This window comes from Chenopodium album, chromosome 5 (genome assembly GCF_948465745.1).
Source record: "Chenopodium album chromosome 5, dcCheAlbu1.1, whole genome shotgun sequence".
NCBI lineage: Eukaryota > Viridiplantae > Streptophyta > Magnoliopsida > Caryophyllales > Amaranthaceae > Chenopodium > Chenopodium album.
Window position 1 is genome coordinate 68,466,356 of NC_137838.1, and position 72,089 is coordinate 68,538,444.

General features: G+C 37.3%; 1 protein-coding gene and 4 pseudogenes across 5 annotated transcripts; 3 read left to right on the top strand and 2 right to left on the bottom strand.

The window, feature by feature from the left end:
• Positions 1-19,804: 19,804 nt before the first annotated feature.
• On the top strand, positions 19,805-27,662 carry LOC145632193 (pentatricopeptide repeat-containing protein At2g21090 pseudogene; annotated as a pseudogene). Of its 3 annotated transcripts, none has more exons than XR_014112518.1 (2): positions 19,805-19,981; positions 25,861-27,662. The product of XR_014112518.1 is annotated as a pentatricopeptide repeat-containing protein At2g21090 pseudogene, transcript variant X1 (transcript). The 3 variants fall into 3 exon arrangements; XR_014112519.1 differs by having other exon boundaries at positions 25,877-27,662; XR_014112520.1 differs by lacking the exon at positions 19,805-19,981 and adding an exon at positions 20,116-25,341 and having other exon boundaries at positions 25,877-27,662.
• Positions 27,663-29,077: 1,415 nt separating this feature from the next.
• LOC145630909 (uncharacterized) lies at positions 29,078-30,287 on the top strand. The gene has a single exon (XM_081683035.1). The coding sequence runs from the start codon at positions 29,147-29,149 to the stop codon at positions 30,101-30,103; it is 957 nt and encodes a 318-aa protein (XP_081539161.1). The 5' UTR covers positions 29,078-29,146; the 3' UTR covers positions 30,104-30,287.
• A 995-nt stretch (positions 30,288-31,282) lies between these two features.
• Positions 31,283-35,989, top strand: LOC145630910 (uncharacterized; annotated as a pseudogene). The gene is made up of 9 exons (XR_014112305.1): positions 31,283-31,893; positions 32,112-32,317; positions 32,419-32,863; positions 32,956-33,163; positions 34,027-34,206; positions 34,299-34,445; positions 34,530-34,596; positions 35,342-35,455; positions 35,621-35,989. The product of XR_014112305.1 is annotated as an uncharacterized LOC145630910 (transcript).
• Positions 35,990-37,312: 1,323 nt separating this feature from the next.
• Positions 37,313-38,597, bottom strand: LOC145630911 (uncharacterized; annotated as a pseudogene).
• A 1,256-nt stretch (positions 38,598-39,853) lies between these two features.
• LOC145630913 (pentatricopeptide repeat-containing protein At2g21090 pseudogene) lies at positions 39,854-42,039 on the bottom strand (annotated as a pseudogene).
• Between the last annotated feature and the right edge of the window lie 30,050 nt (positions 42,040-72,089).

A 72,089-nucleotide genomic window follows, 5' to 3' on the forward strand; every position in this document is an offset into this window, starting at 1 on the left:
GACACGTGGGGGCGGTGGTGGGGAGATGGCCTAGCGCCGGCAGAAGGTGGCTGGGGGTTTTCTTATTTAAAAAATAATTTTTTAAAAATAATTTTCTTTTTTAAAAAATTAATAAAATAACTTTAAATAATCAATTAGATGCCGCCACGTGACATACTTAACCCTAATGAAAAACGGACTTAAGTGCCGTTAGCCATTAAGGGCAGTTTGTCACAATTTTCATAAAACTCGAGTGTATATGGTGAATTTGAAAAAAATAAAAAATATGGGTATTTGGTGGTGAATTAAAAAAAAAACTCAAAGGTATATGGTGAAAAGTCCGTTTAATTTTTAGACCCTTACCTAGGTCTCTATGGGTCTATCTGGATCTAAGTATATATGGTCCAATTCCGTATTGTGCAAAAAAAAAAAAAAAAACTTGTTAGGGTAAGACAATCAAGTCATTCAACCAAAACTTAAGCTGGTGGTTGAGACACATGAAAAATATGTATATCATGTTCCTTTACATGAGAGCTACTTAGGTTTGAAATGTAAATGCAACTTGGGTCTTTTCATACTGAGGGCAAAAAAAAATTCACTTAAAAGAAAGGGTGGATTAGCTCTAATTACCATGTTAAAGGACCAACCCACCTACTAAATTAAGCTATCTTTCAATAATATGTACACATGATCGATATTTTTTCATGATAACAAACGGGTAAGGCTATATTAACAAACGGGTAATGCTATAGTGCCAACGGGTTAACAATTTCATGTAACAAACATATACTTGATTATGAACACCCTTGGCCATTTCCAAAGAGAGGTTGTTATATAAACTCTGGTGTTACCGTACACCCGTGAGTATTTATTATATTTCCTCCGTTCTTTTTTTATTACACCAGAAGGGGTTTCACGCTTGCCAATGCATTACTTTGGTTATTAATTTCGTTAGTTATACTTTTGTAAAAATTATAAAAAACTGATATTTAAAAAGTAGATTTCGAGACGAATCTAACTAGATCTCACATGACTATGTTATTCTTAATGGTTAAATCACAAAAGATGGTCAAAGAAGATTAAATGAATGGTGTAAAAGTCCTTATGGTGCAATAATAGAAAAACGGAGAAAGTATATTATTGATGACTAAGCAAGGTCCCTAAGCTATTTGACAGGAAACAATACTCTTTGGTGGCTAAGGGACCAATTTTAATATGTACAAGTATTATAATTATAATCTATCTTTGGTAGTAATATTTTGTACGTCCCTTAGATTGATTTAATTGGGCCTGGGCCAAGTTACGAAATTTTATAGGTCAGTTAAGCAGTGCTATCTGCTATACCCAAAATTTTAAAGATATGATACTATGATAGGAATACAAGATAGTTAATAGTTTAGAATAATTTTTGGAAATTTTCTAATAATGTAAGCTTATTTCCTGAAATACGATGTAAAATTGTTTCCTAAAACAATCTTGTTTCCATATTATCTATCGTAGCTTGTTCCTCAAGTAAAGAGTAGGTTACTGTAGGGAATAATTTCAAGCCTTAATCCCACTAGCTTGAACCCCACTGTGATCATACACTAAAGTACGGTGGCGTCCAAAAGGGAAGAAGATAGAGCAAAAGAGTCGCCAACAAGTTTTTAAGGAACTTGTAAACCGTTCACGAGGTGAAGGTTACACCCCTTAACGATCCAAGAGATCGTCAACTCCATAAGGTCATGAACCAAATAAGGGTTCGGGGATGAAGGTACAAATCCAACCTAAAAGAGATTGAACCTGCCCTAATAATAGGCCTCTACTTTATTCTGCTCGTATTCATGTGCGCTTTTTAATTAACATGCAATCGATAGATTAACCCTAAACCTGTTTAATCTATGTTGGTTGAGTATTAATGCACAAACAAATCTATTATTGGCGATCACTTGAATTTATAATCATATTAACCCTAACAAGATTATTAAATATCTTATTAAGCGTGATTACAAGTACAAATTCCCTTTAAACATGCAATAAAGGTGATCAAGCAATAAAGATAAATATCAAGCAACATAATCATAATCATCATAAAATAATCATAAATCATAATAATCATAAATTATAACAATTATAATCATAATCAAAGATCATGTTAAAGCATAATAATAATAGCAAGATCCTAGGCATGATACTAACGAGATTAATAACAAACCCTAGCATGTCACTAAGCCATAAAAATCAAATCTTTAACACTAACATGATACTAACAATCATAAATATTAGGAAGAACATAGGAAGCATCATAACAATCATATTTAATATTAAAAATACCCTAGACATGATACTAGGAATATCATAATAACAATGTAAACATGATTTCTACATCATAATATCAATTAAATCAATTAAAGTACTTACTTTGATGCCTCGTACCTCTTTCTAATAACAAAATACACACGTTAGTAACTTCAAGGAAAATGATAAATCAAACAATTAAATTAAATAATTGAAAGAGAGATTTGGGACCAAACCCTCAGAAATTAAAACCTTTCACGTCTAGGGTGAAGGCAACTTCGAATATGGCTAGGTGTTTCTAGATCTTGTGAATGCGGAATTTTGTATGAGAAAACAAAGTTTTGAAGAAGATGAATGAGAGAGAGGTGAATGAGAGAATACTAATGAATGATTGTTGAAGAAAAACTTGTGAATGAGGAGAATTAGTGAATCAAAACGGAGTTTTTAATACGATATTTATAGAGAAAATCAGCCAAAAAAGATAAATTAACAAAACAGAGTCTGACGCTCAGGAAACAGAGCTGGCGCCAGGCACCAGTACTAGTGCCACGCGCCAATAGCTAGCGCCAGGCGCCAATAGCTAGCGTCAGGCGCCAAGCCTGGTTCCAGGCGCCAAGGCCTGGGGTTGGACGCCAAGCTTGATTTCAACGCGTCTTCGAAAATCTGATAAATTTACCGTACTGGAGGATAAAATAATATAATTTCTTCGAAAATGCTATTTGATTTTAATTAAAACTCTGAAAAGTCAACAAAGTCAACTTATCAATGCTAATTGAATTAAGAACGAAAAGAACCTTCTAGAAGAATCTAGAATACTAAAACCATTCCTAATTGCATTAGGAATGATAAATCATATTAGGCCCTCCCCTAGATCATTGGGCCGCATATAAAGCTCAAACCGGGCCCAGTTTAGTAAATTGGCCATAACTTCCTCAATATTCATCGGAATTGGGCTTATAATATATCATTGGAAAGGTCTTTGCAAGCCCCATCCAACTACACTATTATTGGAACCATATCATGGACCAACCAAACTGGATTGGCTATTTTCTTAAAATAAGTTTTCAAAAACAGAGAGAAAAGAAAAGAAATTAAAACTATCCGCAACGCTAGACTTTCCACACTTTCACTTCATTCGATTATGATTCGACGCGAAAGGTACTCATCACTGGGTTTGGTTTTGGGGAGACACAAATGGGTGTCTACAGAAGCCCCCACTTTGACCGAGTTTGGAGAAACGCAAGTTTCGAAAACAAAAGTCAAAGTATCGATAGGGACGGAGAATGATTCAGAACGTTCTGCGATCCTAAATCACTCTTGTAAATCCTAAGATCACTTATTGTAATTGTAATCAAACTGACTACTTAATCATGTCAAATTTCTTATAGGGGCTAACTGGCGTACCAAGGAACCCGAAATTGCTGTACGAGGTCGAAATCACCTTTTTGATAGGCTTCGAGCTCTGGCGCTGCTGAAATATCTCTGGCGCCAAGAATTGGAATAGGGTCTTCCCTATTCTGCTGCACCTGTATTTATTTTTTACTATAGAACTTTGCCAATTTCTTTAATTATCTTAGGGTTGACCTAAGGCTTAATGTTGCTTGACTCATCGACTTGACACGACTCAAGGTATAAACTTGACTCGATATGTTTGACTGACTTGAGGTTGACTCGACTCGAAGTGTAATGACACATGTGTTAGACTCAAATCAAAGTGATATGACATGACATGACTCAATGTGTACATGACTCGTGTGTGCATTGTAATGTGATCGTGCGACTCGAAAAATGCAAAAAAGCAAAAATTTTCCGTCAATTTTGTGGAGGGTACCGACTTTCTCCCGAAAAGGAAAGACGCGAAAAAGAATCGAAAGTTTGAAGATGCATGTTGAATGAGCTTAGTCAAATGTCATTTGATACTATCTCTCAAGGTGCAAGGATTAATCCATCCTAGGCTATCTCAATGGTTGACTCCATGATGAAAGTATTTGGGTAACTTAGGCACGGAGGCTAAGCACTTCATACTTCGTGATGCAATGACAATTATGAGTGATGTTGATATGATAAGGTATGCTTCAACGTTGTGTTAAGATTTCATGACAAAGGGTTCCTAAGGGAAGTATATTTGGTCATGTATCTGTGCAGTGTGTGAAAGTGACACTAAAGCTTGGCTGCAAGAGCTAAGTGTGTGGAAAAATATATTGAAAAGAGTCAAATGGTGGTGACTCTTAGGCTAGGTAAGCTAATGATGTAGGGATCAAGCCCCAAAGTCTAGCTCTAAGTAAATAGGGATGAGCACATGGGATTCCTTGATATGATCATGGTGTAAGTGTGTGAATGTGAATATGAATGCATGTTTATTACGGCCGCACCTCGATGTCAGGTTGCCTACGTATCAGTAATATTAATTAATATAATATTGTGTTTTATATAACTAACAACGATATGTGAACCAATCTTCAAGAAGCTCAAGAAGAATGTACCAGTAATATGGGATGACGAGTGTCAAAAAGCCTTTGACAAGATCAAAGCCTATCTCGCAAATCCTCTCGTATTAGCGCCAGCACTTCCCGGAATACCTCTTAGGTTATACTTGACGGTTACCAAAGAAACAATGGGAGCCATGCTAGCACAAGAGGTAGAAGGAAAAGAGAACGCAATCTATTACCTAAGTAAAAAGATGCTCGAATACGAAACACGCTATACACCGCTCGAGAAATTGTGCCTCGCCTTGGTATGGGCCAAAACTAAGTTAAGACATTACATGTTGGTGCATACCGTTTTCGTAGTCTCCCGATTAGATCCACTCAAGTATCTGTTCGAGAAATCTACACTCAATGGACGTATTTAAAGATGGATAGTCAATCTAGCCCAGTTTAATGTACGGTTAATGCCACAAAAAGCTATTAAAGGATCCGTGGTGTCAGACTTTCTGGCAGACTTTCCAATAGAAGACTCGACACCAATACATGACAATGAATTTCCAGATGAAGATTTGATGGTCACTGAAGATGATACTTGGACCCTGTATTTCGACGGAGCCTCAAACCAAAAGGGATGTGGCGTCGGGGTGCTACTGGTATCACCTAAAGAAGAGCACGTTCCAATCTCAATAAAGCTTGATTTCGACGTTACCAACAACGCTGCTGAATATGAAGCATGCGTGGTAGGCCTTGAAACAGCCTTGGCATTGGGAGTAAAGAAGTTAAGGATATTCGGAGACTCTTCTTTGATCATTAATCAGATATCTAAAAGGTGGAAAGTAAGGAGCGAAAGCCTAGCCCCTTACCAAACTTATCTGGAAACTCTTACCGATCAGTTAGAGAAGGTAGAATACACATATCTACCTAGAGAAGAAAACCAATTTGCTAATGCCTTGGCAAGATTAGCCTCAATGGTTAGGATTCCCACGGATATCGAGCAAATGCCTCTAACTATCGAAAAAAGGCACAAACCAGCATATATCCAGGCTATAGAAGACGACGATTTAGTCCAAGACGAAGAAGAAGAAGAAGAAGAAGAATCGTGGTACACAGACATACTCAACTATGTCACCAATGGAGAATACCCTCCTCATGCTGATAAAAGAGCAAAGCGAGCATTAAGACTTTTGGCTTCTCAATATGTACTCATAGACGATGAGCTACATAAAAGGGTACCTAAAGGTCGAGCTCTTCTATGTGTAGGAAAGGTGGATGCACAAAGAGTAATGCGAATAGTTCACGAAGGAATCTGTGGCACTCATGTAAATGGCAAAATGTTAGTCCAGAAAATAATGCGAGAAGGATATTATTGGACTACAATGAATAGGGATTGTCATCAATATGTAAAAAGATGCCCTAAGTGTCAAATTTATGCCAATTTACAACATGTCCCTCCATCTTTTCTCTACACCTACACATCGCCATGGCCATTCTCTACATGGGGAATTGACATAATTGGTAAAATCATTACCCCAGGAACAGGAGGCCACGAATTTATTCTAGTAGCAATTGATTACTTTACAAAGTGGGTCGAAGCGCAATCATACGCTAAACTCACTGCAAAACATGTAGCACTCTTTACCGAGAGAAATATCATTTGTCGATATGGAGTCCCACATGAAATAATAAGTGACAATGGAACTCACTTTCAAGCCGAATGTGAAGAATTGCTACAAAAATATGGCATCCAGCATCATCATTCGTCCCTTTATAGACCTCAAGCAAACGGAGCGGTCGAGGCAGCTAATAAAAATCTAAAAACTATCATCGAGAAAATGACAGAAAATTATAAGGATTGGCCTGACAAGCTTCACTTCGCATTGTGGGGTTATCGCACGTCAATCCGTACATCAACAGGAAATACGCCATTTTCCTTGGTATATGGAATGGATGTCGTACAACCTGTCGAACTAGAAATACCATCTCTACGCATTGCGTTAGAGAGTAAACTCGATGAAGTTGAATGGACTAGGGCAAGATATGAAGAATTGGTTCTACTCGACGAAAAACGACTAGAAGCTCTACATCACACTCAATGTTATCAAACTCGTATGGCTAGACATTTTAATAAGAAGGTCAAGACAAGAAATATCAAAGTAGGGGATTTGGTATTAAAAGCACTAAGGAAAAATGTTTTAGATCCAAGGGGAAAATTTAGACCTAATTGGTCTGGCCCCTACATTGTCAAAACAATCCTGTCAGAAGGTGCAGCAAAACTAACTGATATGGATGGCAATGAATTCTCAAACATGACCAATCTTGACCAACTTAAGAAATACTACCCATAATTACTTGAGTAGGATACTCATGAGAGCTACGTTCGGCCTGATTCCTTAGGAAAGGATACGTAGGCAACCCTTTACGGGTGCGGCCACTTTATTTTTCGACATCTCCGCATTCCAGAATCAATTAAAAAGTCAACAGAAAATCGGCAAATTATTGGCGTCGCAGAACAGAGCCTGGCGCCAGCCAGAGGTCATCAGCGCCAGCCGATGGAATTGGCGCCTGGCGCCAGACCTCAATAGCTGGCGCCAAACCCCAATTACTGGCGCCAATTTGGAAATAAAATCTGGGCAAATTTCGGTGTTTTTCGGAAAATTTTCGACTTCCGTACTCGAAGAGCTTCTGGAAAATTAATTTTTTTCGATTTTCATTGCTTTAATGAAATAAATTTAAAGTAACAATTTAATTGAAAGCTGAAATTTCATTAATAAAATAAAATTATATTATTTATGGAATTTAAATAAGGCTGAAATAAATTAACTTTAAATAAAAACAACAATCTAAGTCTAATAAATCTAAAGCTAAGCAATGCTTTTAATCTTTCTTTTCCTTTTTAGCTCTTTTCCAATTCTTTTCTGCTTCCTCCTCTTCATCCATTACTTTAGCTAGTAGGCATCCTTTAGAGGACCTACATTCAATTTTGGAGTAGATTGTCTCCCCTTCAGCTAGCACTCCATGCTTCTTTTCCACCCAAGCCTTTTTGTCTGTGGTGTTAGCTTTCCTTTTTCCTTTGTCTCTAGTAATTTTTTTCTTCCTAGGCATTGTAGGTGTTTTGAATTCAATTCTTGCACCTAAGCGTTCTTTGGCAGGCGTCACCCTGTCACCTAGACGATTCTTCACATCGGTTCTACCCTGATCAATCGAAGATTTCTTCAGCAACCACTTCTTTACATCATTAGGTAAAGAAGGGGGAACCTTTTGGGTAATCACTTCCCATAAAGGTCTAGCGCTCCAGTAAGCGTCGAATCTATCTACTTCTTGAGATACAGGGTACTCATAGGGAGGACGAAGATCCCCGGAAGGAATATTTTGAAGTAAGCCGTATTGTCTCTTTACCCTGCAGGGATAATAATATGTTACACGAGACAAGCTTGGAAGACGGCAGAAAGGTTGCTTGTTAACACCAACCATCCTTTCTATTTTCCACCATGGGATGACCCACTTGATAGCAAAATCATGTGATTCAAATACTTTTCTCCACCCATGGCGCCCAATTTTAGGGATGCGCTTCTTTCTTCTCACGAAGCAATTGGGAGTATATTTTTCAATGTCATCCGGGGGGCTAATTAATCCTAGCCTCTCCATTAGCCACATCTATAAAAAAAATTGCAATGCAAACAAAATAATTATTACAATACAAAAATATATTTTTTGATTTCTGTAATTAAAAATATTATTTTTCTACCTGTAATAAAATTAGAGAACCGCGAAAAGGCGCTTTTGGGTCCCTTTTCAATTCATCGAGACTAATCATGGTCTCTCCAAAATTCTAAAGCGGTATGTATGAAGTCTAGGTCTAGATCAACCCCTTTGATGCCATAAATTCCCCCCAAGTGAAATAAATCTAATTCCTTTTTGTCTCTAGCATTAAGAGATCGACACCATTCATGAGTGTATTGGGTGAAGGTTTTAGTGGCTAAAGACATGATTATTATTTTTTCTAAAGAAGAGAATAATTTTATTCGCTGGAATTATGAGAAGAATCGGCTGGGAAGGGGCTATTTATACACAAATTGCGAAGAATTTTAATCAGAATGAAATACGGAGTCAGCGTCAATTGGCGTCAAACACCCGTGATTGGCGCCAAGGCGCCACACGCTAAGTGTAGCGCCTGGCGCCACGCGCCATAGTGTGGCGCTAGCTGGCGCCAAGTTGCCAGATCAGCTGCGCGTGCTCATTTTGCGTTTTTAATATTAAACTCGAGTCGGTTAAAGACTTTATGGCTCCGTTTAATTTTCCTAAACATCTTTTCTATCTTTTTTCTTAATTAATTAAATATAGCTATTATTTTTAATTTATATTATTCTTTTTTTTGGACTTTATTTTAAATTCCAAAACTCGACATTTTTATTCGTTTCTTTTCCTTTTTTATTTTTTCTTTTTAGGGGAGAGAGTCGGATAATATCCTCCATCAATAATAAAAATGACGGAATCGGAATTTTTGCGTGAAATTGTTGTCACACTTTTCTTGCACACACAAACATACACATAAATCAAATAAACTCATAATAAATTCATAATAACAAAAAAATACAAAATGTGTCTAAATAATGAGTCAAAGGCAAAGTTCTATAAAAAAAACTAAAAATAAAATACATATACAGGAACAAACTACGGCGCCGGAGGACGTAGGCCCATCATGCCATAAAGTTGCGTCGTACGAGGAGTCACCTCTCCACCAGCTCCAGCTTCAGCACCAGCTCCAGTCTCCGTGGGAGGAGGAAGAATCAAGATAGGACCACTCCAGCCAAGATCAACCTGAGGCTGAGGCCGCGGAGGCTGCTGCGATGACGAGCCGACCTCTTACATCCCACCACCTCTGAAAGCCGAGGTAGCCTCTCCTACCGGTGCAGCAGGAGCACCCTCAGAGGAAGATCCCGAGCCCTCAGCAACATCGGCTCGAGCAGCCTCAGAACGACCGCCTCTACCCCCTGACGAAGTACGACGACGTCTCGAGCTAGACCTCGCCGGATCTCTCCGCCTCTCAGGTCTCGTACGGGTGTGAGAAGCGATATGCTGGCCCTGCAAAAAGAATTAAATCAGAAACAAGGTAAAACTGAAGCCATAATGCAGAAATAATGAGTAAAGAAAGGTTACCTCTCGGACAACGTCATCCCGACGACAGGTGGCCGCGTTCCTCATCCGGACGAGTTGGCTCCGGAAGGCATCTATGCATCGTGCCATAGCCGAAACCACCTCGCGTGAAAACTGTCAGAAAAATAAGTCAGTGAAAATGCATGATAAATGAACACAAAAATTTCTGAATTAAAACTAGGCTTACCCTAGTCTTGTGGCGAGGAATCGACCGCTCTACGAAGCGCTCACCCTCGGGAGCCGGAGAAATCATCTCCTCGATAGGCCCGTATATCCCCTGGTAGTGAATGGACATACGAGGCGGCGCGAATTCAGCAGGACCGTCCTAATAAAAAAAAAAAAAAAAAAAAAAGAAATCAGTAAAGTATTACTTGGGGGCTACTTAGCGAAAAATAAAAAGCTAAGAATCTTACCCTCACATCCTCAGCCGGTACGGGGGCTGGAGCTAACAAAGGTAGTAGCTCCTCAGCATAACACCGCCCGAGGATTGCATGGGACCGCCAAAGGGTACCAGCTCCCTCAGACATGCTCGACAACCTCGCCTCATCGAACATATGACGTGGCGGAGCGGCAGGAACGACGAAGACATCAGAAGAGTGCTGTCTAGCGACTCTCTCTCTCTCCTAAGTACGCGACCGCTCCATAGGACCCAAAAAATAGCGACGCTCAGCAGAGTACTGTGCGGCTAATCCAGGGACTGTCCAACCGCCCCACGGTCGGTATACCACCTCAGGTCCCTATAAAAAGCATCAATCAGGCAAGAATATATCTAAAGCACCACGGAAAATCAAGATAAACACTAAAAGTCATACCGAGATGATCCAGCTCCGGACACGTGCAGTAGACATGTCCACATGGTGGCCGCCCCAAGAGGCGCTCACCGGAAATCCCCTCGGCGATGGTCTCGCCGGCGCAACAGAAGGAAAGTACTCGTAGAACCAGATCTACAAAGAGTTAAAAGTGTGAATAAATGCTAACTAATATGTAGGGCTATACTTTATAGGGAATAATGTTTACCTCTACGACCTTCCAAAAAGCGGACAAAGCGACGTTCGTCCTAAAGGACAGGTGACGACACGAGTCCCTCAACGCACGAACGAAGTCAGCATAGGCCAAGCTGGCCCAGTCATAAGTCCCGATCCGCTGGAGATCACGGACGGCAGGGAGGTAGTAAAGCAATGCCCTACTACCCTTGTCAGGGGAGAATGTCCCTGACAACAACATCAGCACAAAGATGCGCACCCGCTGCTCTCGGGTGGTCGCATCGTCATCAAGAGCCGCTGCCAGCGTCGAGCGGCGAATCCCTCTAGCACTGAATTGAGTCGTCTCGACCTCAGCTCGGGCCCGAATAGCAATCGGCTCCAACAACTCCTCGACCTCTGAAGAAAAGACGTCGATCCCACCGTCGAACGGCAGTGGCACAGAAGTGAACTCCAGTCCTGTGATGAGACTGAAGTCTGTAGGGGTGACCATCATCTCGCCCCAGGGAAAATGGAAGGTGTTGGTGGTGTCCCAGAAGAACTCCACCAAAGCGCGCACTACGTGATGACCCCCGCTGGAGGCGACCATAGCCTCGGAGGTCTCAAACAGAGTAACTAGCCCGAAAGACTCCCATAGGAGTCTCGTCTCAAGGTCCCTGGCGATGTGCATCCTATACAAGTCGCCTAGACCGTCACAGCCAGAGCCGTGATGCCGTGTCCTCCCGGGCTCGGTACCCCGTCTCACCCTCTCAGAAATATGGTGGATAGGGGAAAAGAACAGAGTCTGCTCGTCCCACTCCGGAAGCCGACCAAGCAAAGTGGACGGCGTGGCGTCGTCCTCCACGGGCTCATGCTCCCGTCTAGTGTTTCGGGACCGTGAACCCGAGCCTCGTTGTCTAGCCATGCTACATTGTGTAGAATCATCATAAATTAAGGTTCTATAGTATCTAAGGATCGCCTAGCCGCATGATACTATGTTCGCAAAAACAGAGTACGTAGTACTAAAACAGAGCAAAATTTAAAATGAGCATGATAGCATTTTTTCAAGCAATCAAACAATTTTTTGCAACACTATAGTGATTATTGTGACAAATTGAACAAGAATTGCTAGCAAAAATGTCAAGAACGAACCACATTGTTCTTCACGACCTTAAGGGGTCCAACAATGGAAAATTGCTCATTTCTTCACCAAATTGAGTCAAACAAGTCTCAAATTACTCCCAAGGCAATATATAAACATAAACAAGCAATTTCATGGCATAAAACTTGACAAACAAAGCAAATTGAGCATCATAAAATTCGAATTTTCATAAAATTCGTGAATAAACATGCCAAGAATTCATAAAAACTGATGTGAGTTTGAGGAAAACTTACATAGATCGGGAAAATAGATGAGAAGAGCTTTGATTTGCAACAAATTTGAGCGAATTCGGTTGAAAAACGAGCAAGCAATGAGCAATTGAAGCTTTCGGTTTCCTCGAGCAGTTTTCGCGACGAACAGAGCAACGAAATGAAGCAAAAACGGGCATTTAAAGAGAATCTCGTGCTGGCGCCAGTCCCTAGGCATTGGCGTCACAAGTTGGGCTTGGCTCCTGGCGCTAACACCAAATAGCTGGCGCTGATGGTTTCTCAGCGACGCCAAAGCACCCAGCCACCTGTTGAGGTTGTGCTAGCCTTCTACAACATATTTAGGGTTCCTTGGTACGCCAGTTAGCCCCTCTAAGCAATTTGACATGATTTAAGTAATCGGCTTGATTACATAAAGTGATCCACCTGATAAGAGATCGTCTCACTTAGCTTAAAGCGCCTAAGCATTGGCTCATTAGCAAAGGGCACCAACATATAGGTTCAAGAGCAAAGGGCATCGACATATAGGTTCAAGAGCAAAGGGCACCGACGTACAGGTTCAAAGCAACAAGAGCGCCGACGTACAGGCATAGCGGAAGCAAAGTTCAGGCGAACTTTTAAAGATCGACAGGCGTGGATCTTCGGTAATTTCCTTTAGAAAATTATCGCATCAAATGAGGATGACTTCAAGAGAAGATATCTTCGACAGCGTTCCCTAGCTTGCGGAGAGTTGTCACGAACAACATGAGGATTATTTCAAGCGAAATAATCTTCGATAGTATTCCCTAGGATGTGGAATATTGTCAATGCGGCTGAGGATTATTTCAAGCGAAATAATCTTCGATAGTATGCCCTAGGATGTGGAATATTATCAATGCGGATGAGGATTGTTTCAAGAGAAATAATCTTCAATGGTATTCCCTAGGACGTGGAATATTATCATAGCGGAGAGGATCGTTTCAGGCGAAGCAATCTTCTAATTTGGAAGCAGTTACAGGCGTATCGGTTTTCAATCGGGATGGAATTCTCTAGCTCGCAGGAGGTCATCAAAACAATTGGTTACTTTCAAAGACGTGTGCTCGACGGTGCAAGATACGCGTTTCTTAACTCTTTTATCTGTTTAACTAACGCTAGTTTTGCAGGTATCGGCGTTACAAGAGTGATTTAGGATCGCAGAACGTTCTGAATCATTCTCCGTCCCTATCGATACTTTGACTTTTGTTTTCGAAACTTGCGTTTCTCCAAACTCAGTCAAAGTGGGGGCTTCTGTAGACACCCATTTGTGTCTCCCCAAAACCAAACCCAGTGATGAGTACCTTTCACGTCGAATCATAATCGAATGAAACGAAAGTGTGGAAAAGTCTAGTGTTGCGGAAAGCTTTTATTTTCTTTTCTCTTCTCTCTGTTTTTGAAAACTTTATTTTAAGAAAATAGCCAATCCAGTTTGGTTGGTCCATGATATGGGTCCAATAATGGTGTAGTTGGATGGGGATTGCAAAGACCTTTCCAATGATATATTATAAGCCCAATTCCGATGAATGTTGAGGAAGTTATGGCCAATTTACTAAACTGGGCCCGGTTCGAGCTTTATGTGCGGACCAATGATCTAGGGGAGGTCCTAATATGATTTATCATTCCTAATGCAATTAGGAATGGTTTTAGTCTTCTAGATTCTTCTAGAAGGTTCTTTTCGTTCCTAATTCAATTAGCATTGATAAGTTGACATTGTTGACTTTTCAGAGTTTTAATCAAAATCAAATAGCATTTTCGAATAAATTATATTATTTTATCCTCCAGTACGGTAAATTTATCAGATTTTCGAAAACGCGTCGAAATCAAGCTTGGCGTCCAACCCCAGGCCTTGGCGCCTGGAACCAGGCTTGGCGCAGGCGCCTGGCGCTAGCCATTGGTGCCTGGCGCCAGCTAGCCAGGGTTGGCGCCAGCTCTGTTTCCTGAGCGTCAGACTCTGTTTTGTTAAATTATCTTTTTTGGCTGATTTTCTCTATAAATATCGTATCAAAAACTCCGTTTTAGGGGACCAATTCTCTTCATTCACAAGTTAAGCATCAAGAATCAGTTTTCATTCGCAAGTTAAATCGTTCATGCATTAGCATTCTTTAAATCTCTTAATCATTCATGTCTTTCATTCATCTTTCCCAAAAACTTGGTTTTTCTCATACAAAATTCCGCATTCACAAGATCAAGAAACACCTAGCCATATTCAAAGTTGCCTTCGCCCTAGACGTGAAAGGTTTTAATTTCTGAGGGTTTGGTCCCAAATCTCTCTTTCAATTATTTAATTTAATTGTTTGTTTATTATTTTCCTTGAAGTTACTAACGTGTGTATTTTGTTATTAGAAAGAGGTACGAGGCATCAAAGTAAATACTTTAATTGATTAATTGATGTTATGATGTAGAAATCATGCTTATATTGTTATTGTGATATTCCTAGTATCATGTCTAGGTTATTTTTAATATTAAATATGATTGCTATGATGTTTTTTATTCTCTTCCTAATATTTATGATTGTTAGTATCATGTTAGGGTTAAAGATTTGATTTTTATTGTTTAGTGACATGCTAGGGCTTGTTATTAATCTGGCTAGTATCATGCCTAGGATCTTACTTTTATTATGCTTTAACATGAATATTGTTATAATTGTGATAATTATGATTATTATTAATTATGATTCCTATGATTATGATATTCGTTATTGTTCATGATTATTATTTTATTTATGCTTATTAGTATGTTGCTTGATGTTTATTTTTATTGCTTGATCACCCTTCATTGCATGTTTAAAGGGAATTGGTACTTGCAATCACGTTTAATAAGATAATCAATAATCTTGTTAGGATTAATTGCGATTATAATTCAAGTGATCACCAATAATAGTTTATTTGTGCATTAAATTCAACCAACATAGATTAAACAGGTTTAGGGTTAAACCTAATGATTGCATGTTAATTAAAAAGCGCACATGAATACGAGCAGAATAAATTAGTGGCCTATTATTAGGGCAGGTTCAATCTCTTTTAGGTTGGATTTGTACCTTCATCCCCGAACCCTTATTTGGTTCATGACCTTATGGAGTTGACGATCTCTTGGATCGTTAAGGGGTGTAACCTTCACCTCGTGAACGGTTTACAAGTTCCTTAAAAACTTGTTGGCGACTCTTTTGCTCTATCTTCTTCCCTTTTGGACGCCACCGTACTTTAGTGTATGATCACAGTGGGGTTCAAGCTAGTGGGATTTTAAAGGCTTGAAATTATTCCCTACAGATACACATAGATGAAAAATGGTTCTACTTGAACCCAGAAACAAGGAGGTTTTACCTGCTGCCTAATGAAACAAATCCTTATAGGTGCCAATAGTCCAAAAGATTCAAAGTGAAAGGAATGTTCATGGCAACGATTGGCAAGCCAATTTTTGACACCCATGGACATGTGCTACATGATGGAAAGTATGGAATCTTTCCATTTGTTTATGAGACAATTTCAAAGAAAAAAAAGCAAGAAAAGAGAAGCTGCGGCTGTGGAGGTTAAGGCAAATCAGAATGTAAACAAGGAAGCAATCAGAGAAATGCACCTCAACAATTGCATTCCAGCAATAAAAGAGAAATGGCCACCCAATCTGTCCAAGGACATAAAGATACAATGGGATAATACCAGACCTCATCAAATTCCTAAGGATGAGGAATTTATTGCTGCATGTCATTCAGATGGGTTCAACATTCAGTTCATATACCAGCCAGCACAGTCACCAGACTTGAATGTGCTTGATTTAGGGTTATTCAATGCCATACAGTCCATACAGTACCAATCACTTCCTAAAAATTTAAGGGAACTCATAGACAAGGTCAAAGAGGCATATGACTTGTTCAATCTAGTGTTGAACAAGTACAGTTGGATTACACTACAATGTTGCATGGAAGAAATACTGAATCATCTTGGTGGGAATAATTTCACCCCACCACACAAAGGGAAGAAAAGGCTGGAAAGACCTGGCTTACTTCCAGAACAGCTGCTACAAGTGGACAGGAGTTTGGTTCAACAAGCCATAGATTATCTCAACACATTGTTCATTTCAACAGGGGAATGCAATGAAAAGGATGAAGGCATGCAGGTTGATGCAGACTGAACAACACTCACACAAACACAGAAAGTGATAGTGAGACTGCTACACATAACCAATGAAGAGTATTGAAGCAGATGGTGAAATAGTATGTTGTCTTTTCTGTTTTTGGTTTTACCATTGTTTTACACTAATTGGTTATATGTATTTTGTTAAAGTCCAAGCTAAGACATATATTGTAAAACAGTCTCAGCTAGATTATATTGAACTTGTATAACCTTTTGAAGAACTTAATGTTATCAAGTATGGTTCTTTTATGTACATGTGCTTATTACATTATGTTTGCCATTGTGATACACAAACACACATAAATATCAATCCATCAAAGGGTTATTCTTTATCACATTAATTGAATAAGTGGTTCCCTCAACAACAACTTACACTTGAAGTTGTTGGAGCAATTCCAACTTATCCATTTACTTGTGTCAAATGAGTCCATCCCTTCATCATTTGGATGTCACACACAATTACATTCCATTAAGGGACTCATACATCAGCTAGGACCACAAAACTCATGAAGGGACTCATGTAGGGACACACATAGGTAGGTAAAAATAATTTTCTCTCTTAGCATAGTCAATGAGAACAACAGAATAGGGACTCCAACAATAAGGGACTGAATTGCAGGAACATCTAACAACATTAACCATAGCCTATAAATTCATCATCATTCATCATTTCACAATTCCCACCAGCCATTGACACTACTAAAGGACAAATAGTGGCTAGAAAGACACAACCAATTACCACAACAGAAGTAGATACCACACAACCAACTCCCACAACAGAAGTAGAACCCATAGAAGTAGACAGTAGAAGCCAGACATAAAAGCAAATCATATGCCCCAACTATATCATAAATATCCATAGCTTACATAAATAGCCAAAGATTATCATAAATAGCCACATATTATCATAAATAGTCAAATATCATCATAGATAACAAAATTTTATCATAAATAACCAAATCTCATCTGAAATTACCAACAATATCCAATTGAATCACAAGTCAGCAATAATTAAGCAACCATTTTCTGCAAACTTATATCAGAAGCCAGATATAACAGCATAGATATGCCCAAAGTATATCATAAATAGCCATAGCTTACATAAAAAGCCAAAGATTATCATAAATAGCCAAAGATCATCATAGACAACCAAATTTTATCATAAATAACCAAATCTCATCTGAAATTACCAACAATATCCAATTGAATCACAAGTCAGCAACAATTAAACAACCATTATTTGCAAAGTTACAGCAGAAGCCAGACATAACAACATACATATGCCCAAAGTATATCATAAATAGCCATAGCTTACATAAAAAGCCAAAGATTATCATAAATAGCCAAAGATCATCATAGACAACCAAATTTTATCATAAATAACCAAATCTCATTTGAAATTACCAACAATATCCAATTGAATCACAAGTCAACAACAATTAAACAACCATTATCTGCATACTTATAGCAGAAGCCAGACATAACAACATACATATGCCCAAATTATATCATAAATAGCCATAACTTACATAAAAAGACAAAGATTATCATAAATAGCCAAAGTTCATCATAGACAACCAAATTTAATCAAAAATAACCAAATCACATATGAAATTACCAACAATTTCCAATTGAATCACAAGTCAGCAACAATTAAACAACCATTATTTGCATACTTACAGTAGAAGCCAGACATAACAGCAAATCATATGCCCCAACTATATCATAAATAGCCATAGCTTACATAAATAGCCAAAGATCATCATAAATAACCAAATGTTATCATAAATAACCAAATTTCATCTTAAATTACCAACAATATCCAAATGAATCACAAGTCAGCAACAACAGCCAAGGAATTCCCAAAAATTCACAAAAACCAGCCAATATTCTCACAAATTCACAAAAACCAGCCAATATTCTCAAAATAGCCAAAAAATAATCATGAATAGCCAACAAATTCACAAAAAACAGCCAATATTCTCACAACAACAGCAAAAAAATTCACATAATTCTTAATTTGAGAATAAGCAACAGAAATTAACACACATATCCAACGAATTACCACCATTAGCCCAATAAATTTCAAAAACATGAAGCAATTCATAAATAGCAGAAGAATAATTCGACAATAGCCAAGCATCAAACAGATCTAGAACGCTGAGTAATTGCAAGCAGTTAATTTAAACAATAAAGGGTCAAAAATACGTTACGTTGTGGCATTAGTTAGAGCCAAAGCTAGAAGGGTTGTGTTCCCCCCCAACAACATCATCGTCGTCCTCAAAGGAGCCAGATCTACCCCTTTTCTTGCCGAAAACAGCAGCGTTGGTCTTCTAAAGGACTAAGTTCATATCTCCAGCCTCCTCTTCAACCCTTTCAGAATGTTCAACCGGAACAGGGGAGTCAGCATCTTCGTTCTTCACAACATCAGCAACAATTCCTTTTACAGTCGAACCAACCTTGGTTTTGCCCAGATCTGGCACATTCGAGCCCTCACCGTCTTCATCGGAATGTAGTGGTTCAAGCATCGCATCACCACCGAACTTTCGTTTCCTCTCCATGTATATTTCCGTTCAAACTAACTTCATCTTCCCAGTTCAACGCTGACATTTGTAGGTCGCAATAACATCATCATTAGGTTTCTTCTCGTTTGGGGGATTAATTTTTGGTAAATTGATGAAAGAGTAGAGTAGATCTGAACACAAGGAAGTTAGGGTTTGGAAAAACAGGAGAGAGGGAGAGAGATGTTTACCAGATTATAAGAGGATGGGGAGGAGGAGGAGGAGAGAGAGAGAGAGAGAGAGAGAGAGAGACAAAATCTTGAACGTTTCCCAGATTTAAAGGCTTCAACAACCCTATAAATGGAATTGGTTGAAGGTATATTGATGAGGGTAGGTGAGGATGGAGATGAGTGCTCTGATGAATTGATGAGAGTAGGGATGTAGATCTTTAATTTTGGTGGAAGTCATTAGATTAGATATGTAGATTAGAGAGATAACTAATTAGAATAAGAAAGAAAGTTAGGAATTAATTAGTTTTTAATTAGAGTAGAAAGGTCATTTTGTCAGCCAAAAAGTTACCAAAAAAGGAAAAAAAATAAAATTGTTGCAAATAATAGTTAGCACCCATTTTGGGTAAATGTTGCAAATAACTCTTAACGGAGGTAGTATTTGATGATTTAATTAGATGAAATAGCATTTGAAAGATGAAAAAAGTTAATGAGTTGAAGATGAATAAAAAAAAAAATTAAAAAAAAAAAATTTCTATAAATTAATACAAATTTAGGGTATGCTGTTTTAGTTCAGATTAATACAATACTTGCTTATTTATTAGAAAATATATTAACAGGAGTTGGATCTTGTGAAAACCAATCTTAAGCTGAAAACTAGAAACATACGATCTTGACCGTAGATTACCACTAACATATCAAATCTGACGGTTAAGATCTTGACCGTAGATTATAATCTAACACTAGCATATCAAATCTGACGGTTGGTTTTTTTCTCTCACTTACAAACTATAGCCTTAACTTTCTCTCTCCTCCATTTTCATGCTTTATTTTCTCTCTCCTAATTTCTCAATTCTACTTCAAATTTCATGCTACTTTTTCAAATCATAGTGTAATAGCTTCGATTATTCATCAAATTCATTATCATTATCGTCTACGATCTATCAAGTAAGTAAATCTTTTTTAATTTCGCTTTATTTAGTCATTTTTACGTTATTTGATTAATTTTCCTTTATTTTAGCTTTAAATCAGTGAATTTGTTTTTAATTTCAAATTAATTTCTTCATATTGTTGTTTTTGACCTATGATGTTATTTTGTGGTTCTATATTTATGTTTGATTTTGTATTTTCTGAGTTTTTTTTCTTTTTTTTTTTTTAAAAAAAAACGAACTGATTTTCCAATTCGATTTTTTTGAGGTTCGATATTAATTTCAGTTTGTGGCTTGTTCCATATAAATTTCACGATTTTAATATTGTATTTGTTGCCATTATTATGATGATATTAAGCTCCAATGAGAAAATGGAGGTTTTGTTGAGGTTGTGGCTTGTTGAATATGAATTTCGGTGTATTTTGCATATGGTTTGTATTCGTGCTAAGTATAGGAGGAGGAGAGAGAACTAACAGATCACATGAGCCACATATACCATTTGGATGTCAGGGGGTTCGAGGCAAGGTCAGCAAATCCTAACCTAAGTTGGTAGGCTGATTCTGGTGTTGTCAGATGAATAAGATGCACAGCTTCTGTGGCACATCCTCTGGCTTCTGAAGAGAAGTTTCGTACAGAGTATCCGTCGACTTGTCTATTGTTCCATAGATGTAGTCATAGAATGGCATGAAGAGTGAGTAGTTTGTTCGAAAGTAAGTGTGATTAAGTAAGTGTGATGCAGAGAATGAAACCTATAACCACAGAAAAAACTATAATCAAACTGATGCAATTAATAGAAATAAGGGTGAGGCGATTGATAAAAGTAAAATGACATGAAAATAATTATTAGCCTAAATAGTATGCTTTCGAGAAGTTGCTCACACTAAAATGAAAATTTGAGAAACAAAAAATCAAATTATATTCGCACAGTCAAAAGAAAGGAACCCTAAATTTGACTTCACGAAACTTAAAAACTGACCAAATTGAAAGGCAAAGAAAGCCTCAATTCAAGAAATAACGATATTGGAATATAGAGGAGAAGAAAAACCAAAAAAAATTGAGGATTTACCATTAAATAGCTTCAAACAATTGACCGTAAGCCTTCTCCTCCTCTTGTACCTGTTCGATTCTGATTATTACTACACAATCCTTCCCCAGTTCCACCCTCTATCTCTCTCTAAGCTCATCTCCATAATAAAGATGCTACCTTTAGTGCAGTTCTATAATCCCCAAATATCCACCCCTATATTTCTCAATTCTGAAATCATCCAAATCCATCTTTACCCCACAACCATCACTCTATTTGCAACTAACACCCACCAATAATATCGGATTTTCCTGCAATAATTAGCAATATATAATTGGGGAAAAAATAACAATATAAAAAATTGACAAAAATTAGGAATCAACAAAATTATGAAACTGAAATTACCTAAAAATATGAGTTTGAAGCTCTTGACAAACCCAGAAACAATGCCATTGAAGCTTAGACTGTCAATTTTTGAAAACAAATTTCTTTTTACTATTCTTTCTCATAGTTTTTAGTTTTGTTAATATTATAAAGTCAATTCCCACTATCTCCCCTCCTAATCTCTCCTTTTATCACTTCCTTCTTGTCTTGAATCCTTTCTTAGATTGACATGATTTTGAAATATTGTACGAATTATTTCATATTTTGATCTATACAAAACCATAACAGAGCAATGGAAGCATTTATTTCAAAAGATACTTGTGCTTCTAGCATTATTCAAGCAAATAACAAACAGTTCAAACGGGGCTAACATAAAGCACAATAAAGAGGCTAACAGAGCCGTGAAGAATGGGGTTTTGAATTTATACCTGTATTCATAAGTAGCATCGATGCACTCTCATAGTACTAAATCTTCGTTAACTTTTATTGAAACCCTGACACACAAAACAATTTACCAACACAATTTTCATCAAATTTAAATCATAATCACATAAATAGGAGAACTAAAAATAATTTATGAATTGTGACACTATTCACAGCAATAAACCAGCAATGCTCTTGATCAAGAGACAGGATTTTCCTCAGTGAGTTTTCTTCACTTGATGTAATATAATGTTCGGTTTCTTTGTTTAAGAAAATAATGTGGAAGTATAGTATAATCTTGGGATCCAATTCTATACATGTCACAAACCCAATCTTGGTATACAATGTGGAATTATTATATGAGTTGCATCCTCTCCTCCCCCTCCTCCCTCTCTCTTCATTTGCTCCATTTTCCTCTCTCTTTCTCACATTAGTTTTTAATGGATTGTATTTTTTAGATCTCTTTGTACTTGATTGTAGTAGAGTCAAATTATACTCTATTTATTTATCCTTCGCAACCTATGCATAGTCACTTTTTTTTCCCTAATCACTCATAAATTGTTATAAATTTTAGCAAGTCTCCTTCTACTTGCTCACCTCCCTCCCTCCACTCTATCTCTCAACTTTCCTCCCTCCCTCCCCCTTCCATATTACTCACCTATCAACCTCTGCCTCCTCCTCTCTAATTCTTCTTTTCTCAATGCTAATTTTATGATTTTGCAAAATTTGGGACTTCTCTTCCTCCCCCCTTTTTCTCTTGTAGTTTTCTTCCCTATCCTGTTCAGTTTCATAGCAAAAGCATTAGATTGTATCAATGCTTCTACAAAAATAGATCGAGTTCAAACACATTCCAGCCAAAGATAAATGCTACTCTGTGCTTAAGCTCACCAAAACTAATACCGTGGCATCTCAATAGAGAAAACAGGTCCTCTAAACATTAATGATTCCTTAGGTATCAGATTCTATTACCAAGAATGCCTCTAGATCATATGAAAAGTGACATGCAACGTACGAGCAAAGAAAAAAAAAACATAACACCAGAAAAAACAGAATTCAAACTCAAATTAAACCATCAAAATCAATCAGTATCATTTAATACCTTCTCTCCACAAATAACAACCCCATTTTAATAATCATGTACTTAACTCCACTAAGGTGCAACCCAGTCGGTGCAAGAGTACCGGGCTCCTCGAAACCCTTCACAACAGCAGCTATTTCATCTGGATTAAACTGTGATTCCATGGTACACAAACGACATCAATATCGTGATCAAGTCCCATTACATCAGAGAACATAAACATATAATAAGAGAAACAAAGTGAAAAAGTAAGCTTTATTTGACTACATTGAGTACAAATTTATGCTACAAACTAACAATGTTGTTCTTGATTTCACATCTGTACAAGGTTGATTTTTACCAGTAAACTGAAACAACAAGACTTGTTACAATTCAAGACCCGAAAAATTCAATGCCAGAAAATCAGTGTTATACTATTGCGGTATTGCCAAATTTGGAAAAGTATCAGTCTGTCTTTGGATATCTGCTGACTCATTCATACCCCTGCTTTCAACCAGCAGAAACTTAAAAATCAATGCTATGCTGTTAAATAGGAAAATTGATGGTATAAATTCAGGGGCAATAACAGTGAGCCAAAGAGCCCTAGAAAATCAAGCCGAGGACCAAAATGTTCAAAAAATGCTATGTGGACCAGCTCACTACCTGAAAATTGACCCGACCAGTTAGGCTCAATCATATTGATCAGCTCTGGACCACTTCAGGTAGAAATCCTCCAAGGAGATGCAACTCTGAGAAGTGAGAAGCCTAAACCATGTTGTACCAACTACTCCTTGTTAATTCTGAAAAGATGAGTTATTGGGATACTAATCTATACCAAGAACTTGCAGAAACATAAGAAGATAGCGAAGCCTGCTGCTTACATTTGCTCCTGTACAACAACTATAGTTATATAGCAGTAGATATGGAATATAGATTTGATCCGTAGATGATAAATAGATTTCCCTTTTGTTCTGTTAACTCGGTACCTGCAAAAAATTGAGGCACATTTAATTGTGAATATAAGAGTGCTGGAAGAACAAGTACCAACTACAAATTCCACAAATATATCATAAAGGTTTGGTTTAATAAGTGGAAAGTGGGTAAAGTTCTAGCAATTTTAGTATAGTAGACTGTAATCCCAAACTTAACATCAATTAGTTGGAAACCAGGCAAGTCCAGTTGCTATAATACAAGTCTTGTCACATAATAAGTGGTCAGTTAAGATGTTAAATGCCATACATTAAGTCATTAATAACTAATTATTGAACCAATTAACATCAATCAATTCTGGTGGTGGCCGACATTATATATGAGGACTGAGAAGTATACGCAAGATTCATAAAAATAATGATTTATTTTTTGAAAGGATGTTCATTTATGTAATTACCCATGCATTCATCAATCATATAACAATTCCTCCACCCTCCTTATCACACAATTCCATCCCAAATATTTAAATTGTATTAACACAAAATCAAACCAACCATAATTCCTTGATCCAAGCAATTAACAAACACCTAAACCACTATTAAATCAAATGAACAAAACTGAAAACAAAATCAAAGCAAACCCATCAAAGTTATCATCAAAACAATATAATCAATAAAAGGGTTCACATTTAACGATTAAAGGTGAAAGCAGAAACAAAAATTAGAAATGAAAAACCCAAAATCTGGGAAATGAGAAATATATGTATACCTTGACGACCTCGAAAGAGGAAATTGAAAGAGGAAGATGAGGCATAATAGCAGGCGGAGGTGCCATCATTATCATCATCAATATATCTAACAGAGAAACTCCCGAATTTAATTTTGTAAAATTGAACTGAAACCTGAAATTTGAACATTAATCAATGAAAATCCCCAAAATTACCCACGCGTAAACCACAATTTTACAATAAAAGTCACAAATTCAACCCAAAAAACCGAAAATTTACAATCGATAAAGAACGAAAAAAGTCATATGAAACAATTAATTGATTCACAAATGAGATGCAAAAAGCGAGCAGGAAATCAAAAGTAAAAATTCAGATCAAAATTTTACAAGAAATAACAATTCGATAATTTAGGGAAAATCAATGAACTCACCTTGAGGAGAGAGAAGAACCGAAACAAAAAACTGAGGAGAGAGAGATTGAAAAGTGATCAGAGAGAGGAAAAGTGTGAGAAAAAGTATAATTTTTCTAAAAAAAAATTAAAAAAAAAAAAGAAAAGCATAAAAGTGCAAAGTGTAGGCAAATTTCAAGGGTAAAATGGGGTGCACACTATTCATAAAGGAAAAGGAAAAAGGTAGAAATTTTCATACCCAATTTGACTTTTAAGGGTTATAGATTTCACTAACAAAGACGCGAGTTTTGCTTCAGCTTCTCTTTCTTGCTCCTTCCTTCCTTCTTATACTGGGGTGGTGAGCCACATCCAACTCTTTTTCCCCCTTTTTCTCTCTCCTCCTCTCTCTAAACCCGTCTCTTTCTTCATCCTACATTTATTCCCAGGTTAGCCTTTTATCCTATCTCCTTAATTTCTGTTTATTGTTTCGTTTTTTTTTGTATTATCCCCGATTATATTCAAAATCATATCTTTATAATGTGATTAGTTTGTTTTAAGATCTGTTTTTTATGGTTTATAATTGAATGATCTGGGTTTTTGTTGAATTCTTGTATGTTTATATGCCCATTCGTTTTTAAGGGTTTGTTGAATTTCTGGGATTTTCGTTTGGTGGGTGGGTATTAGATATTTTTTTATTATTTGAGCAAAAATTGATTGATTTCGTATGATATACAGTTGATTTGATGTCTGGGGTTTTCTGGGATTTTGTTAAATTTTAGGATTTCGTGCAAAAAGTAATCTTTGGGGATGGAAAATGGGGTGGGAGCTGTTCATGGGCCTAACGATTCTGGGTTTTTGTTAAATTTTAATAATTGTTCATTTTTATATTGCACTATATATGATCATTTTCTAATAATGGGTTCATATTTGTATGTGTAAATGTTTATTAATGGTTTAAAAATTAGATCTCTTATTACACAGGATAATTGTATAAGAAAGTAGAAGACATTGATGTATATATGATCTCTGTTACCAAGGGAAACTCAAAGAAGCCGTTAATTCACTCAGCATTTTATCCAGAAAAGGCATACGATTAGACTCAAAAACTTTAATATTGATTTTAGGACAATGCGCAAAACCTAGGTCGCGCAAAGGAGGAAGATGGGTGCATGTTCATATGATGGCTACTGGTATGAAACGTCCCAGTACTATAGTTGATGGACGCAAGGTGTTTGATAAAATGCTTGTGAGAAATGTTTACAGTTGGAATAATGCCCTTTCTGGGTATGCTAAGTTAGGTATGTTAGATGCTGCTAGGAGGATTTTTAACAAGATGACTGAAAGGGATGTCGTGTCGTGGAATACGATGGTGATTGGGTATGCGCAACAAGGGAAATATGGTGAGGCTATGAGGTTTAATAAGGAGTTTAGAAGGGAGTCTATTGGGTATAATGAGTTTAGTTTTGCTGGTGTTTTGACCATTGGGATCAAGTTGAAGGATGTGGTGTTAACTAGGCAAGCACATTGTCAAGTTTTGGTTGTTGGGTTTCTTCCTAATTTGGTTCTTTCGAGCTCGATTGTAGATGCTTATGCTAAATGTGGATTGATGAGTGATGCAAGGAGATTGTTTGATGAGATGCAGGTTAGGGATATTCCAGCTTGGACTGTATTGATTTCAGGGTATTGTAAGTTGGGTGATATGAAATCAGCCCGAAAATTGTTTAAGGCGATGCCTGCAAAGAATCCTGTTTCGTGGACTGCTATGGTTTCTGGCTATGCTCGGAATAACTTTGGACATGCTGCTCTGAAGTTGTTTCACAAAATGACGATCTCTCGCATTAAACCTGATCAATTCACTTTCAGTAGCGCGCTTAATGCTTGTGCTATCCTTGCTTCATTGAAGCACGGTAAGCAAATCCATGCTTATATGATACGAACTTGTTTTAGACCTAATACCGTGGTTGTCAGCTCTATCATTGATATGTATTCTAAATGTGGAAGTCTAAAGCTTAGCCAACAAGTTTTTCGCCTGATGGGTATTAAGGAAGATGTTATGTCATGGAACCCCATTATAGGTGCCCTGGCACAACATGGTTAGGGCGAGGAGGCAATCAAAGCGTTTGATGAGATGATTCTTTATGGCGTAAGACCAAATAGAGTAACTCTTGTAGTCATTCTGAGTGCATGTAGTCATTCGGGTCTTGTAGATCAGGGGCTTGCTATCTTCGAGTCCATGACGGATGATCATGAAATTTCTCCTGACACGGAGCATTATGCATGCCTAGTTGACCTTTTGGGTAGAGCTGGACGCTTTGATGAGCTGATGAAACAATTGGAAAAGATGCCATGTAAAGATGATGATAGGATATGGAATTCCGTGATTGGTGTCTGTCGAATTCAGGAGAATGTTGAGCTAGGAAAGCGAGCAGCAGAACATCTTATCAAACAAGACCCACATTCTTATGCCCCATATTTATTGCTTTCAAGCATACATGCTGCATCTGGGGAGTGGGAGAGGGTGGAATGGATGAGGCAGCTCATGGATCAAAGATGTGCCAAAAAAGAGCAAGCTAGTAGTTGGGTTGAAACTAACAAGGTTCATCCTCTTAGTGCACGATAGTTTATAGTTCCATGTTAGAACCAATTTTGGCTTCAGCTTTTCATCTGTTGCAAGATAAGGTATAGTAGAACTATACTTGTATTTTAGAATACAGCTTGCGTTTTTATATTTTTTATTTATTTTTGACAACGACGAATACAACTTGCATATATCTTGAATACTTGTGTTTCACTGCAATCAGGGTTGCATATGATCGCATATGATCCAGGTTTAACCTGATTTGTTAAAATTTTAATGGATAAATTTGTTCTTCATTGAATTCTTGAGCTGACTGATATCATCTATGATATTTAATTGAACATGATTTATGTTCTAATGTCCTACCACATCCAACTGCTAGTCAAAACTTTTGGGTCTAATCATAGTTGGTGCACCAAACTAAAGCAGGGAAGGACAAAGATAGTTATAAATAATGGTATGAAAGTATGTTAAAGAAACTTATGCCTATATTTGAATCAAATCAAATTAATAACTAGAAGCCAATAATTACTCAATTTTAGTAATTCACAATTAATCTGTCCAAGTGATTAGATAAGATCATGATACCTTGCTGCATCATAAAAGAATAATTGATGTTCTGAAATACAGATTAATAGAGTAGAAACAGAGATTGCTTGGATTCGGATTAGTTAGACAAGAGTTAAGTCGGTAGGAGACACCGTAGCCACATATATATAATACCGTGATTGATGCCATCTTACTAGCTTTATTTCATTCAAGGGTCTTGTTCAACAATCAAGACTATGATTGACGACTACGTAGCATACTGGTATTCGAGGTGTGATAGACATAAATACATAATGCTATTCACGTATCCAAATATCCTAGTGGCCAGTGTCACATTTGGATAAGGGTTCTTATGAATCTTATATGTGGCCTCAACCTCAACTCAGTTGGTAGTAACAATGCATTGGCCTTCCACATCCCTAATTATAGGATCAAATTTTATCCTGGGAAGGAGAGGGAGTATGGTTAGATTGAAATTTAGGTGGTTTGGTCATATTGTAACGAAAAGGTCGAAAACTAATATGGATTATATATGGATTGTTAGCTTAACACTAATTTAATGTATATTCTGAATCTGTTCAGAATTATTTGATGAGTAAATGTCAAAAATTTTTGAAAAAACTACGGAGTAATAAATAAGATCTTTTGATTTTGATTTGGTTTATTGATTACTTAGGAAGGCTAATCCATAAAAGCGACAAACAACAAAGAAGAAACCTAACTAACACAACAAAAAGACAGGTGGATCAACACTAGGAAATATCCTTGGATCATATTACTCTACCAATAATACATAATTACAGCGTATAAGTCCTCTTTTTCAAGCATTTAATAGTATTAATTAACACGTTCCAAACAGTTGATCAAAATAATGAATAATAAGACTCATTCCCAAATTAACTAAGCTTTCAGACTCCTTTTTTAATCCTTGCTGTACTGGAAAAAACTAATTCCGAATTAACAAATTTACATATATATATATGTTATCTAACCTGTACTAGTCTACGACAAATGCAGATAGAAGAAGAGGGACAAGAACTTTATTCATAGAGAGGCAGAGGGTGAGGAAGAAGGTCAGGATCACCATTCGCAGGTTTGCCGATCTACTCTTTGATCATTAACAAATGGGTGGTCATATCTCAAGGCAGACTGAGAAGCGGAAATCATTATCAACAGAGAAGAAAACATTAGTTGAATTGAATGAAAGTTGTGGGTGTGATTATCCAGGATGTGACTACCTTCCTTCTGATAGGAAAAACTGGATGGCAGTCCTCGATCTCGAAAAGCTTACGATCAACAACATCGTATGGCCTGGTACTCATGACTCTGCCACCAACAAGATAGGTATACCCTTCATCTCTCGCCCCTTTGCTCAATGCCAATCCTTGTCTATCTACGAGCAGCTCGTGAAAGGCACTCGTCTCCTTGACATCCGAGTTCAGGAAGATCGTCGAGTTTGTCATGGCATCCTCAAGACATACAGTGTTGATGTTGTCTTAGATGAGGTCAACAAGTTCTTATCAGAGACTCAATCTGAGATTATTATCCTTGAGATCAGGACAGAATTCGGACATGATGATCCCCCTGAATTCGACAAGTTTCTCGTGGAGAAACTTGGAGATTATCTAATCCACCAGGATGATCATGTCTTTGGTAAGACTGTTTCTGAAGTGCTGCCTAAACGAGTCATTTGTGTGTGGAAACCAAGGAAATCCCCTGCTCCAAAGAAAGGCGATCCGCTTTGGAGTTCAGGATATCTGAAGGATAATTGGATTGATACAGACTTACCATCCACGAAATTCGAGAGCAATTTAAAGCATTTGGCCGATCAACATCCTGTGTCATCTAGGAAGTATTTCTATAGGGTGGAGAATACTGTAACACCTCAGGCCGATAACCCGATTTTGTGTGTGAAACCTGTAACTGATAGGATTCATGGGTATGCAAGGCTGTTTATAAAGCAGTGCTTTGAAAGAAATATAGCTAATCGGTTGCAGGTTTTCTCAACTGATTTTATTGATGCTGATTTTGTGGATGCTTGTGTTGCACTTACTCATGCAAGGATTGAAGGCACAGCATAGATTTTAAAGACATTCAATTTTAATACCATTGCTTTCTGTCAGATATTATTCTCTGTCCTTTGTTTGAATGTATTTATCTGTAAATTGTGGGGTGATATGATTATTTGGATATAGAATTTGTTATTTTCCGTGGGAATAGTTATTTGGGAGAGTTTTTTGGAGTGTATATTCCCTAAAATGTTGTTCTTTTCTTCATCAATGTAACTTAATTATGGTAGTACAGGTGCTTTTATTTTATGGTATTCCTGATTTATTGGAAGTTAGAATTTCCAGCTAGCCTCATAGCTCCACTTGTTCATATGTGGCTCTTTTTGAAGCCTTGGACTTTTTCTTTTCTAACATCATAAAATAAAACAGTTGATTTTAATTTGTAACAATCCTATAAAGGTTATAACTAGTAATTACTCTGTGATAAATTATGCATTGATGTTTAAAACCCACAAAATGATATTGATATGTTTCCAATTGGGTTAAAAAGTAGACTTTTAGAGCTTTCCAACGATATATTATTTATCTTAATCCAACTTTTGGATCAAAGTTTGATAAAAACAAAAAACGCAAAAAAACTGGAAAATTCTATGAATGGAAACGCAACAATCCATATAAATAAATTTGCTCTCATTTTTGTTGATAAAATATTCTTAAAATCCAATTCATAAAATATATTAATTTGAATAGAAAATAAATGCACATTTACCAATACAGAAATGAACATATTACAAAAAATTTATAGAAAATTCATAAATGAAAAGGGGCGGGGGCGGGGCACGCGCGGAGGGGGGTGCAGGCAGTGTTCCCTGCCGTAGAGTGTAGGTAAAAATTTGTACTTAGAGGCTCTAATTTAGCCAAATGCACTAATATGGCCCATAATTGCCCATAACTACATATACCCCTCAAGTGGCCAAAGGTAAAGAGGTCACTCTTATCATCTAAGATGACCATACTCCTCCACTCTCTCTCCTAAACTCCTCTCAAGCATTGTTTGGCTACTAACGTGGGCGTCAGAGGCTCCGCCCCGGGGCTCGGGGTTTATTTTGCAGGTCCATTTAAGGCCCAAATTCGAGGTTCTCAGGCACCCCTTCGAGGCCCGATTAGCTCATATTTTACTGAAACACCTTGTAAGCTGTAAAATTAAAATTTTCTTGTCACATGAAACTCACGATAAATATGTGGGTGAATTACGAGTTAAATCAAAATACACTCTCATGTTTCAAGCTTCACACTAGTTAAGTAGTTATGTTCCATACTCTATATATTCCTTATTTGTTGAAGCTACCATATAAGTGTTTTTTTTTTTTTAATTTTTTTTATTGATTTATTTTTTAACGGTAACCACAAAATACAAATTTTTATATGTGACTGGCCACACTGTGTAGCTGAACTGTTGAAGTTACTTTGTTACTAGTGTTTTAGGGCCTGTTCACATTTACTTAATTTTTGTTTATTTCAGCTTCAATTAGTTCAGTTCAGCTCTAATCAGTTCAGTTCAGTTCAGCTCCTAATTTTCCTCTCTTATAAAATATTCATTTCTGCTCGGCTCAGTTCAGTTCAGATGGGGAGCAAGAAGAGGAAACGCGGTGGCGGTGGTGGTGGTGGCAGCGGAGAATTCATCCTTGTAACAGATATGCTGATAATCCTCCTGATTTTTCTCTCCTCGCTTTTCTTTATCCCTCGTTTTCTTCCTTCGTTTTCTACACTCGTGACGGTCGACCCAGAATTGATTGGACTGATTTCAATGCAACTCGTGAACTCACCCGCGTCCTCCTTCTCCATGACCACTCTCTCAATTGGTACTTTCTTTATTTCATCTCCTTATTCTTCATTATGTAGACTTTCATATATGTAATTTGTTTCTGGGTTTTTCTTCAAATGCTTGAATTTTATTACCTTGCCTTGTGAATTTGGTTTCTGGGTTGTTGTGATTATCTTACAAATTGCTTAAATTTGTCATGTTTGATTGAATTACTATGTGCCTGGATTTGATTTGGGATAAATGATGGTATTTTAGGTGGATTCCTGATGGGCAGTTGTGCCCAACTGTTCCCAATAGGTCAAATTACATACATTGGATTGAGGATCTTTTAGCATCTGATTTTATTGAGAAAAACAATGTTGATGGAGCTAAAGTAAGAGGCTTTGATATTGGAACTGGGGCAAATTGTATTTACCCTCTTCTTGGTGCATCTCTTTTAGGTTGGAGTTTTGTTGGCTCAGGTAGTCTTTTTAGTATCCAGCAATTAACCTGTTTAAGTCTTTTCTTGTTGAAATATTAGTATGCATATGTCTAATTTGAAATTTACTGTATTCGAGTGTAGATGTAACTGATGTAGCCTTAGAGTGGGCGGAGAAAAATGTTAAAAGTAATCCACATATATCGGAACTGATTGAAATTAGAAGGGTTGAGGTTGCTGGACCTGCCAATGATTGTGAAACCTTACATTTAGATGGTAATAAGACAAGTGGTGATTGCCAAGAGAAGGAAGATGTTGATGATTTGACCAAACATGAAACGAGAGATCTTGATGAACCCAAAATAGACAAAGGTTATCATGGGCCACCTATCCTTCTTGGTGTAGTTAAAGAAGGAGAAAAATTTGATTTTTGTATGTGCAACCCTCCATTCTTTGAAAGCATGGAGGAAGCAGGACTGAATCCAAAAACTTCGTGTGGTGGGACGCCAAAAGAGATGGTCCCTGGCGGAGAGGGGGCTTTTGTCAGTCGCATTATTGAAGATAGTGTCGCGCTAAAGCAATCATTTCGGTACAGAAATTTTTCTATGGGTTAGTTTCATCATGATTAATGTTTTCAGGTGGTGATTTTGTGAATGTTGTCTGATCCACATTTGCTTGCAGGTGGTACACTTCAATGCTTGGGAAAAAGTCAAACCTTAAGTTTCTGATGTCAAAGCTCCGGGAAGTGGGAGTCACCATTGTGAAAACTACTGAATTTGTCCAGGGTCAGACTTCTCGATGGGGACTTGCTTGGTCTTTCATGCCTCCAGCCAAAATTTTGGTTTCCTCTCATGTGAGGGGTAATAGTAGTCCATCCTTCATGCTCGAGGTATGCCTCATGACTCTGTTGTTTGGTCTTTGAAAGTTTTTGAGTAATAAGTATAGGAGTTGTACATTTTTTCCCATTAAAATCATTCTATTTTTTATTAAATTGCTAGCAGATATTGGAAGGTATTTTTCTACATGACCTTACTTAAGGAAGCAAACAAATACTCCCTTTCATTATTCAATGATTCTTATTAGCTTCGGTATCAAGATGTCTGGTTGGTTTGGGTGATTAGAATATCTAAGCTACTTATGAAACCCAAGGTTTATGGATTGTTTACATCTTTCTAAGGGATCATTGTTTATTTATTTATTTACCTAACCTACTCTGTTTACATAGGAATATTACTAATGTTGTTCTTCCTATTCAATGGTTATGGTTTGCACATGTCTATTATCATCTTCGGAAGTTCAGATGTACTCTTTCGTCATGTCTGAATCTTCTCTTATTTACTTCCAATTTTCCAAACACTCTATTTATTTTGGTTAAGTACTATGGTAAATGAATTCTTTCTTACTGGAACTAAAATGAGTGTTTAACTTCTGATAAAAAGATTTTTAATCAGGAATGCATCTCAGTAGATTACAATTTACATTATATCTGCTTATGTTTTATGGTTGCCATATGGAAATACACTGTAATCTCAGATTATTTATTTATGGTGATGTGATGTTAAGCTATTCTATTATCTAATTTATTTTAAGCAGTGTATTCTATATTCTTTGGACATTGGTAGGAAATTAGGGAGTAACTTTTTTTTGGTGTCACACCCATTTTTCCCCCAGGAAGCTGGTTGTTCCCTTTTCATAAGGTGTTTTGGTACTGCCAGTCTACACATCTGATTTAGAGTTTTCTGGAATTTTTAGGGTCTCCAGCACCAAACCAGTGCCTTTGATGTTTTGCAGTCTGTGGAATCCTTTTTCAGCTACTTTGGTGTATCCTGCAAATGCAATGATTCATCCTTTGATGTTTTGCAGTCTGTGGAATCCTTTTTCAGCTACTTTGGTGTATCCTGCAAATGCAATGATTCATCATTTACTGTTGAAGTGAGTTTATGCATTACCATTGTGTCTATTTACTTTTTTCCATTGTGTCAATGTCAAACTGCACTTTAATGTTGACACTTCTCTATGCTTAGGTAAGTGCAACAAATGATCATTGTGACACTATGTTGAAGACTGATGTCAAAAATCTTGACGAGGCTTCTACTTGCTTGCGTGTGGCTGAAATATCGAGGAGTGCAAATTGTTCAAATAGTCCAGTAAACTTATCTTTTCGCGTCTTGGTATGACTTGAACTTCAGAAATGCTTATGGATTTTTCAGAACTGACACTTATAATATACAAGTAATTTATTTTTTTGTCACAAGGTCTTCCAGCAGATCCGTACACTCCTGGTGAAAGCATCATTAAAGCCGGGAGATAATACACTCACAGGTAGTAGCTTCCTTGTTCATCTTTTTTAGATCATTCCCTATTAAAATTCTTCCTTGAGAACTTGCTTTTCAATTTTTTTTTTTTTTTTTTTATGTAATTTTTTTGTTTTTCTATGTTTTGCTTATTAAGCAACTTTCCTCATTTTAGGTCTTTCATTTTCAAAGATTTCTATCTTAATTTGAAACCGTACATATGAGTTTTGTGATGTGATCAATCGTTGATAATGGCTCTCTCACCACTTGTACTGTTGACCTTCTGTACATAATTACATATGTTGTGAGTCTTGTGACCCTTGACACTTTTCTTCTCATTCTACCTTGACAGTAAAATTTTCAAAATTCCATTTATTTATAAAGAATGGTGCATATTTTATCATTTTGTACAGAAACTGGTGTTCCCTCTGAATTCCTCTAACGTATATTGTCAAGTAATGAAGAGTTCAGAGACTGGATGATGTTACACATGTGACTGATTTCATACAAAGTCATAACTTGAGGGAATACCAATAATTTATGTATACCTTTATATGAATGTACAATTGTATATTAACAAGTTCATGGCATAGCATCCCCGATCCCCACTAGCAACAAGAAAGCTTGAGCCTTTTGTGTATAACCTATTCCTGTGTCGGTAACAAGTTTTGAGGATTCGTGAAGAAATTACATACATGCTTGTGAATATAAATTTGTAGGAAGTAATGAAGTATGCCTACTCATGCTTTTGCTTCATATGGATTTTGTTGCAGGAATATTTACAACTGTGTTTCAACAATTGGAAGAATTTTTGAAACACAAATTTTGCAGGAAGAAGGCTCGTGTCTAACCCTTTGCATTGAGGATGATGTCAGTTATGGCCTATGGTTAGTGTTAAAACATACCTAGAAGTGCAAAGCTGTGCTCTTTTATTTTGTTGCCTATTAGGTAATGTATTGTTCTGCGTAAATGATTGGCCATTGTGAGTTATTTTTTTTCCCCTCCCTTTTCTGGTATGTTGCAGTTGACTGGTATTAAATAAACCTTTACAGAGCATGAGGGAGGTATATTATGAATCATGATATGGCTTGATTCCATGTTTGAACATATGCTCAAACCTCGAGCCGGTGGCGACCTTCAGAAATTGGAACAGCTTATGAAGCTATGACCCTGATTACGTTACTTGGGCTATGAAGAGTTTCCTTTGTTCCGTGATAAATGGTAATTGTTTTCTGCTTGATGGGATATGGTTGTTATTTTTAGATTTATAGGAGAGGTGAAAAAAGAGATTAGAAAGTTCTATACTACGTACATGATTCCTGTTTTATTTTCAATTTGGGTAAATTATTTCCCCTTTGTTGTAAGCTTGTAACCTTGTATGTTACTGGAATTTAGTGGATTTTGGTCCATACCCTGAAAAAGACCTGAAGAGTATCTTCTTGAATGTAGGGACTCTACGGTTTACAAAAATAGATGATTATACACTAAAAAGATGTGGCCACAGTTAGCTCGTAGTGTACGGTGCTCGGCCATGGGCAGCTCTGGGCATCCAACGATGCATGCTCAACATATCGACTTTTAAAGTCGAAAGTTAATTAAAAAATTTGCCAAACTGTTATGTAATAATTGAGAGAGAAACATAAGCGCTTGATTTGGAAGCTAATTGTGAGTTTAAGTATACAGTGTTTTTTGATCGTGCTCAATTAACAATTTTTTTTTACGAGAAATTAACAAATATCTTAAATAAGGGGAATGACTGATTCCTTGAGCATAATTTTGTTGGAGTGGTTGCTCAATCAACATCTACCGTGTTCGATGGTCCTACTATACTTACAAAGTTCTTTAACTCCTTAAATTTGGAAGAAAAAAAAAGTTGATGATGTCACAATTACAAATGCAGATTTTTAGAAGTTGTACATAGCTTTAATTTGAAATTTAAAGGAAAATTTGTCAAAAATAAGCTAACCTTAAAAGAAAATTTGTCAAGAATAAGCTAACCTTTAGGTGATTAGCTAAAAAAACCCAACTTTTCAATTAACTCAAAATAAGTTGATCTTTTAAAGGTATTTTCTTTTAGGCGATTTCTAAATGGCGCCCTAATTTTATTAGGTAACGCCCGCATTTAAATATGAATACAAACATACGCTCTCGTGTATTCTATGTTTTTTCTTTTTTAGCCTCTAATTCAATCTAACATTCTCTCCTCCCAACAAACCACCACCAACCGAGAGCAATGTCATCGGACACATTGCCAGAATTTTTTTTTTTTTTTTTTTTTTTTTTTTTTTTTTTTTTTTTGGGGGGGGGGGGGGAGGTGGAAAACGCCTAATTTTTTAAAAACACTAGGGAGATTCGAAAATTCTAGGCGTTTCCATTCATAGAATTTTCCAGTTTTTTTGCGTTTTTTGTTTTTATCATAACTTTTGATCCAAAAGTTGGATTAAGACAAATAATATATCGTTGGAAAGCTCTAAAAGTCTACTTTTTAACCCAATTGGAAGCATATCAATATCATTTTGTGGGTTTTAAACATCAATGCATAATTTATCACAGAGTAATTACTAGTTATAACTTTTACAGGATTGTTACAAATTAAAATCAACTGTTTTATTTTATGAAATGTTAGAAAAGAAAAAGTCCAAGGCTTCAAAAAGAGCCACATATGAACAAGTGGAGCTATGAGGCTAGCTGGAAATTCTAACTTCCAATAAATCAGGAATACCAGAAAATAAAAGCACCTGTACTACCATAATTAAGTTACATTGATGAAGAAAAGAACAACATTTCAGGGAATATATACTCCAAAAAACTCTCCCAAATAACTACTCCCACAGAAAATAATAAATTCTATATCCAAATAATCATATCACCCCACAATTTACAAATAAATACATTCAAACAAAGGACAGAAAATAATATCTGACAGAAAGCAATGGTATTAAAATTGAATGTCTTTAAAATCTATGTTGTGCCTTCAATCCTTGCATGAGTAAGTGCAACACAAGCATCCACAAAATCATCATCAATAAAATCAGTTGAGAAAACCTGCAACCGATTAGCTATATTTCTTTCAAAGCACTGCTTTATAAACAGCCTTGCATACCATGAATCCTATCAGTTACAGGTTTCACACACAAAATCGGGTTATCGGCCTGAGGTGTTACAGTATTCTCCACCCTGTAGAAATACTTCCTAGATGACACAGGATGTTAATCAGCCAAATGCTTTAAATTGCTCTCGAATTTCGTGGATGGTAAGTCTGTATCAATCCAATTATCCTTTAGATATCCTGAACTCCAAAGCGGATCGCCTTTCTTTGGAGCAGGGGATTTCCTTGGTTTCCACACAAAGATGACTTGTTTAGGCAGCACTTCAGAAACAGTCTTACCAAAGACATGATCATCCTGGTGGATTAGATAATCTCCAAGTTTCTCCATGAGAAACTTGTCGAATTCAAGGGGATCATCATGTCCGAATTCTGTCTTGATCTCAAGGATAATAATCTCAGATTGAGTCTCTAATAAGAACTTGTTGACCTCATCTAAGACAACATCAACACTGTATGTCTTGAGGATGCCATGACAAACTCGACGATCTTCCTGAACTCGGATGTCAAGGAGACGAGTGCCTTTCACGAGCTGCTCGTAGATAGACAAGGATTGGCATTGAGCAAAGGGGCGAGAGATGAAGGGTATACCTATCTTGTTGGTGGCAGAGTCATGAGTACCAGGCCATACGATGTTGTTGATCGTAAGCTTTTCGAGTTCAAGGCCTGCCATCCAGTTTTTCCTATCAGAAGGAAGGTAGTCACATCCTGGATAATCACACCCACAACTTTCATTCAATTCAACTAATGTTTTCTTCTCTGTTGATAATGATTTCCGCTTCTCAATCTGCCTTGAGATATGACCACCCATTTGTTAATGATCAAATAGTAGATCGGCGAACCTGCGAATGGTGATCCTGACCTTCTTCCTCACCCTCTGCCTCTCTCCCTTTTTATGAATAAAGTTCTTGTCCCTCTTCTTCTGTCTGCGTTTGTCGTAGACTAGTACAGGGTTAAATAACATATATATATATGTAAATTTGTTAGTTCGGAACTAGTTTTTTCCAGTACATCAAGGATTAAAAAAGGAGTCTGAAAGCTTAGTTAATTTGGGAATGAGTCTTATTATTCATTATTTTGATCAACTTATTGGATCGTGTTAATTAATACTATTTAATGCTTGAAAAAGAGGACTTATAAGCTGTAATTATGTATTATTGGTGGAGTAATATGATCCAAGGATATTTCCTAGTGTTGATCCACCTGTCTTTTTGTTGTGTTAGTTGGGTTTCTTCTTTGTTGTTTGTCGCTTTTATGGGTTAGCCCTTGCTAAGTAATCAATAAACCAAATCAAAATCAAAAGATCTTATGTATTACTCCGTAGTTTTTTCAAAATTTTTTAACATTTACTCATCAAATAATTCTGAACAGATTCAGAATATACATTAAATTAGTGTTAAGCTAACAATCCATATATAATCCATATTAGTTTTCGACCTTTTCGTTACAATATGACCAAACCACCTAAATTTCAATCTAACCATACTCCCTCTCCTTCGCAGGATAAAATTTGATCCTATAATCAAGGATGTGGAAGGCCAATGCATTGTTACTACCAACTGAGTTGAGGCCACAGATAAGATTCATAAGAACCCTTATCCAAATGTGACACTAGCCACTAGGATATTTGGTTACGTGAATAGCATTATGTATTTATGTATATCACACCTCGAATACCAGTATGCTACGTAGTCGTCAATCATAGTCTTGATTGTTGAACAACCCCTTGAATGAAATAAAGCTAGTAAGATGGCATCAATCACGGTATTATATATATGTGGCTACGGTGTCTCCTACCGACTTAACTCTTGTCTAACTAATCCGAATCCAAGCAATCTCTGTTTCTACTCTATTAATCTGTATCAATTATTATTTTATGATACAACAAGGTATCATGATCTTATCTAATCACTTGGACAGATTAATTGTTAATTACTAAAATTGAGTAGTTATAGGCTTCTAGTTATTAATTTGATTTGATTTAAATATAGGCATAAGTTTCTTTATCATACTTTCATACCATTATTTATGACTATTTTTGTCTTTCCCTGCTTTAGTTGGTGCACCAACTATGATTAGACCCAAAAGTTTTGACTAGCAGTTGGATGTGGTAGGACATTAGAACATAAATCATGTTCAATTAAATATTATAGATGATATCAGTCAGCTCAAGAATTCAATGAAGAACAAATTTATCCATTAAAATTTTAACAAATCGGGTTAAACCTGGATCATATGCAACCCTGATTACAGTGAAACACAAGTATTCAAGATATATGCAAGTTGTATTCGTCGTTGTCAAAAATAAATAAAAAATTATAAAAACGCAAGCTGTATTCTAAAATACAAGTATAGTTCTACTATACCTTATCTTGCAATAGATGAAAATTATAGCTGAAGCCAAAATTGGTTCTAACATGGAACTATAAAATATCGTGCACTAAGAGGATGAACCTTGTTGTTAGTTTCAACCCAACTACTAGCTTGCTCTTTTTTGGCACATCTTTGATCCATGAGTTGCCTCATCCATTCGACCCTCTCCCACTCCCCAGATGCAGCATGTATGCTTGAAAGCAATAAATACGGGGCATAAGAATGTGGGTCTTGTTTGATAAGGTGTTCTGCTGCTCGCTTTCCTAGCTCAACATTCTCCTGAATTCGACAGACACCAATCAGGGAATTCCATATCCTATCATCATCTTTACATGACATCTTTTCCAATTGTTTCATCAGCTCATCAAAGCGTCCAGCTCTACCCAAAAGGTCAACTAGGCATGCATAATGCTCCGTGTCAGGAGAAATTTCAGATCATCCGTCATGGACTCGAAGATAGCAAGCCCCTGATCTACAAGACCCGAATAATTACATGCACTGAGAATGACTACAAGAGTTACTCTATTTGGTCTTACGCCATAAAGAATCATCTCATCAAACGCTTTGATTGCCTCCTCGCCATAACCATGTTGTACCAGGGCACCTATCATGGGGTTCCATGACATAACATCTTCCTTAATACCCATCAGGCGAAAAACTTGCTGGCTAAGCTTTAGACTTCCACATTTAGAATACATATCAATGATAGAGCTGACAACCACGGTATTAGGTCTAAAACAAGTTCGTATCATATAAGCATGGATTTGCTTACCGTGCTTCAATGAAGCAAGGATAGCACAAGCATTAAGCGCGCTACTGAAAGTGAACTAATCAGGTCTAATGCGAGAGATCATCATTTTGTGAAACAACTTCAGAGCAGCATGTCCAAAGTTATTCCGAGCATAGCCAGAAACCATAGTAGTCCACGAAACAGGATTCTTTGCAGGCATCACCTTAAACAATTTTCGGGCTGATTTCATATCACCCAACTTACAATACCCTGAAATCAATATAGTCCAAGCTGGAATATCCCTAACCTGCATCTCATCAAACAATCTCCTTGCATCACTCATCAATCCACATTTAGCATAAGCATCTACAATCAAGCTCGAAAGAACCAAATTAGGAAGAAACCCAACAACCAAAACTTGACAATGTGCTTACCTGGTTAACACCACATCCTTCACCTTGATCCCAATGGTCAAAACACCAGCAAAACTAAACTCATTATACCCAATAGACTCCCTTCTAAACTCCTTATAAAACCTCATAGCCTCACCATATTTCCCTTGTTGCGCATACCTAATCACCATCGTATTCCACGACACGACATCCCTTTCAGTCTTCTTGTTAAAAATCCTCCTAGCAGCATCTAACATACCTAACTTAGCATACCCAGAAAGGGCATTATTCCAACTGTAAACATTTCTCAAAAGCATTTTATCAAACACCTTGCGTCCATCAATGTGATCACCAAATTCAAAGTACATGCGCATCAGATAATTCGATACTATAGTATTGGGACGTTTCATACCAGTAGCCATCATATGAACATGCACCCATCTTCCTTCTTTGCGCGACCTAGTTTTTGCGCACTGTCCTAAAATCAATATTAAAGTTTTTGAGTCTAATCGTATGCCTTTTCTGGATAAAATGCTGAGTGAATTAACGGCTTCTTTGAGTTTCCCTTGGTAACAGAGATCAATCAATGGCTGAACAATACATGGAAGATTTCTGGGTTTCTGTTGAAATTGAGAAAAGGGGGGCATTGCAGATTCAACACCATTTCAAATTGGTGCTTCTTTCGAAACAATGGTGATTTCAGATATAATTAAAGAGTCACAAATTTACCGGAAAATTAACTTTGGCGAAGATGGTGGAAAGCTCCGTCGTCGGCGAAGATATCCCGAAATCTGGGTCAAAGTGTTATTTTGGAGGGACTTTTAATTCTGTGTCCATGTGTTTAGAGCTTGGACTGTTTTGACTCAAAGGTATGGGCTAATGTTTCATTAGTTTGGATTCATATCTTAAGGCCCAAAATATGAACTTTAGTAATATTTTATAAGTAAATAAGGCTGGCCCAGCCCACATGAAAATGGTTTAATTTAGAAACCTCAACATTTGGCCAATTGGGTTAAGACTTTTCATTGTCAATTTTAAAAAGGGTTTTAAGGCCCTGAGTATTAACTAAGCCTTTAAAATTATTTTCTAAAGTAACACTAATTTAGGAATACATGTCAAAATCACTCGTTGGACCGTGTAATTAATGTATAATTTAATTTAATATTTTTGGTTTTTGTTATTTTATCCAACACCCTCATAGCGTTTTACCATAAAATTATAATGGTGTTGCATTAAGACAACTTGAAGGGAAGAGAAGCTTTAACCATTTGAGATACCACTCACTCTCTAATTCTCTACTTATTTCTTTAATTTGTATGATAATCGCTACCTTACAATGTACCTAGACCTTAGGAATACTTGGTGAATAAGCCCTTCACTTGATTCTTTCTCTTAAGACTAGACTCTTAGTATCACAATAATTCTCTCTTAAGACTAGACTCTTATCACAATAATATCATATATTCTCAAAATATCATATCAATATACGGTCATTCATTTTTTTTACGGTAATATACATTCATTCTTGTAACCAATATACTTCCTCCGTTTTTAGTTGCATCACTTCGCCAATGCGGACTCTTAAACAATTTTTTGAGATCGGTGAAAGAGATAGATAGATTTTAAAGGAGAGAAATACATGAAGTTTATAAACTAAAAAGGATAACGATGCAACTAATTTAAAACTTCCGTTTTAAAAAATAATGCAACAAAAAAGAAAAAAAAAGCGGACAAAGTATATCTTCACCACGCACTAGTCCACCACCCCCCACAAGATTTAGATAGAAGAATGGAATATACTTCTAATAAAGTATATAAATCTCATGCTTCCAAGTTAATCATGAAAAAAAGATGTTTACTAATAAAGGCTCATAAATCATTCATTCTTCAATTTCTAGGTCACATGGCATGTACAAAGCTTCCCAAGTGGGTTAGGGAGGTCCATAGGAGAAACCAATATCAAATTAATTATTAGTTGCCAAGCGCAAGAAACAAGCAAAAGCTAGCCAACGCAAGGAAATGATTCCTCTTCAAGACTTTGTTTGAATTATTTCTAGCTAGTGACTTCTAAATTGTGGTCCATGTAATTTTGTTTCTTACCCTACATAACTCACATATATTGATATTACTATCACAAATGTGCACGTGAGAGACCATATAAAACAACTATGTTACCTCATTATGATGTATATCAAGAAAATATAATCTTTTCTTATGTCTCCAAAAGCATCTATTTTCACTTATATCAACATTAAGTCATCAACAAGCATCAAAATTCTTAATTAGCCAACTTGTTTTGTTAGAAAGATAAGATAGAATTGAACGTTTACAAGTACAACTTTACTAATTTTGATGAACTATTAAGTCAATATAGAATTACAACAATCACAACTAGTGTATTACCACCCCATACAAATAATATGATAATAATGATAAAAAAATCATTCTGTGAGACGATAAATATAAAGGAAAATCTATAGTAGCTATCTAGTTGATTGGGTTTCTCCTTATTACCTGCAAAATGAACCCCGAGCCCCGGGGCGGAGCCTCTGACGCCCAAGTTAGTAGCCAAACAATGCTTGAGAGGAGTTTAGGAGAGAGAGTGGAGGAGTATGGTCATCTTAGATGATAAGAGTGACCTCTTTACCTTTGGCCACTTGAGGGGTATATGTAGTTATGGGCAATTATGGGCCATATTAGTGCATTTGGCTGAATTAGAGCCTCTAAGGCCTTTTTACGCCCTTTGGGCTTATAAGGATAGAATTACCCTAGATTAAAATGGGTATGACCATTTTACTACCCAAACACAAAGAATTCAAAAGTTTATAGTTTTGTACTAGTGAATTTCATGTAACATAAACGGAGAGGATTAGTGAGTGATATTGAGATTTGAGGATTTGATGTGATATGGTTAACAAAAATTGAGAATTGTATAATTAACGAAAATTCGTCAATGTCAACCTTGTTTGGTTTAAAAGCATCCTAATTAGTAATTCCTTGTGTTTTCCAATGATAGAAAGATCATTTTAATCCAATTCTAATCCACCAAGGCCCAAGGGCACCAACGACATAAGCATGTACCAAGTAATACGAGTATTGTTATTGTTTCAAATTGATGTTCTTAATTTTCTTAAAAGGTTTTTTTAAGAGCGATGATCCGACTTAAAATTTGTCACTTTTGCTATATTTGTATCCCCAATTTATCCTCAAATAATTTTATCCTCTAATGTTACTTATACTTCCTTTTTCACAAGATTTTTACTAGCTTACCATCCTTGTACTATGAGAGAATGTATATAACAGATGTTTGTTTTTCTAGGTTATACAAAGAATAAAATTTGCATTCATTTCGCCGTCGATCATAAATAGCTAGAAAAATGATTAGGTGGAGTAGTATTTGTAGGAAATAATTTCAAGCATTAAATCCCACTAGCTTGAACCCCACTGTAATCATACACTAAAGTACGGTGGCGTCCAAAAGGGAAGAAGATAGAGAAAAAGAGTCGCCAACAAGTTTTTTAAGGAACTTGTAAACCGTTCATAGGATGAAGGTTACACCCCTTAACGATCCAAGAGATCGTCAACTCCATAAGGTCTAGAACCAAATAAGGGTTCGGGGATGAAGGTACAAATCCAACCTAAAAGAGATTGAACCTGCCCTAATAATAGGCCTCTACTTTATTCTGATCATATTCATGTGCGCTTTTTGACTAACATGCAATCATTAGGTTAACCCTAAACCTGTTTATCTATGTTGGTTGAATTTAAATGCACAAATAAACTATTATTGGCGATCACTTGAATTATAATCATAATTAACCCTAAACAAGATTATTAATTATCTTATTAAACATGATTACAAGTACAGATTCCCTTTAAACATGCAATAAAGGTGTGATCAAGCAATAAATGTAAATATCAAGCAACATAATAATCATAATAACGAATATCATAATCATAGCAATCATAATTAATAATAATCATAATTATAATAATATTCATGTTAAAGCATAATAAAAGTAAGATCCTAGACATGATACTAACAAGATTAATAACAAACCCTAGCATGTCACTAAGCAATAAAAATAAAGTCTTTAGCCCTAACATGATACTAACAATCATAAATATTAGGAAGAGAATAAAAGGCATCATAGCAATCATATTTAATATTAAAATTAACCTAGACATGATACTAGGAATATCATAATAACAATATAAACATGATTTCTACATCATAATATCAATAAATCAATTAAAGCACTTACTTTGATGCTTCGTACCTCTTTCTAATAACAAAATACACACGTTAGTAACTTCAAGAAAAATAATAAACAAACAATTAAATTAAATAATTAAAAGAGAGATTTGGGACAAAACCCTCAGAAACTAAACCTTTCACGTCTAGGGCGAAGGCAACTTCGAATATGGCTAGGTGTTTCTAGATCTAATGAATGCGGAATTTTGTATGAGAAAACAAAGTTTAGAAAAGAAAGAGAGAGAGATGAAATAATCAAGAAAACTTGATGAGGATTGGTGAATGATTAAGAGAGAATTAGAGAATTAATGATTGCGAATGAAAACTGATTGTAGGTGAATGAAAACGGAGTTTTTAATACGTTATTTATAGAGAAAATCAGCCAAACAGATAAAATAAACAAAACAGTGTCTGGCGCACGCAAAACGAGGTTGGCGCCAGGAATTGGCCATTGGCGCCAGGCGCCAATGGCTAGCACCAGGCGCCAATAGATGGCGCTAGGCGCCAGGCTTGGTTCCAGGCGCCAATGCCTGGAGTTAGGCGCCAAGCCTTTTTTAACGCGTTTTTATTTTTATCATATCTTTTGATACGGAAGTCCAAATAAGGCATATAATATGTCGTTGGAAAGATCTTAAAGTCTTCTTTCCAACCCAATTAAAATCAGATTAAAATTTTTTGTAGATAAAAAGATATGGCCAAAATAGTGGAAGGGTGTCAGTTTTGGATAAAGTTTCATGTCTCATTCATATCTTTTTCGTTATAACTCGGATTTAATATTATAATATATCATTGGAAAGATAATTTCAAGATCTATCAAACCATATAAAACTTGGATAAATATTACGAGGCACAAAAATAAAATCTGAATATATTCCACTTCGTACAAAACAAGGATTCTTAAAAGGAGTAGTTTTATTCAATTTCAAACTCTTTAAAACATAATTATTAACCCTAACTCCATTAGGATTTAAAAGAACCTTCTAGAGTATTCTAAAAGACTATAATCAATCCTAATAGCTTTAGGAATGATAATTAATAATAGGCCCTCCTCTAGATCATTGGGCCCGCATATAAAAAACCAAATCGGTCCCAGTTTAGAAAATTGGCCATAACTTCCTCAATATTCATCGGAATTGGGCTTATAATATATCGTTGGAAAGGTCTTTTCAAACCTCATCCAACTACACCATTATTAGATCCTTATCATGGACTAACCAAACTGGATTGACTATTTTCTTAAAATAAGTTTTCAAAAACAGAGAGAAGAGAAAAGAAATTAAAACTTTCCACAACACTAAACTTTCCACACTTTTGTTTCATTCGATTATGATTCGACGTGAAAGGTACCCAACACTGGGTTTGGTTTTGGGGAGACACAAATGGGTGTCTACAGAAGCCCCCACTTTGACTGAGTTTGGAGAAACGCAAGTTTCGAAAACAAAAGTCAAAGTATCGATAGGGACGGAGAATGATTCAGAACGTTCTGCGATCCTAAATCAATCTTGTAACGTCGATACCTGCAAACTATCGTTAGTTGAACAGATAGAAGAGTTAAGAAACGCGTATCTTGCACCGTCGAGCACACGTCTTTGAATGCCATCCTGCTTGAAAACCGCTACGCCCGTAACTGCTTACAAATTAGAATATTGCTTCGCCTGAAACGATCCTCCTCCGCTATGATAATATTCCACGTCCAAGGGAATATCATCGAAGATTATTTCTCTCGAAACAATCCCCATCCACATTGATAATATTCCACGTCCAAGGGAATACTATCGAAGATTATTTCTCTTGAAACAATCCTCATACGCATTGATAATATTCCACGTCCAAGGGAATACTATCGAAGATTATTTCTCTTGAAACAATCTCCATCCGCATTATGACCATATTCCATGCCTAAGGGAATATGATCGAAGACAACTTCGCCCGAAATTACCTCCAGTTGTTTGTGACAACTCTCCGCAAGCTAGGGAACGCCACCTTGCTGTTTCGATGTTCACTCGTCTCTGAACAAAGAGCTTCCTTTTGATATGTTCAATTTCCGCTGTGATAGTCTTCAAAAAGATCACTGCTTCTTAATCCTTAATGCTGCCATGCCAATACGTCGGCGCTTTGCTGCTTGTGAACCAGTATGTCGGTGCTTTTGCTGTGATGACAATCCTCTTTTATTTGGGAATAGTTGCCAACACAACTCCTGTATGATGTATGAAAATCCGATTTAGGGAAACTTGTCAATGCTTCGTAACAATCCATCCTTGGAAATGTTGCCACGATGAAGCGACAATCCGTATCTCGGAAAATTTGCCAAAATCCAATTTTGGGAAAAGTTGCCAATGCTTCGTAACAATCTGTCATAAAAATTTTGCTACGATCGACAATCCACATCTTGGAATATAACTCTTGAAAGCAATCCACCTTGGAATTTTGCCAATGCTATGCGACAATCCTTTTAGGAAAATATTGCCACAATTGACAATCCGCGTCTTGGAACATTTGCAAAAAAGAGTCGACCGACAATCCACTTCGGGAAAATTTGCCACTTACTGAAATGAATGACAATCCACGTTGAGGAACTTTTGCCGATATTTATGATGAATAGAAACCTACAACAATCCTTTGGGAAATTTTGCTATGGGGAACTGGGTATATGACAATCCATTTCGGAAAACTTGCCAGCGATGACAATCCGAACTTGGAAAAAATTGCCAAACAAAGAAGGAGCACGACAATCCACGCTTGGAAACTTTGCCAGAGATGACAATCCAATCTTGAAAAAATTGTTGTTGAAGAAGATGCACGACAATCCATTTTTGGAAATATTGTCAGTTGGGGATGACAATCCAATTTTTGGAAAACTTTGTCGTTTAATAAGAATGCGCGACAATCCATATTTGGAAATATTGTCGTTTAAGTGCTTGCTTTTGAACCGATTGTAATGAGCCAGTGTTTTAGGCGCTTAAGCTAAGTGAGACGATTTTTTGTCACGTCAATCACTTACTACGATTGTAATCGAGCCGACTACTAATCATGTCAAATTGCTTATAGGGGCTAACTGGCGTACCAAGGAACCCTAAATTGCTGCATGAGGTCGAAATCACCTTTCTGGGAGGCTTCGAGCTCTGTCGTTGCTCAGATATCTCTGGCGCCAAGAATTAGAGTAGGGTCTTCCCTATTCTGCTGCACCTGTATTTATTTTTTACTATAGAACTTTGCCAATTTCTTTAATTATCTTAGGGTTGACCTAAGGCTTAATGTTGCTTGACTCATCGACTTGACACGACTCAAGGTATAAACTTGACTCGATGTGATTGACTCGAGGTTGACTCGACTCAAAGTGTTTGACACATGTATTAGACTCAAATCAAAGTGATATGACACGACATGACTTGTGTGTGCATTGTAATGTGATCGTGCGACTCGAAAATGTAGAAAAGCAAAAATTTTCCGTCATTTTCGTGGAGGGTACCGACTTTCTCCCGAAAAAGAAAGACGCGAAAAAGAATCGAAAGTTTTGAAGGTGCATGTTGAATGAGCTTAGTCAAATGTTGTTTGATACTATCTCTCAAGGTGCAAGGATTAATCCATCCTAGGCTATCTCAATTGGCTCAATAATGAAAGTATTTGGGTAACTTAGGCACGGAGGCTAAGCACTTCATACTTAGTGATGCAATGACAATTATGATTGATGAGTGATGTTGATATGACAAGGCATGCTTCAGCGTTGTATTAAGATTCCATGACAAAGGGTTCCTAAGGGAAGTATATTTGGTCATGTATGTGTGATGTGTGTGATAGTGACACTAAAGTTAGGCCGCAAGAGCTAAGTGTGTGAAAAGATATTATTTATTAAAAGAGTCAAATGGTGGTGACTCTTAAGCTAGGTAAGCTAATGATGTAGGGATCAAGCCCCAAGTCTAGCTCTAAATGAAAAGGGATGAGCATAGTAAATCCCTTGATATGATCATGGTGGAAGTGTGTGAATGTGAATGTGAATGCATGTTTATTACGGCCGCACCTCGATGTGAGGTTGCCTACGTATCCGTTAGGAATCAGGCCGAACGTAGCTCTAGCCAAACCTCGCACAAGTGTGTGTATACCTCAAAAAGGTCTTTTAAGGGTTGTAACGTGGTTAGGCTAAAGGTTATAGAAGAAGAAGGGGATAAAGGATCAAGACCCTAGATAAGCCCCCAGGATGTGCAACTTCGCTTTTGAATCTTTGTATTTTCATGCTTGAATTTCTATTCTTTTTTAGCTCTTTTTGCTTTAGCATTTATTTTACTTTTGCAAGTGTGGGCAATCCCGATCATGCGATCTATCACTCACTTGGCATTCATGTTTATCAGGCACGGTACCGAGCACTCGATAAGAGACGCAATTTGAGACGTGTTCTTATCGAAGATATTTTCATATCAAAGACACTGGAACACTTTCCCTTTTGTACAATTTTATTTATTTTTTTGCTATTTTTGCTATCTTTTGAATTACTCAAGCCTTCTTTAGAATTGCATAAGTTGCACACTGTCCCATCCCAAGATTAGATAGATGTAGGTTGAAAGAAGAAGGGACTATCGTTAGACGAGGCTCAAAGTGGTTTATGAAGAAAGGATTGTATATTAGAAAGGTGAAAGGAGATATGATGTGGCTACAAGGGGTGCCTCAAATCATTGGTATACCTTGTGCTTAATTCGACATGGATATTTTTTTTTTAATGCAATAAAATGAAATGATCATATATGAGGAAATAAATGCCCATTTTATTAAAGGAAAATAAATAATGATCCTACAAAATAAATCTAAGGAGATTAAAAGGGTGCCTATGCTAGACTTATTGGGGAAAGGGAAAAAAAAAAGAAAAAGAAATAGAAAAAGAGGTCACAAAATCTTGTCGTTGAAGCTCGCCTCTTGTCTTGTGTTGTTTCCTTTATCATCACTCGCTCTTCTTGTTAACTGGAGGCATGGGAAGCTTGTTATTATCAATCAAATGTTGGATAGCTTCCTTTAGCTTCCAACAGCTCTCAGTAGTATGACCCCTACCTTGATGGTAATTGCAGTGCTCGTCTGGATTCCAACTAGGCAATCTCTTTTCAGGTGCGGGATCTTGAATAGGTCCAACGGGAGTAATGAGTCCTTTGGCATGGAGTCGATCGAAGGCAGTATCGTAGCTCATCCCAATGGGGGTGAAGTCTTTCCTTAGTTGCTTCTTAGATCCTTGGTTATCTATGGCTAAAACTTCACTCAGATCAAAGGTACTAACATTGTTACTAGAGTGGACGTTTTTGGAAGAAGAAGGATTGTCGTTCTTCTTTCCTTTCCAGCCACCGTGGTTACTATTGTTAGTAGCTTTTTTCTTTGCGAGGTCATCTTCGATTTCAATTCCGATGTCATAAACGGCCTTGAAAGTATTCAGATTGTGTTGATATTTTAAATGCTTCGAATACTTCTCTTGAAGGTTCTTAATAAACATCCTCACAGACTCCTTTTCGGTGGGGACCTCAATCATCTTAGCGGAAGTTTCCCTCCACTTATTAAAGAAAGAAGTAAAGCCTCCATTCTCTTTTTGTCTTAGCATCTCAAGTTGTCTATGGTCAGTTTCAACTTGGATATTGCACTTGTACCTATCAACGAAAGCGTTTAGTATCGATTCCCATGTAGAGGTTTTCTCCTTGTCAAGGGAGAAGTACCATTGTTGGCAAACGGTTTCAAGAGATAGTGAGAATAGAGAGGGAAAAACCTTCTTATCGATACCCTTTATGTTCATTATAGTTTCGAAAGCTCTTAGATGGAAGTAAGGGTTATCTGTTGCCTTGAATTTAGGGATGTCAGTAGCGTTGAACTTATGTGGAAGAAGTTCCTTGTCCAGCGAGACCCCTTGTGAACTCATGCCCTGAAATTTATAGTCACTAGATAGCTTGCTCAAACTTTCTTGCATGAGGTTCATTTGTTGTTGCTTCACGGGATCATCGACCTTGAGGGTGAGGAGCTTCGGTGTTTCAGTCATGGTAACTAGTTGGTTCCTAAGCTCATTGACTTCCTCTTGAGTTGCCATTATCCTTTTAGCCTTCCTCTTTTGACGAATCGGTTTATCAAAAAGCGAGACTTGAATAAAGAGGTTGTCCTTGATTAATCGCCCTTCTCTCCTCGACCAAGTACTGTGGAAAAGGAATTTGGGGATATTCATTGTTAATTATTTAACTCAAACTCTATTCAACATGCAATGGAAGGAGGAAGTGAAGAAAGATGGAAGAATGTGAAGAAAAATGATGGAGATGGAGTGATATGAAGAATTAGGAATAGAATGTACCCCCCAACTCAAATGACGGAAAAAACCGACTCATGCATGAACCTAAGACATGGTCATGGTGATGTGTACTCAAAGTGTGTGCTAAGACTAGTGAGTGTAGGTGACATGTTAAGACTCGTGTCATGACCATGTGGCTAGACTATATGACTAGACTCAAGCAAAGACTAAGTTAAGACTTCACGTATATGCATCGAACTGGACAGACTGTGGTATTTTAGTCATAACTTTTTATCTGTGACTCTAATTTGGATGAAACCAACGCCAAATTAATGATAAAACTCGGGGCTACAGATCCATAGGTTTTACGACTCGTAGTTCTTTCTAGAACTCCAGCTATGACCAAAACAAGTTGACGTTTGTGCAGTATACGGGAATAAAAAATCCGGGTTGACTTAAAGGAACTATGACTCGATTTTATGTTTATTTATTAGATCAAATTAATTAATTAATTAAACAAAGTCCTTTAGTCATTAATAAGTTTATTTAGTCTTAACACAAGTCAAACAAACGGTTAGGAAAAATCACATAGAGTATGCACAACAAATAATGCACAATTAGTCAAGTAGGCACAATATGATGCAATGAGTTTGCAACCTAAACATGGCTCTAGTTCTCTAAAGTTCGGGATATGGTTTAGTCAATATAGGGTCCATGGTTAATTGTCCGGATGCACCGCGCGGAAGCCTAACCGTGAAGGGTTGGCGCGAGTGGATGGGACACCGCGAATTTTAGAAAAAAACTCGTTTCCATGGTTTGGTGAATTCAACATTCTCGGATGTACCCTTTGGTGCACGGAGCGTTCAATCGGGTAGATGGAGCATGAATTTCCAGAGGGTTATGTCCATATGTAGAACACATATGGGTTTTAGAAAAGTGAGAAAAAATTCAATCAGGAAGTAGGATCGAGCAAACAATACGAAAAACTGGTCGAAATTAGAACGCATATTTCTGGCTCGGTATTGGGGGAAATTGGTGCCAGCAATCAGAGACTGGCGCCAGCTTTTAACTGTAGCGCCTGGCGCCAATACTGGCGTCTGGCGCTACGACTAAAATGCTGGCGCCAAGCTCTGGCCCCTGACGCTACTTCCCACATGCCTCACCAGCTTTCTGTGCTCGATAAAATTTTCCAGTTTCGCGCGGTGTTATTTCAGTCCTAGTTGTGAAAGATATTCCTTAAATTTCCTACGTGTAAAATCCTATTTTTTTAACCCATTACGGATGGTCTTTCCAATGAGATCTTTTTTATGCATATGACAATAATGTTAATCAAAATTACGCACATGAAATACTTAGAACTAATGAGGACTCAATCCACCCTAGCCCCAACCAATCGGGCCGCGTTCTCTCCACTAGCTTCAAATCAACCCTTAAGCTAGCTTCTCATGATTCCACGAAGGAATCGGAAAAAGATAAAGAAATGAAAAACTTTGAGAAGGTAATCCCGACATCTCAACTATGCATACTCTCTCCATAGGTTTGAAATCTATCTCCCTCCACCGTTCTTTGACCTAACCCCACTAAAGTCTAAGGGACTTTTATTAGGTTGTAACGTAAGGCTAATGGTTAAGGCAGGGTAAAAATTTGAAAATTTTGGTGATATTTCCTAAGTGAAGCAAAAGAGTGGCCTACTCTCAAAAACAAACTCAAGAAATCGCAAAATATCAAACAAAAATACCAATAATGCCATCTCCCACAAGCTTACTCAACACTAACACACAATATATACAAAAAAAAATGAAGGAACGCTCCCCCCCAAGCTTGAACGAAGCATTGTCCTCAATGCTTAAACAAGGGAAGAAAACGAAACCAAACTAAAATATATTATTTGTGTTTATTTGTTTCTTTTTATTTTTTTATGTGTCCTTGCCTTTTTCTAACCATGGACGGCTTTTTCTTGAAACTTCATTTGATTTTCTTGAATTGCATCTTTCTTCTCGAACTTTTTGCATATTCTTTTCAAGCTCAACTTTCAAATACCGTACTTAAACCAATTCACAAAGTTTTCTTGCTCATGATCAACACTCTCAACACTCAAACCTCACATGCCTATGCTTCACTAACTAAAAGGGTTGGTAAACATAGGCCATTGGGTTTGTAATGCGGTTTAAACAAGAGCGGGAAACATTAGGCTCAAATTGGTTAATAAGTAGGTTGATGCAAAATAGAAAATCAAATTTGTAACAAAATAAAAAGAAGATAAAGAAAAATGAGAAAAGGTTCCCTTTTCCTCCCCTAGAGAGGCCCGGTCACGATCTTGGGAGCTAGAGGTCAAAACAAGGATTAAGACATGCATAGTCAAGGATCCTAAATAGCCGCTCAACAAGGTGATGAAGGCTAGAACAAATGAAGCTCACAAGGATTATAACCAAACAAATACCAACCAAGGGTTTCAAATCCACTATAGAGAGCAACTCCATCTTACCACATTCCCGTGAACTAAGGCTTCATGGACCCCTAAAAGTTCTTAAACCGGCTACCTTAGCATATAGTATCCTAGAGTCAACCAATGACACTCTCAAACCGTGCATACATTTACCACTTAGGAAGAAAAACATTCAAGAATGCAATTCCAAAACAAAATGTCCAAAATAAGAACAAACAAAACACATTTTGCCAAAATTACCTTGAAAATAAACAAAAATCTTTTTGGAATTTTCAAAATATAAGAAAAGACATGAAAATGCATATACTCAAGTGCATGGCATAAACGAATCAACATCCCACCAAACATGATAGGATACCCTCCCCCAAGCTTGAATGAGACAATATACTCAAACATAAACCATATAATACATGGGAGGGGAAAAGAAAGAAATCAACCCAACAAACCAACACATGTCCAACGAGTTACCAACCATTAGAGAAAGAGCTAAGAAAGATGTTACCGGATATTGGTGGGTGTAACTTCCCGCAAATGAACCAATTTAACCTTTCAAAGCCGATTTCCTCTTGAATTGAATCTCGATTTCCATATGCTAGCAAAAATAGGCATCAAACTTCCTTGATTCTTGATCCAAACCAATGCATTAGTGTATATCAAGTCATGTACCTAGCAAAAGGACACACAAACATTTCAATGAGAGAAAATCTAATCTAAAAAGAAAAGAAAATGAAAGCAATAAAAGCCTCGGGTTACTTCCCGAGAAAGGCTTGTTTAACGTCCAAGCGAGACCGCTCTAGTAAATAATATTGCAACGAACGCAAGAGCTTATCAAATGCACTACTACACATCTCATATGATAACAAGTAGGCAAATGACGGGAGGAGGACGTGCAACAAGATTATTGCACGTAAATGAGGAGGAATATGCCAAAAGAAAGAAGAAAAATCAAAAGAAAAATCAAGAAAATAAGAAGAGGAAGAAGAAGAAAAGTAAGGAAAAGAATAAAAAGGCAAAACCTCCTCAAAATCTTTTTGGGTGGCATAATCACCCATTTCCTCAATGACGGGAGGATGAGAAGGAAAAGTCTCATCAAACAAGAGAGGGTCCTCAATAGGCTCTTTGACAAAAGAAGGGAGGAACATGGGACAGTAGGAGATGTGGTCAAATCTCCTTGAGAAAGGGACATGAGGAAGGGGAGGAGAAACAATGGTCTCACAAAGCCTCACATCATCAACGAGGGCATGAAAATCAATCATAGAATCCTCAAAAGAACACTCATGACTCACATCTCCCTCAAACAAAAACTCTCCAATAGAAACAACCTCATCCTCCTCTCTATCACAACGATGAACAACAACTCCCTCAAGATCCTCAAAGCCTAGAGTCTCTAAACCATGCATGAAAGGATAAAGGTTTCTCTCAAATTCATCCCTTTCCCATGAAGCATTGCCAATGAACTCTTTCAAGAGGCTATGATGATTTGTTACACCTTCAATGAACATACTAGCCATAACCTCAAATGAGTCCAAAGACTCATGGATAGAAGGGTCACAAACATGCAAGGTAGACTCATCAAGATGGGGAAGGGGGTTGGAAACCTCAAAATCGATATTTTCTTCATTCACAACTCTTCCACCATCACTCAAGGGACTTTCAATCTCTCTTGATCGCTCAAACTCATCATCATCATCCTCATGAAATCCCTCATTCAAAATTGAAGATGGCTCACTCACATCCTCCCCAAGGGAAGCTCTAAAAGGGGGTAAATAAGGGGAAGGATGGCATTCAAGCTCAAATGGGGAATGAAAAGGATCAAAATCCTCAAAAATCCCCTCATCACAAGAAAATCTCCCCTCAACTTCACACCCTTGGCCCACATCATTCTCAAAAACACTCTCACACTCCAAATGAGGTGCCTCACATCCATTTACATCAACCAAAGCACTCATCACTTGGGCAAGCCTCACTTCTCTCAATTTTTGTTCCTCTTGAAGCTCTTGGAGTTGTTGGGTGAGATATTGCATTTGAGAAAGAATTTGGGCTTCAATGTTATTGGGTTGAGGTTCATGATCAAAGTCAAATTGCACATCATCAAAATTAGCACAAACCTCATCAAAATGAGCATAAGGGGGAAAGGTGTCAATTTGCATACTTGGATTATCACTAGGCACATAAGAAGTATCAAGAGAATTCATGCAAAAATTAAAAGAATCTTGGCATTGAGAATCAAAGTAAGAAACATGAGATTCTCTATCTAAAGAATCCTTAGCAAGCCATGTGAAGAAATCCCACGCATCATGCATAGACAAATGACAAAATCTACCATTATTCATGTCCTCAACCATTCCCCTAGTATACTCATTCATGCCCCAATAAGCTATATCACAAGCATCACTAAGAGAACACCCATGGTAACTAAGAAAACCATCTAGTCTTTCAAAGTAAGCATAAAAGGGTTCACCATCAAATTGAGGAAAAGATAAGCATGCCATTTTTATACAAAGAACAAAGAAAAGCAAACACAAATCAAATTATATACAAGAACCTAGCTAATCTAATCAACACAAACTAATGAACGCCTTAGTTCCCCGGCAACGGCGCCAAAATTTGATCGAGGTTAGATAGTGTCGTTAGTCTACTAACCCTAATCAAATTAACAATTTATAATACCTAAACTACCCTAATACGAGTATAGGGGTAAGTAAAGGGTCGAACCCAAAAGGACTAAGTGTATCAATCTATGCTAATTAGACTACTAGGAAAGCTTGTGAGGTAAGAGAGGTTCAATTAAACACTACTAAGAGCAAATAACTAAAACTAGGGAAAGTGGAATCCAATTACATCAATACATTCAATAACATCATACAATTAGATGAAAATGACCTTGATTAGGAACAATTAACACATTTAACTCACTCTCGCACAATTAAGCATGTTAATTATCCTACTAAACTAATTCACTCTCGTGCAACTAGCCTAGCAAAGGTATGGAAGAATTTAGGGCTCTCAACCAACTCACTCTCGCACAATCGATTGAAAACACAATTAAAAGCATAGAATCAATTAGCTAGAAAGATTCTAATACATAAAAGCATCATCCATACACAATAATCAAGAAACAATTCCACACTAATCACAATCAATCATTCAATTTATTAACATGACCTTCATCCATTTCCCTAGAACAAAACCTAAACTAACATGGTGAACAAAAACAAGGAAAACTAGGTAAAATAATAATAAAAGCAAGAATCAACCACTAAACTAATTAATCTACTCAAATAAACAAATAAATAAGCAAAAACAATAATAAATGAAAGCAATAAAGGTGAGAGAAAGTTAGGAAGACTCATTGAATTTATGAGAGGAAAAATCCACAAATTTGCTTCTTCAAAATCCCAAAAACTCCATGAAAAATCCAAGCTTTCTCTCTCTAAACTACTCCTAAACTAGAGAGAGAAACTCCTAATCTAACCCTAAGAGAGAGAAGCTCTCCTAAACTAACTAAGAAAATAGCATAATGGCCTCTCTTCTAATTACCCCCCAAAGGAGTATTTATAATACAAGGCTAAATAAAATAAAGTAAAAGAGAAAACTAAAAAGAAATAAAAACTAAACTAAAATAATTAAAATAACTAAACTTAAAAACCAAAAATAAAACTAAACTAAAAATAAAATAAATTAAAAGAAAATGAAAAGAAAAAAGGAAAAAGAAAACAAAACCCACCATTTCCCCAAAACAGAACCAACCCACGAAAAACAACAATCAGCTTCCAATTCCTTTTCTCTTTTGAACTTTCGCTGCACTGATTTGCATCACCATCACCACGCATCAATTATCACTCAATCACCACCGCTCATCAACCACAATCATCTAGCATCTCCAAATCGCGGCCATCCAATTCTCATTAAAAATCACGTGAAAAGCTCGTGATTGACCCACGAATGCGCGCCCGCGAAGACACCGCGCAGAGGTCGCGCATAGCTTCTGCCTCGACTCTGAATTTGGACTCCAATCGTGTGCGCTTTCTGACAGGGGGTGCGCGGCCGCGATGATATGGGTTGCTGTTATTGTTGTGGCTGGTGGTGTGAGAATCGCGTGGTGGTTGAAGGTTGCTGAGGGAGCAGGGGAGGTGCGATTGGAGGCGGTTTTGTGGTGGCTGGTGTTTGCTTGGGTAAATTGGTGGCGGTGGCTGGTGTAATGGTGGTGTTGCGAGGTGAAACAGGGGAGATGCGATTGCGAGGGAGTTTGGTTTAATTGGTGATTGATAGGCGATTGGCGGTTTTGGCGGAGGTTGATTGGAGGTGGCTGATGGTGAGGTGCTGGTGTTGGTTGCCGGGTGAAGTGCGCGTGTGGTGGCTGGTGCTGCGTGTTGTTGTTGTTGGGCTGTTTTGCGTGAGGGAGAGCAGGGAGCAGGGGAGATGGGTGTGTGACTGGTGTGGTGGAGGTTAAGGTGTGGGGTGGTGATGTTTAAGCTGGCAGAAACAGGGCAGCAGTTTGCTTGGGAGCTTGTGCCTCGAACCCCGGACTTTGAACTCGAACAAGACTTTAAAACCCAAAACACCAAACTCGACCTACAACAAAAACACGAGGGTGAATTGGAAGATAAAATAAAATAAAAAATGAAATAAAATAGAATAAAATAAACTTAAAAAAATAAAATCAAAAGAAATTATATAAAATAAAGTAAAACAAATATGAAAATAAAATAAAATAAGAAAATAAAAGAAACTAGGAACTTATTAAATAACAAGAACTAAAAACTAAAAATAAAAACAAAGAAAATAAGATAAATTAAATAAATTAAGAAAATAAGCTAAAAACTATTAAAAACTACTTAAATACTCGAAATCAAGATAAAAGACGAGAATAAGTAAATAAAGAAATAAAGGACAAAAAGGGGCTAAATTATTGTAAAATAAGCCGGAAAGCGACTTAATAATCACCCTAAAAGTGACATAAAAGTCACTTATCATGTGTATACCTCAAAAAGGTCTTTTAAGGGTTGTAACGTGGTTAGGCTAAAGGTTATAGAAGAAGAAGGGGATAAAGGATCAAGACCCTAGATAAGCCCCCAGGATGTGCAACTTCACTTTTGAATCTTTGTATTTTCATGCTTGAATTTCTATTCTTTTTTAGCTCTTTTTGCTTTAGCATTTATTTTACTTTTGCAAGTGTGGGCAATCCCGATCATGCGATCTATCACTCACTTGGCATTCATGTTTATCAGGCACGGTACCGAGCACTCGATAAGAGACGCAATTTGAGACGTGTTCTTATCGAAGATATTTTCATATCAAAGACACTGGAACACTTTCCCTTTTGTACACTTTTATTTATTTTTTTGCTATTTTTGCTATCTTTTGAATTACTCAAGCCTTCTTTAGAATTGCATAAGTTGCACACTGTCCCATCCCAAGATTAGATAGATGTAGGTTGAAAGAAGAAGGGACTATCGTTAGACGAGGCTCAAAGTGGTTTATGAAGAAAGGATTGTATATTAGAAAGGTGAAAGGAGATATGATGTGGCTACAAGGGGTGCCTCAAATCATTGGTATACCTTGTGCTTAATTCGACATGGATATTTTTTTTTTAATGCAATAAAATGAAATGATCATATATGAGGAAATAAATGCCCATTTTATTAAAGGAAAATAAATAATGATCCTACAAAATAAATCTAAGGAGATTAAAAGGGTGCCTATGCTAGACTTATTGGGGAAAGGGAAAAAAAAAAAAGAAAAAGAAATAGAAAAAGAGGTCACAAAATCTTGTCGTTGAAGCTCGCCTCTTGTCTTGTGTTGTTTCCTTTATCATCACTCGCTCTTCTTGTTAACTGGAGGCATGGGAAGCTTGTTATTATCAATCAAATGTTGGATAGCTTCCTTTAGCTTCCAACAGCTCTCAGTAGTATGACCCCTACCTTGATGGTAATTGCAGTGCTCGTCTGGATTCCAACTAGGCAATCTCTTTTCAGGTGCGGGATCTTGAATAGGTCCAACGGGAGTAATGAGTCCTTTGGCATGGAGTCGATCGAAGGCAGTATCGTAGCTCATCCCAATGGGGGTGAAGTCTTTCCTTAGTTGCTTCTTAGATCCTTGGTTATCTATGGCTAAAACTTCACTCAGATCAAAGGTACTAACATTGTTACTAGAGTGGACGTTTTTGGAAGAAGAAGGATTGTCGTTCTTCTTTCCTTTCCAGCCACCGTGGTTACTATTGTTAGTAGCTTTTTTCTTTGCGAGGTCATCTTCGATTTCAATTCCGATGTCATAAACGGCCTTGAAAGTATTCAGATTGTGTTGATATTTTAAATGCTTCGAATACTTCTCTTGAAGGTTCTTAATAAACATCCTCACAGACTCCTTTTCGGTGGGGACCTCAATCATCTTAGCGGAAGTTTCCCTCCACTTATTAAAGAAAGAAGTAAAGCCTCCATTCTCTTTTTGTCTTAGCATCTCAAGTTGTCTATGGTCAGTTTCAACTTGGATATTGCACTTGTACCTATCAACGAAAGCGTTTAGTATCGATTCCCATGTAGAGGTTTTCTCCTTGTCAAGGGAGAAGTACCATTGTTGGCAAACGGTTTCAAGAGATAGTGAGAATAGAGAGGGAAAAACCTTCTTATCGATACCCTTTATGTTCATTATAGTTTCGAAAGCTCTTAGATGGAAGTAAGGGTTATCTGTTGCCTTGAATTTAGGGATGTCAGTAGCGTTGAACTTATGTGGAAGAAGTTCCTTGTCCAGCGAGACCCCTTGTGAACTCATGCCCTGAAATTTATAGTCACTAGATAGCTTGCTCAAACTTTCTTGCATGAGGTTCATTTGTTGTTGCTTCACGGGATCATCGACCTTGAGGGTGAGGAGCTTCGGTGTTTCAGTCATGGTAACTAGTTGGTTCCTAAGCTCATTGACTTCCTCTTGAGTTGCCATTATCCTTTTAGCCTTCCTCTTTTGACGAATCGGTTTATCAAAAAGCGAGACTTGAATAAAGAGGTTGTCCTTGATTAATCGCCCTTCTCTCCTCGACCAAGTACTGTGGAAAAGGAATTTGGGGATATTCATTGTTAATTATTTAACTCAAACTCTATTCAACATGCAATGGAAGGAGGAAGTGAAGAAAGATGGAAGAATGTGAAGAAAAATGATGGAGATGGAGGGATATGAAGAATTAGGAATAGAATGTACCCCCCAACTCAAATGACGGAAAAAACCGACTCATGCATGAACCTAAGACATGGTCATGGTGATGTGTACTCAAAGTGTGTGCTAAGACTAGTGAGTGTAGGTGACATGTTAAGACTCGTGTCATGACCATGTGGCTAGACTATATGACTAGACTCAAGCAAAGACTAAGTTAAGACTTCACGTATATGCATCGAACTGGACAGACTGTGGTATTTTAGTCATAACTTTTTATCTGTGACTCTAATTTGGATGAAACCAACGCCAAATTAATGATAAAACTCGGGGCTACAGATCCATAGGTTTTACGACTCGTAGTTCTTTCTAGAACTCCAGCTATGACCAAAACAAGTTGACGTTTGTGCAGTATACGGGAATAAAAAATCCGGGTTGACTTAAAGGAACTATGACTCGATTTTATGTTTATTTATTAGATCAAATTAATTAATTAATTAAACAAAGTCCTTTAGTCATTAATAAGTTTATTTAGTCTTAACACAAGTCAAACAAACGGTTAGGAAAAATCACATAGAGTATGCACAACAAATAATGCACAATTAGTCAAGTAGGCACAATATGATGCAATGAGTTTGCAACCTAAACATGGCTCTAGTTCTCTAAAGTTCGGGATATGGTTTAGTCAATATAGGGTCCATGGTTAATTGTCCGGATGCACCGCGCGGAAGCCTAACCGTGAAGGGTTGGCGCGAGTGGATGGGACACCGCGAATTTTAGAAAAAAACTCGTTTCCATGGTTTGGTGAATTCAACATTCTCGGATGTACCCTTTGGTGCACGGAGCGTTCAATCGGGTAGATGGAGCATGAATTTCCAGAGGGTTATGTCCATATGTAGAACACATATGGGTTTTAGAAAAGTGAGAAAAAATTCAATCAGGAAGTAGGATCGAGCAAACAATACGAAAAACTGGTCGAAATTAGAACGCATATTTCTGGCTCGGTATTGGGGGAAATTGGTGCCAGCAATCAGAGACTGGCGCCAGCTTTTAACTGTAGCGCCTGGCGCCAATACTGGCGTCTGGCACTACGACTAAAATGCTGGCGCCAAGCTCTGGCCCCTGACGCTACTTCCCACATGCCTCACCAGCTTTCTGTGCTCGATAAAATTTTCCAGTTTCGCGCGGTGTTATTTCAGTCCTAGTTGTGAAAGATATTCCTTAAATTTCCTACGTGTAAAATCCTATTTTTTTAACCCATTACGGATGGTCTTTCCAATGAGATCTTTTTTATGCATATGACAATAATGTTAATCAAAATTACGCACATGAAATACTTAGAACTAATGAGGACTCAATCCACCCTAGCCCCAACCAATCGGGCCGCGTTCTCTCCACTAGCTTCAAATCAACCCTTAAGCTAGCTTCTCATGATTCCACGAAGGAATCGGAAAAAGATAAAGAAATGAAAAACTTTGAGAAGGTAATCCCGACATCTCAACTATGCATACTCTCTCCATAGGTTTGAAATCTATCTCCCTCCACCGTTCTTTGACCTAACCCCACTAAAGTCTAAGGGACTTTTATTAGGTTGTAACGTAAGGCTAATGGTTAAGGCAGGGTAAAAATTTGAAAATTTTGGTGATATTTCCTAAGTGAAGCAAAAGAGTGGCCTACTCTCAAAAACAAACTCAAGAAATCGCAAAATATCAAACAAAAATACCAATAATGCCATCTCCCACAAGCTTACTCAACACTAACACACAATATATACAAAAAAAAATGAAGGAACGCTCCCCCCCAAGCTTGAACGAAGCATTGTCCTCAATGCTTAAACAAGGGAAGAAAACGAAACCAAACTAAAATATATTATTTGTGTTTATTTGTTTCTTTTTATTTTTTTATGTGTCCTTGCCTTTTTCTAACCATGGACGGCTTTTTCTTGAAACTTCATTTGATTTTCTTGAATTGCATCTTTCTTCTCGAACTTTTTGCATATTCTTTTCAAGCTCAACTTTCAAATACCGTACTTAAACCAATTCACAAAGTTTTCTTGCTCATGATCAACACTCTCAACACTCAAACCTCACATGCCTATGCTTCACTAACTAAAAGGGTTGGTAAACATAGGCCATTGGGTTTGTAATGCGGTTTAAACAAGAGCGGGAAACATTAGGCTCAAATTGGTTAATAAGTAGGTTGATGCAAAATAGAAAATCAAATTTGTAACAAAATAAAAAGAAGATAAAGAAAAATGAGAAAAGGTTCCCTTTTCCTCCCCTAGAGAGGCCCGGTCACGATCTTGGGAGCTAGAGGTCAAAACAAGGATTAAGACATGCATAGTCAAGGATCCTAAATAGCCGCTCAACAAGGTGATGAAGGCTAGAACAAATGAAGCTCACAAGGGATTATAACCAAACAAATACCAACCAAGGGTTTCAAATCCACTATAGAGAGCAACTCCATCTTACCACATTCCCGTGAACTAAGGCTTCATGGACCCCTAAAAGTTCTTAAACCGGCTACCTTAGCATATAGTATCCTAGAGTCAACCAATGACACTCTCAAACCGTGCATACATTTACCACTTAGGAAGAAAAACATTCAAGAATGCAATTCCAAAACAAAATGTCCAAAATAAGAACAAACAAAACACATTTTGCCAAAATTACCTTGAAAATAAACAAAAATCTTTTTGGAATTTTCAAAATATAAGAAAAGACATGAAAATGCATATACTCAAGTGCATGGCATAAACGAATCAACATCCCACCAAACATGATAGGATACCCTCCCCCAAGCTTGAATGAGACAATATACTCAAACATAAACCATATAATACATGGGAGGGGAAAAGAAAGAAATCAACCCAACAAACCAACACATGTCCAACGAGTTACCAACCATTAGAGAAAGAGCTAAGAAAGATGTTACCGGATATTGGTGGGTGTAACTTCCCGCAAATGAACCAATTTAACCTTTCAAAGCCGATTTCCTCTTGAATTGAATCTCGATTTCCATATGCTAGCAAAAATAGGCATCAAACTTCCTTGATTCTTGATCCAAACCAATGCATTAGTGTATATCAAGTCATGTACCTAGCAAAAGGACACACAAACATTTCCATGAGAGAAAATCTAATCTAAAAAGAAAAGAAAATGAAAGCAATAAAAGCCTCGGGTTACTTCCCGAGAAAGGCTTGTTTAACGTCCAAGCGAGACCGCTCTAGTAAATAATATTGCAACGAACGCAAGAGCTTATCAAATGCACTACTACACATCTCATATGATAACAAGTAGGCAAATGACGGGAGGAGGACGTGCAACAAGATTATTGCACGTAAATGAGGAGGAATATGCCAAAAGAAAGAAGAAAAATCAAAAGAAAAATCAAGAAAATAAGAAGAGGAAGAAGAAGAAAAGTAAGGAAAAGAATAAAAAGGCAAAACCTCCTCAAAATCTTTTTGGGTGGCATAATCACCCATTTCCTCAATGACGGGAGGATGAGAAGGAAAAGTCTCATCAAACAAGAGAGGGTCCTCAATAGGCTCTTTGACAAAAGAAGGGAGGAACATGGGACAGTAGGAGATGTGGTCAAATCTCCTTGAGAAAGGGACATGAGGAAGGGGAGGAGAAACAATGGTCTCACAAAGCCTCACATCATCAACGAGGGCATGAAAATCAATCATAGAATCCTCAAAAGAACACTCATGACTCACATCTCCCTCAAACAAAAACTCTCCAATAGAAACAACCTCATCCTCCTCTCTATCACAACGATGAACAACAACTCCCTCAAGATCCTCAAAGCCTAGAGTCTCTAAACCATGCATGAAAGGATAAAGGTTTCTCTCAAATTCATCCCTTTCCCATGAAGCATTGCCAATGAACTCTTTCAAGAGGCTATGATGATTTGTTACACCTTCAATGAACATACTAGCCATAACCTCAAATGAGTCCAAAGACTCATGGATAGAAGGGTCACAAACATGCAAGGTAGACTCATCAAGATGGGGAAGGGGGTTGGAAACCTCAAAATCGATATTTTCTTCATTCACAACTCTTCCACCATCACTCAAGGGACTTTCAATCTCTCTTGATCGCTCAAACTCATCATCATCATCCTCATGAAATCCCTCATTCAAAATTGAAGATGGCTCACTCACATCCTCCCCAAGGGAAGCTCTAAAAGGGGGTAAATAAGGGGAAGGATGGCATTCAAGCTCAAATGGGGAATGAAAAGGATCAAAATCCTCAAAAATCCCCTCATCACAAGAAAATCTCCCCTCAACTTCACACCCTTGGCCCACATCATTCTCAAAAACACTCTCACACTCCAAATGAGGTGCCTCACATCCATTTACATCAACCAAAGCACTCATCACTTGGGCAAGCCTCACTTCTCTCAATTTTTGTTCCTCTTGAAGCTCTTGGAGTTGTTGGGTGAGATATTGCATTTGAGAAAGAATTTGGGCTTCAATGTTATTGGGTTGAGGTTCATGATCAAAGTCAAATTGCACATCATCAAAATTAGCACAAACCTCATCAAAATGAGCATAAGGGGGAAAGGTGTCAATTTGCATACTTGGATTATCACTAGGCACATAAGAAGTATCAAGAGAATTCATGCAAAAATTAAAAGAATCTTGGCATTGAGAATCAAAGTAAGAAACATGAGATTCTCTATCTAAAGAATCCTTAGCAAGCCATGTGAAGAAATCCCACGCATCATGCATAGACAAATGACAAAATCTACCATTATTCATGTCCTCAACCATTCCCCTAGTATACTCATTCATGCCCCAATAAGCTATATCACAAGCATCACTAAGAGAACACCCATGGTAACTAAGAAAACCATCTAGTCTTTCAAAGTAAGCATAAAAGGGTTCACCATCAAATTGAGGAAAAGATAAGCATGCCATTTTTATACAAAGAACAAAGAAAAGCAAACACAAATCAAATTATATACAAGAACCTAGCTAATCTAATCAACACAAACTAATGAACGCCTTAGTTCCCCGGCAACGGCGCCAAAATTTGATCGAGGTTAGATAGTGTCGTTAGTCTACTAACCCTAATCAAATTAACAATTTATAATACCTAAACTACCCTAATACGAGTATAGGGGTAAGTAAAGGGTCGAACCCAAAAGGACTAAGTGTATCAATCTATGCTAATTAGACTACTAGGAAAGCTTGTGAGGTAAGAGAGGTTCAATTAAACACTACTAAGAGCAAATAACTAAAACTAGGGAAAGTGGAATCCAATTACATCAATACATTCAATAACATCATACAATTAGATGAAAATGACCTTGATTAGGAACAATTAACACATTTAACTCACTCTCGCACAATTAAGCATGTTAATTATCCTACTAAACTAATTCACTCTCGTGCAACTAGCCTAGCAAAGGTATGGAAGAATTTAGGGCTCTCAACCAACTCACTCTCGCACAATCGATTGAAAACACAATTAAAAGCATAGAATCAATTAGCTAGAAAGATTCTAATACATAAAAGCATCATCCATACACAATAATCAAGAAACAATTCCACACTAATCACAATCAATCATTCAATTTATTAACATGACCTTCATCCATTTCCCTAGAACAAAACCTAAACTAACATGGTGAACAAAAACAAGGAAAACTAGGTAAAATAATAATAAAAGCAAGAATCAACCACTAAACTAATTAATCTACTCAAATAAACAAATAAATAAGCAAAAACAATAATAAATGAAAGCAATAAAGGTGAGAGAAAGTTAGGAAGACTCATTGAATTTATGAGAGGAAAAATCCACAAATTTGCTTCTTCAAAATCCCAAAAACTCCATGAAAAATCCAAGCTTTCTCTCTCTAAACTACTCCTAAACTAGAGAGAGAAACTCCTAATCTAACCCTAAGAGAGAGAAGCTCTCCTAAACTAACTAAGAAAATAGCATAATGGCCTCTCTTCTAATTACCCCCCAAAGGAGTATTTATAATACAAGGCTAAATAAAATAAAGTAAAAGAGAAAACTAAAAAGAAATAAAAACTAAACTAAAATAATTAAAATAACTAAACTTAAAAACCAAAAATAAAACTAAACTAAAAATAAAATAAATTAAAAGAAAATGAAAAGAAAAAAGGAAAAAGAAAACAAAACCCACCATTTCCCCAAAACAGAACCAACCCACGAAAAACAACAATCAGCTTCCAATTCCTTTTCTCTTTTGAACTTTCGCTGCACTGATTTGCATCACCATCACCACGCATCAATTATCACTCAATCACCACCGCTCATCAACCACAATCATCTAGCATCTCCAAATCGCGGCCATCCAATTCTCATTAAAAATCACGTGAAAAGCTCGTGATTGACCCACGAATGCGCGCCCGCGAAGACACCGCGCAGAGGTCGCGCATAGCTTCTGCCTCGACTCTGAATTTGGACTCCAATCGTGTGCGCTTTCTGACAGGGGGTGCGCGGCCGCGATGATATGGGTTGCTGTTATTGTTGTGGCTGGTGGTGTGAGAATCGCGTGGTGGTTGAAGGTTGCTGAGGGAGCAGGGGAGGTGCGATTGGAGGCGGTTTTGTGGTGGCTGGTGTTTGCTTGGGTAAATTGGTGGCGGTGGCTGGTGTAATGGTGGTGTTGCGAGGTGAAACAGGGGAGATGCGATTGCGAGGGAGTTTGGTTTAATTGGTGATTGATAGGCGATTGGCGGTTTTGGCGGAGGTTGATTGGAGGTGGCTGATGGTGAGGTGCTGGTGTTGGTTGCCGGGTGAAGTGCGCGTGTGGTGGCTGGTGCTGCGTGTTGTTGTTGTTGGGCTGTTTTGCGTGAGGGAGAGCAGGGAGCAGGGGAGATGGGTGTGTGACTGGTGTGGTGGAGGTTAAGGTGTGGGGTGGTGATGTTTAAGCTGGCAGAAACAGGGCAGCAGTTTGCTTGGGAGCTTGTGCCTCGAACCCCGGACTTTGAACTCGAACAAGACTTTAAAACCCAAAACACCAAACTCGACCTACAACAAAAACACGAGGGTGAATTGGAAGATAAAATAAAATAAAAAATGAAATAAAATAGAATAAAATAAACTTAAAAAAATAAAATCAAAAGAAATTATATAAAATAAAGTAAAACAAATATGAAAATAAAATAAAATAAGAAAATAAAAGAAACTAGGAACTTATTAAATAACAAGAACTAAAAACTAAAAATAAAAACAAAGAAAATAAGATAAATTAAATAAATTAAGAAAATAAGCTAAAAACTATTAAAAACTACTTAAATACTCGAAATCAAGATAAAAGACGAGAATAAGTAAATAAAGAAATAAAGGACAAAAAGGGGCTAAATTATTGTAAAATAAGCCGGAAAGCGACTTAATAATCACCCTAAAAGTGACATAAAAGTCACTTATCATGTGTATACCTCAAAAAGGTCTTTTAAGGGTTGTAACGTGGTTAGGCTAAAGGTTATAGAAGAAGAAGGGGATAAAGGATCAAGACCCTAGATAAGCCCCCAGGATGTGCAACTTCACTTTTGAATCTTTGTATTTTCATGCTTGAATTTCTATTCTTTTTTAGCTCTTTTTGCTTTAGCATTTATTTTACTTTTGCAAGTGTGGGCAATCCCGATCATGCGATCTATCACTCACTTGGCATTCATGTTTATCAGGCACGGTACCGAGCACTCGATAAGAGACGCAATTTGAGACGTGTTCTTATCGAAGATATTTTCATATCAAAGACACTGGAACACTTTCCCTTTTGTACACTTTTATTTATTTTTTTGCTATTTTTGCTATCTTTTGAATTACTCAAGCCTTCTTTAGAATTGCATAAGTTGCACACTGTCCCATCCCAAGATTAGATAGATGTAGGTTGAAAGAAGAAGGGACTATCGTTAGACGAGGCTCAAAGTGGTTTATGAAGAAAGGATTGTATATTAGAAAGGTGAAAGGAGATATGATGTGGCTACAAGGGGTGCCTCAAATCATTGGTATACCTTGTGCTTAATTCGACATGGATATTTTTTTTTTAATGCAATAAAATGAAATGATCATATATGAGGAAATAAATGCCCATTTTATTAAAGGAAAATAAATAATGATCCTACAAAATAAATCTAAGGAGATTAAAAGGGTGCCTATGCTAGACTTATTGGGGAAAGGGAAAAAAAAAAAGAAAAAGAAATAGAAAAAGAGGTCACAAAATCTTGTCGTTGAAGCTCGCCTCTTGTCTTGTGTTGTTTCCTTTATCATCACTCGCTCTTCTTGTTAACTGGAGGCATGGGAAGCTTGTTATTATCAATCAAATGTTGGATAGCTTCCTTTAGCTTCCAACAGCTCTCAGTAGTATGACCCCTACCTTGATGGTAATTGCAGTGCTCGTCTGGATTCCAACTAGGCAATCTCTTTTCAGGTGCGGGATCTTGAATAGGTCCAACGGGAGTAATGAGTCCTTTGGCATGGAGTCGATCGAAGGCAGTATCGTAGCTCATCCCAATGGGGGTGAAGTCTTTCCTTAGTTGCTTCTTAGATCCTTGGTTATCTATGGCTAAAACTTCACTCAGATCAAAGGTACTAACATTGTTACTAGAGTGGACGTTTTTGGAAGAAGAAGGATTGTCGTTCTTCTTTCCTTTCCAGCCACCGTGGTTACTATTGTTAGTAGCTTTTTTCTTTGCGAGGTCATCTTCGATTTCAATTCCGATGTCATAAACGGCCTTGAAAGTATTCAGATTGTGTTGATATTTTAAATGCTTCGAATACTTCTCTTGAAGGTTCTTAATAAACATCCTCACAGACTCCTTTTCGGTGGGGACCTCAATCATCTTAGCGGAAGTTTCCCTCCACTTATTAAAGAAAGAAGTAAAGCCTCCATTCTCTTTTTGTCTTAGCATCTCAAGTTGTCTATGGTCAGTTTCAACTTGGATATTGCACTTGTACCTATCAACGAAAGCGTTTAGTATCGATTCCCATGTAGAGGTTTTCTCCTTGTCAAGGGAGAAGTACCATTGTTGGCAAACGGTTTCAAGAGATAGTGAGAATAGAGAGGGAAAAACCTTCTTATCGATACCCTTTATGTTCATTATAGTTTCGAAAGCTCTTAGATGGAAGTAAGGGTTATCTGTTGCCTTGAATTTAGGGATGTCAGTAGCGTTGAACTTATGTGGAAGAAGTTCCTTGTCCAGCGAGACCCCTTGTGAACTCATGCCCTGAAATTTATAGTCACTAGATAGCTTGCTCAAACTTTCTTGCATGAGGTTCATTTGTTGTTGCTTCACGGGATCATCGACCTTGAGGGTGAGGAGCTTCGGTGTTTCAGTCATGGTAACTAGTTGGTTCCTAAGCTCATTGACTTCCTCTTGAGTTGCCATTATCCTTTTAGCCTTCCTCTTTTGACGAATCGGTTTATCAAAAAGCGAGACTTGAATAAAGAGGTTGTCCTTGATTAATCGCCCTTCTCTCCTCGACCAAGTACTGTGGAAAAGGAATTTGGGGATATTCATTGTTAATTATTTAACTCAAACTCTATTCAACATGCAATGGAAGGAGGAAGTGAAGAAAGATGGAAGAATGTGAAGAAAAATGATGGAGATGGAGGGATATGAAGAATTAGGAATAGAATGTACCCCCCAACTCAAATGACGGAAAAAACCGACTCATGCATGAACCTAAGACATGGTCATGGTGATGTGTACTCAAAGTGTGTGCTAAGACTAGTGAGTGTAGGTGACATGTTAAGACTCGTGTCATGACCATGTGGCTAGACTATATGACTAGACTCAAGCAAAGACTAAGTTAAGACTTCACGTATATGCATCGAACTGGACAGACTGTGGTATTTTAGTCATAACTTTTTATCTGTGACTCTAATTTGGATGAAACCAACGCCAAATTAATGATAAAACTCGGGGCTACAGATCCATAGGTTTTACGACTCGTAGTTCTTTCTAGAACTCCAGCTATGACCAAAACAAGTTGACGTTTGTGCAGTATACGGGAATAAAAAATCCGGGTTGACTTAAAGGAACTATGACTCGATTTTATGTTTATTTATTAGCTCAAATTAATTAATTAATTAAACAAAGTCCTTTAGTCATTAATAAGTTTATTTAGTCTTAACACAAGTCAAACAAACGGTTAGGAAAAATCACATAGAGTATGCACAACAAATAATGCACAATTAGTCAAGTAGGCACAATATGATGCAATGAGTTTGCAACCTAAACATGGCTCTAGTTCTCTAAAGTTCGGGATATGGTTTAGTCAATATAGGGTCCATGGTTAATTGTCCGGATGCACCGCGCGGAAGCCTAACCGTGAAGGGTTGGCGCGAGTGGATGGGACACCGCGAATTTTAGAAAAAAACTCGTTTCCATGGTTTGGTGAATTCAACATTCTCGGATGTACCCTTTGGTGCACGGAGCGTTCAATCGGGTAGATGGAACATGAATTTCCAGAGGGTTATGTCCATATGTAGAACACATATGGGTTTTAGAAAAGTGAGAAAAAATTCAATCAGGAAGTAGGATCGAGCAAACAATACGAAAAACTGGTCGAAATTAGAACGCATATTTCTGGCTCGGTATTGGGGGAAATTGGTGCCAGCAATCAGAGACTGGCGCCAGCTTTTAACTGTAGCGCCTGGCGCCAATACTGGCGTCTGGCGCTACGACTAAAATGCTGGCGCCAAGCTCTGGCCCCTGACGCTACTTCCCACATGCCTCACCAGCTTTCTGTGCTCGATAAAATTTTCCAGTTTCGCGCGGTGTTATTTCAGTCCTAGTTGTGAAAGATATTCCTTAAATTTCCTACGTGTAAAATCCTATTTTTTTAACCCAT

Excerpts from the sequence above, each read along its gene's own strand:
- LOC145630909 (XM_081683035.1), top strand. The coding sequence starts at position 29,147 with ATGGGTGGTCATATCTCAAGGCAGACTGAGAAGCGGAAATCATTATCA.